The 72,089-nt window shown below is 38.1% G+C and overlaps 2 protein-coding genes across 2 annotated transcripts in view; both read right to left on the bottom strand.

Moving 5' to 3' along the window:
* hcrtr2 (hypocretin (orexin) receptor 2) overlaps nt 1–12,853 on the bottom strand; it is a 41,749-nt gene extending 28,896 nt beyond the window's left edge. The window contains exon 1 of the mRNA XM_081350893.1: nt 12,585–12,853. Coding sequence (XP_081207019.1) covers nt 12,585–12,834 — 250 coding nt within the window. The 5' untranslated portion in view covers nt 12,835–12,853. The remainder of the gene's footprint in view (nt 1–12,584) is intronic.
* Nucleotides 12,854–30,981: 18,128 nt separating this feature from the next.
* On the bottom strand, nt 30,982–64,135 carry fam83b (family with sequence similarity 83 member B). Its single transcript, XM_081350533.1, has 5 exons — nt 63,939–64,135; nt 58,572–59,064; nt 40,612–40,776; nt 35,388–35,512; nt 30,982–33,862 (listed from the first exon to the last, which is right to left on the bottom strand). Exons 2-5 carry the CDS (start codon nt 59,016–59,018, stop codon nt 31,837–31,839), a joined length of 2,763 nt encoding a protein of 920 aa, XP_081206659.1. The 5' UTR covers nt 59,019–59,064; nt 63,939–64,135; the 3' UTR covers nt 30,982–31,836.
* Between the last annotated feature and the right edge of the window lie 7,954 nt (nt 64,136–72,089).

The following is a 72,089-nucleotide window of genomic DNA, read 5'->3' as shown; positions in this document are numbered from 1 at the left end:
CTTTAAGTGCTATGTACTTATATTGAAATTAATAATTTGATACAATGTACTTATTGTGTAACTACATGTTTTTACATTTTACTTACATTTGAAAAATTCCTGCATGTAATTACAGCTGTAATTAATTTATCTAATTACATTTGTAATTACACAGTTGACCCTTCCCTTACACCTTAAACCTACCCAATCCACCACACCTGTCCCTAACCTTACCCGTATCACACCTCAGTAGCAGCAAAAGTGTTTTACAATACAACATGAACACAATAAGTACATTGTACTTATTTTTTGATGTAAGTACATAGTACTTAACGCCACTTAAAGGAGAACTCCGGTCAATTTTAACATTGGGCTCATTTTTTTGTAAATTTAGAGTGCTGTCAATACAGAGAACATACCTGTATTTTCTTCCTGTTTTCGGTCGAAGTCCATAGTAATCGATTGTCGAGTTCACGCGTGTGATCATAGGTAACTAAACCTATGCGTGTGAACTCGACCATCGATTACTGTGGACTTCGACCGAAAACAGGATGTAAATACAGGTATGAGCACTGGCTGAAATAACATTTTTATTCGTATCTTTCACATCTACTGCAGTCAGATTCACTCGTGTTCACTCTGAAGGAATCACTCACATTGGCTGTGCACTTGTAATGACACATCAAGGATGTTAAGAGGCTAAAAGCAGGTTTAAAACTTGTCCCATTGAAGTCAACAGGCCAGGTGCAAATTTTAAAAAGAGGATAACACGGTGTAGGCAACACCGATTTTTGTCGTTGTTCTCTGTATTGACAGCACTCCAAATTTACAAAAAAATGAGCTCAATGTTAAAATTGACCGGAGTTCTCCTTTAATATAAAGTGGGACCGACAATTCTTTCATGACATTTGGTACAAAGTGATGAGCCATGACTCATCTTTGCTTACAAAGATTGAATACTGCTTGTATCTTGCACGTTTGAAAGCAAACATTAAACCATCCTATAAACACCCATACATGTTTGAATTGTTTTACTGTTGTTCTGTAAAGTAAAATACATTTAAAAAAAATAATGTAAATAAGATTTATCATTGTTGTTAAAACAATAATAACAATAACATTTATATTATTACTTTTATTATAACATATTGTGTTATAATATATTATTATCATGATTATTAAATTCTTGATTTTTTTATTTTATTTTACAGTTCAATAGCATGTATTATTGCAATAGTAAGATATATCTTTATTAATTTGATTATATATAAATCATTACCTGGGCGTTCAGATTTTCCTTCTTTATTGTCTTTAGCTGATCACATGCCTCTATGTGATCTGACTGAAAATACTCATCCTCGTATCCTCAAAGACTATACCTCTACTATCTTGATTTGTATTTTACTCTACCTGATGATGAGAAATTGCTATGACACATATGAACATTCCTGTAAATGGTTTTGTTTAGAAAACATTTGTGCAGTAATATATGTAAATATAGGTCTGAGTGGCTCATGAATAAAACATGAAATAGCTGTGGATTAACTGCCTTCACACACAGTCACAGATAAGCTGCCATGTGACAACAGTTGATCAGTGTTGATTCTGTTAGCATATTTAGTGTGGAACTTAATGAAATTAATAATTCAGAGGTTTTTGTAAAAACACCCAAAAAAACAAAAGCAAATCTTGTTCTTTGTTCAGTGAGCTAAATGCTCTTTCCATGGGCAATAACAGCGAAAATGTTCAATAGCTGAAATGGACTTAACCTTTATAAATAAAAAGTGTGACAACTAGCCTATATTGCACATGATGAGAAATGAGAAGACTATTTACATACATGATGGCTGGGTTGTTTCTCGACAATCGAGGAATTTAAGATTGTCTTTCCCAAAAGCGCAGACTGACAAATATACATTTTTATTTTGCCTGGTTTGAGTGCTTTCATTATTAATGGCATGTATTGTTACTCAGTTCTGATTAATTGCTGTGCACGAGCATGTCTTGATAAGCCATTCTTCTCTAATGTATGATATGTGTCAAATTCAAGATTATAATAGAAATGTCATGTTTACCAGAACAATTTGGTCTTTTCTTATCACGGTCTCTTTTGTTAAAACCATTAAACTACAGAGAGGTTTGTGCAGTTTGACAGTTGACTGTTTCGTCTCCTAAATGTGGACTCTTGAAGCAGCCTGATAATGACAGAAGTCACAGCTGTTGCTTCGGCCTGGAGAGAGTAGACCACGAGGTGATATAATGACCTGAAGCCCCAGGCTATATCAGCGCTGGCACATTTCCCGGTTTGGCTGCCAGCGCTCCTGATCCCTAAGGGACATTCCCAACGGACGGTGAATGCAAGCTTACAGGGTGTTATGGACAACACTAAAGTGCAGGGCCGTAAACACCATAGACACTGAGAAATGGACCAGTTTTCCCCCTCAGTTTGTGATATTGATGCTGCTCTGTTTGTTGTTAGAATAACAAAGGTTTCAAAAGTTATTTTTTTAGGCCGGTCCGCCTCAGCGGTCTAACAACACTCGTCTATAGCCCTATTCGGACGGGACTAGTTTAACATGGAGAGGTGGGGTAAAGTCATTATCACCAGAGCTTCTCAGTGGTTTTAGTCCCGTCTGAATGAGCATCTCAGTAATCATTACAGACAATGTCATTAAAGATTACAGTGACTTTTACCTTCCAGAAAATGGTCCAGAAAAATGACCTCAGGTGATACTGATCCCGTGCGAATTGACCCGCTGTAAATATGCAAGTAAATAGTCCGTCATTTCCAGTTTAAAAGTAGTTTTCCACGTTTTTTCCAAGTATGGAGAAGCTTGATGAAGCATTCAGTTGCGATCTAGTCGGTGGCAAAAACCTGTGGCAAACCTCAAGTGTTTTACACACACCATTCAGATCAAAAAGAAGGTCAAAAGCACTTGTTAGAGGCATGAAAATTCTTAGGTAAGAAGTGCCTATTACCTAGCCTGGTTCTACCAGACTCTTGTACATTTCATTTGTACAGAGAGTCTGGAATCTCTCCATTGAGAAACGTTTACTTCCTTGTAGGCGGGTTCTCTGTTAAAGTTCAAAACTATTGGATCTGCCCAGAGTCACTCAGGATCTGCCATAGCCAATCGCTAACGTGTGGTCGTGACGTATGTCATGCGCCGAAACCGGCCGGAAACATTTACAAATTCTAAATGTATATTTGACACTAAGGACAGTGATGTATTCAGTCAACTGTCGAAGCTGGGTCTAATCATTAACAATACGCCGCTGCGGTCGTTTCGGATCTGCCGCAAATGCTGTACAGTGATCACCAGGCTACTGCGCCATACGGAAACAACTTTTCTGCCTTCTTCACTTGGTCCTCCATTAGTGCAACAAGAGGGGAGACGACAACAACTATCGGCTTTGCATGCCTATCGTTCGCCTTAGCTAACTCATTCACCACTAGAACTGCCATGGCGGTCATTTTGACCGTTTTGAATTTTATATCTGCAATTTGATGAAAAATAACTTTGTTGAAAAAATAAATACAATTCTGCTGGTACCTGACTTTTCCTAAAAGTGTCTGTACTTTCATTTAAAATGTTTTTCATATAAATTACCTATGTAAATTACACATAAGGCAAAAAAAACAAAAAAAAATGAACATATTTACCTATTTCGGCCATAAAAGGTCATATTGACCGCACTGAATTTCGCGGTATTATTATACCAATATACGCAACAATAAAATGTGGTAAAAAATACACTAAACATATTCAACAACAAATCATTTAAATGTAATGATATTCAGAACAGAACAAGAATGAAAAAATAACTAAAGCCAAAATGAAATGCTTTAGAAGCGAAAGTGAAAGTAAGCGGCGTTGGGCTCACGTAACTCTCTAATTAGAATCAAAATGTTTCAACATTTGCAATGTATTTGGATGCTAAACTATTCTTTATCATAGGCTTTGAACTTCACTCACGTTCCAATATCGACGGAAAAAATCATCCTCTTCACACGCATAAAATGGTACGAATTGTAGCCTACTAGTACTGAGAAACAGAGCAGTGGAATTTTTATATGTTAGGTTTACTATTTTATTATTATATTTTATCATGGCTATAATGAACAGGCTGCAATGCTGGAATATGGTGTGTGTGTGTCGGCGGGCGCGGGCGCGATCGAACAGTGGAAACATGAAAACATCTCCGTCATTTTGTTCAGGGCATCTACGAATATTATTTATTTATAAATTATAATTAAACTTGTTTAAATGTACAGTTTGGTGTTGTTTTGTTTTTAAAAGACATCCTAATACAATAAATGCATTAATCTCTCAATTGGGGATTTATCATTAAAGATATAGAGTTTTGAATAGCGATCAAAATGACCGCTTGCGGCAGTTCTAGTAGTTATGGAATTCTGGCACTTCTAGTGCTGAGTGAGCTGGAAAATCAAACTTTTCCCGAACCCCGTGGGGAGGAGGGCCACAACATCATGGCCACCAACAAAACTTAGCAAACATTGTTCTTGCTCCGGCTTTAACTTCTGTATATTCGGCAGTTTTGCAACAACGGACCGAAAAGCTTTTCTCACATCTTTCTCCGCTGCCATTACTTCAACTCAAACTGACGCACTACATCAACGTCATCGTTCTCAGCCACTCCCTCTGTTCGCTGATTGGTCCAACAAAAAATTGGTTTCTGGAAACCTAAGAATATACAGCAGTCCCAGACAAAGTACTGAAGTAAAATGAAATTGAGCGGAAGTACGTAGGAGGGCGGAGCCAGGCTACCTATTACCAACATAATCCAATCTGAGGTTAATTAGTACATCGTTCGACAGGACCTAACTGTTATATAAATATAGCTTATACAGGTGCTGGTCATAAATTTAGAATATCCTCAAAAAGTTGATTTATTTCAAGAATTCAACTTAACAGGTGAAACTAATATATTATATAGACTCATTACATGCAAAGTGAGATATTTCAAGCCTTTATTTGTTATAATTTTGATGATTATGGCTTACAGCTTATGAAACCCACGAAATCAAAATCCCAGAAAATTAGAATTCATTCGATTCACATGACGTCACTGTAGCTTTGCGCCGCCATCTTTGCGACCGCGGCGGTCTCAGTAATGCCTGCAATATGTTGTGCAGTTGGCTGCAACAACCGCCGAAAGAGGAACCCTGAACTCGTATTTTATTCTATACCAAAAGAAGAGAGAAGAGAGAATCATTTATTTGAAAGACTTGAAGTCTCATGTTGGTTTGTGGTTAATAGGGCTGCCAACTCTCACGCATTGAGCGTGAGACTGACTCACGCAATTGACACTTTTCACACGCTCTCACGCCACACATCCATTTTCTCACGCAAAGAAAAATTGCGGAGCAAAGAGGTACTTTTAATATTAAACTAATTCTCAGCTCTTAGATTCCGTCAATTTTATTACGAAATTCAGACAAAAATACGTTTGGCGCTTGTAAATGTGACGTGACAGATCGCTGCGCGCCTCAGTTCAAGTGCACGTGAACCGATCATCTGTTACTTTTTATTTAAAGATGCAGTACAACTTACCGAAAGTATTCATAATATCGACCAATTAGTGTTTTTCAACCACGGAAAGAGGTCAATATAACAGCAGGAGAACAATTATGTCACATAACCTTACATTTACCTCAGGAAAGCCATTTAATTATGACCATAGCATGCTAATTGAATAGAAAAAAATAGCTAGGCCTATAGAGGAGATTTTGCTGAGCACTATATTACATATTTATTATATTTTTACTTATGTCATTAAATAATTGTTATTATAACAAAAACTGCATTATATTTAATGCCCTCTATGTTTACAGCATTAGGTGAGATTATTTTTTTTAATAAAATTTAAAATAAACATGTATCCAAATTAGTCAATATTGAATCAAAATCGGAATCAAATGACAAGAATGGAAATGGAATCTTGAATTTTTTGTCAAGCAATAATAAAAACTGTATCCTACCAATCATTGTACAATGTAAACATTGTAACATGTTGTCACTAAACTTCATAAAATTCTATAGGGTTAGGGTTAGGGTTAATTTATCATGGTAAGTTAGTAAGATTTGGGGTTGTTTTAATATAACTGTCTGTCTGTCTGTTAGTTAATACCTACCTAAATCTAATAAATATTTTTCTGAAGTTCATAAAGATATTGTCTTCGTCACATGCGCTTTAGATGTCATTTTGTGTAAGTAACGTTAACGTTAGCTCTGCAGACGATGCATAATCTCAGCCTTGAAATGCATATTAAAGGACTAGTTCTTCCAAAAATGATAATCCTGCCGTCATTTACTCACCTTCTTGTGCAAATCCTTAAGTTTACTTTCCGTGGAAAACAAAGGGACATTTTTGAATATGTAGCCTAATGGAGACTCTTCTTGTCGATGTAATGAAAGTGAATGAGTAACATTAGCCTACTATGGAAGCTTGTTTTCGCCACTGAATAAAACATTTTAAAAGATAATTGCGACTTTTTATCTCACAATTGCGAGTTTACATCTCACAATTCTGACTTTATTTCTCAGAATTACGAGATATAAAGTCAGAATTGCGTGAAATAAAGTCAGAATTCTGAGATATAAAGTCAGAATTCTGAGATATAAAGTCAGAATTACGAGATATAAAGTCGCAATTGCATCTTATAAAGTCAGAATTCTGACTTTTTTTCTCGCAATTGCGACTTTATATCACGCAATTCTGACTTTATATCTCAGAATTCTGACTTTATATCACGCAATTCTGACTTTATATCTCAGAATTCTGACTTTATATCACGCAATTCTGACTTTAACACATAATTGCGAGTTTATATCTCGCAATTCTGACATCTTTTCTCAGAATTGTGATACATAAAGTCCAATTCTCGCAATTCTGAGAAATAAAATCAGAATTGCTAGATGTAAACTCGCAATTGTGAGATAAAAAGTCGCAATTATCTTTTTTTCTTTTTTTTTTTTTTGTGGCGGAAACAAGCTTCCATAGCCTACTGGGGCTGTCGCGCAAAAAATAATAATAATAATAAAATACAAAAAAAAACATAACAAAAGTATCATAAAAGTGATCTAATATGACTCGTCCGTTATATTAATATCGTTATTTATTCATATGATAGCTTTATGTGACGAACAAACTGCAATTTAAGTCGTTATATTATAATCACTGAACTTACCTCTTCAACTCGAAAGATTCTTTCATTTCGATATTTGTGTGTATTAAACCTTCTCTCTGTAATTGAACATCTGTTCTTTCGGACAGATATGGCAGTCTTTTATGATATTCGGCTGATGTCTCTGGCTGTGCTGATGGACGGATTAGATAGATTCATTCATGCCAGCCGAACAGCTGCAGATTCATAGATTCATTCATGACATCGCCTTGACTCTCATGGACGCGCGCCATGAAGCTCTATGACTTAAGTATTTCTATATCATGAAAGGCCAATTGGGGCAAGCCGGGGGCAGATAATAATGGACTAAAGAAAACTGGGGGTAAAAAATAAGGATCGAAGCCTAACATAGAAATTTTCTCCAGGTATCTCTGTCTCTCTCTCTCATTCAAATGGGCAGTTTGGGCGGCCATACCGGGCGAGTCGGTCGCAAATATGGCGGCGTTCTATTTGTATTGACGTAGGTGGCATCTATGAATATTACATGAAATCACACAGTAATTACACAGTGATACCATGGTCATTGAACCAGGTTTTGGTTATTTTGGCAGTGTGGGCCGGTGCAAATCCTGCTGGAAAATGAAGTCAGCATCTCCATAAAGCTTGTCTGCTGAAGGAAGCATGAAGTGCTCTGAACATGTCCTGGTAGACGGCTGCGTTGAGTGGACAGCACAGTGGACCAACACCAGCCGATGACATGGCTCCCCAAACCAACACAGACTGTGGAAACTTCACACTGGACTTAAAGCATCTTGGATTGTGTGCCTCTCCATACTTCCTCCAGACTCTGGGACCTTGGTTTCCAAATGAGATGCAAAATTTGCTCTCATCAGAAAAGAGGACTTTGGTCCACTGTGCTTTATTAAATCCAGAGTCAACGCAGCCGTCTACCAGGACATGTTCAGAGCACTTCATGCTTCCTTCATTTTCCAGCAGGATTTGCACCTGCCCACACTGCCAAAAGAACCAAAACCTGGTTCAATGACCATGGCATTACTGTGTAATTACTGTGTGATTTCATGTAATATTCTAATTTTCTGGGATTTTGATTTCGTGGGTTACATAAGCTGTAAGCCATAATCATCAAAATTATAACAAATAAAGGCTTGAAATATCTCACTTTGCATGTAATGAGTCTATTTAATATATTAGTTTCACCTGTTAAGTTGAATTCTTGAAATAAATCAACTTTTTGATGATATTCTAATTTTATGACCAGCACCTGTATGTGTTTGCACACATGATATCAGGAAGCAGCGTAATACACACATGACGACAAGAGGCTGACGGCGCTGCGTAAATCAAGTTACTGTCCCACTTCTGCTAGTTTTAATGAGATCTCTTATCGTGTGCTTTATGCGCAACAAAGCAATTAATACGGCTCTATCCCACTGCTTGCCATCTAGACATGTCGTAAAAGGCATGGAGGTAGCCAATCACAGGAGTGCCTGTTTACTTCCGTTTGGATGGAGAATAATTTGGTGCAAATAACTTACAATTCCTTTAAATAAAAAGGCCAATACAACCCTTCCTCCCTCCTCCCCCGATATCCAGGTTATGGTTATGGCCTTGCTATAGTGCAGCCTCCTGCCAGGAAAATCTGGACTTTCCCTTGAGGTTTAAGGATTTCCAGTTGGTGCATGAACACACTTATTGCATGCAGGGTATTTTCAAAGCATCCTCAGAAGAAGTGTAGGTCTTTCCGCTTGTTTCATGTGCTCATCACATGACCATCCGTGCTCTGGTTGTTTGAAGAATCCCCCACAGCACATCCATGCACTTCCAGGAAGAAAAAACTGACACTTATCAAAGGTACGCAGTAACTCTGCAACAGAAGCTCTGGCACAATTGCTATAAGATGATATACTAACCATTAAAGAGAGGGAAGGGAATGAGATGAACTACAGTTTAAAACTCAATAATCCAATCCCCTGTAGAGTCATTATGCTAATAGCTTATTATACCTGTTGGAATGGGATTATCAGTAGAATCAATCACAGAAATGGACATGCTGAGACTCCAATTTTACATGCACTGTAAAAAAGAAAAAAGATGACTTGCATTTCTCATTTAACCCATAACCCATGTTTTGTTGGTACACATTATTATATTTAGTGTGGTAAATTATATTTGTAGGTAAAGTAAAATTAGTTATTTTGGATGTGACCATTTGGATGTCACCAAGAGAGTCAGCTTTGAGAAGAAGTCATGATGTCTACTACTACTACCTCCAGATATCACACAGCAGAAGCTTTCTAATTCATACATCTAATCAACATATTATTGCATAAGAAATTATGACTGGTTTATGTTTTTTTTTTTTCCTGATGATACTCTAAATCATCTGAGCATAATCTCATTTGCATTCATGGGTATTAAACACACTTCCATTTTTGTACATTTGGAAGAACTGACTTTATTGTATTCATGAGATATTAAATAAAATTTGTTCCAGCTAGATCGATAAAAACTTCATAATGTAAAGGAAACTAATTTAAAAAGAAAATTGCCTTTGCACTGTCAAGTCCATATCTTTTAAAATCTTCTCCACTTTGCGATTCATTGTGAATGCATTTGAATAATGTACTTTCAATTTAATTTAATAACTCTGAACTTTTCTGATCTGACATTATCTTGCTTCCACATGCATTTATCAAAATAATAACCTGTAGAAATGGCTGTATCAAAGCTATTGTAATATTGTAACAGTGTATCCATATTGATATGTCATAGGGATAGATAGAGCAATGTAAAATCCATCATTAATGAACCCACACACATCATTGCGAAACCATATGCTGTTTTCCCCAAAGTATTGTGTAAGAGTCCAACATTTATTAGGCTTCAAAAAATATAACAACTTTAAATTTAAACTTCAAACAATCCTCACATAAACCCATAATAATGTCATATTTACCTGTACCCTTCCTTCCTGTCTAACACATACAGAACAAGAGTAATTGAATAAAGTGATCAAACAGTCTGCACTGCATTAGATTAAATATAGACTCATCCTTATTAAAGCAACAAACGTTCTTTAGTCAAGGGCAGGGAGAAATTTTCTCTGTTCCCTTTGTTCTTTGATTAACTTTAATGATAGACAGCTTTATTGGCTACTGTCACTTTAAAACCAGCCGCTGGTCTCGCGCGCGCCTCATTCGCAACTCTTTACTTCATTTAAGACTTTATTTAACTCATTTAAGACTGCTCTTATGCTATGGGGATACACGTCAAAACGGACATATTGGCATAATTGTGTGTGTTATTGTTCGTTCAAGTGCGAAAGAGAACTGTATTCTGGCGCACAGTCTGTGCACACGATACTGGCGCGCGCGCGCGCGCGTGTGTGTGCCTCACATTGACAGAACATTCACAGACAGCGCGTTTTTGTCACGCTTGGATGGTTTAAAAGCATTTGCATGAATATGAGCAGGATCATAATGCAACACTATACTATGCTAACCAAAGGATGACGGAAAACGGATGCTGCGTTAACTGTGTTAAACTGGACAAAAAATAATCGCATGCGTTAACGTTGACAGCTCTAATATATATATATTAAAATTGACAGCTGATTTTTATAAAAAAAAAATAGTTTGATCACTAAATTCTCAGTGGTTTAAAAGATTAAAGCAATTATCAAAGTTTGATAAAATGTTGAGTTTGATCAAATGCTTGATAAAATGCAAAGCATTCTGAGCTAATCTGAGCTAATGGTTGAGGAGATTCCCCCCTTCTATGTAAAGCGCTTTGAGGTCTCAGATAAAGCGCTATATAAATGTAACGAATTATAATCTATGGGATTTACGTGCATTTACAACTGCATCACTTCTTGGGAATTGGATTCTGCATGTCATGCTGATTACACTTTGTAACAGCAGGTTTTCCATAATCCTTGACTTGGGGTGAATGTATTGCTGGTATGGCCAGTCTTACTTCTTTTCTCTGTTTCTCGTTTCTTGTATGTTTTGTATAGCCTATATATTAATATGTTAAATTGTACTTTTTATATGAAACTGCTGCTGCTGTCCTGGAAATTTTGTATCAGAATTAGACTTTCCCGAATAAATACAGAATAAATGTTGTATAATCATATTTGGTTTGAGAGCTCTGGTGAAGGGAAAGATTTTTTCCAAATAATGACTTTTAGTCTCACATACAGCTTCAGAAGATTTACAATATAGTCTTGGATTACGTTGATGGTACCTTTTTTTTTTTTTTTTTTTTTGTCTTTGAGACTTGAACCATATGGTCACGAACAGCATTGAGCAGTGTAAAGATGTTACACAGAAGAAGAAAAAACAGCATAAAGGTTTCGAGCAACATGATGGCGAGTAAATAATGTTTTATTTTCTTTCTCTTTTTTTCTCTCTCTTTTTTTTTTTTTTTTTTTTTTTTTGTGTGCAAAAAATCCTGTAAAGTGTGTCATTTTAAACCCTGCCTGTTGGAAAACAGATAGCTCTGTCCAAAACTCACTGGTTGAGGTAGATTGCAATTCTGTTTGATGGAAAAATAATAATAATAAAAAAATACTCTCTCACTGCATCTTTAAAGAGATTAGCACATGAAATATGTCACTAAAGCATGAGTCAAGTAACATTTCAAAGAACCCACAATTAATACGTTAAAATTACTTAACCAATAATCTTGATTCAGATCATTTGAGGGTCAATCATATTTCTAAATTACTTGAACAACTTCAAATGTGATTGTCCTCCATCCTCAGTGGTACACAAAACACTTAAAAGCACAGTATTCATAATGTCTTTCATTCAGAAAGCAAATCCATCACAGTTTGTTCTAAAAGAGCAATGCAATACGTGATTTGATTGGCCAAAGGTCTAGATATCAAGTCAAGGAAAAAAGAAAGCTAGAGGCTTGGAATGTTGTTAAGGTAGGCATTTGTGTATACATGAATATATTCTTAAATTGACAGAAACTAAAATAATACAAAAATAAATAAAGCAAGCGCAGCTTAATTGCATTTTTATAATACATTAGTTGCATTAATGACTTTAAAAATCTGAACTAACTGTAAATGAATATTACAGGCTTCCTTTTTAATGGCTTCCTCACTTCTCTGTTAAGCAGTCAGAGAAGTAAAATATGATATTTTATGATTATTTTGTGAGATGCCTTCCTGTAAATTAAAGCACGCGCTGGCAACCCCAAGGTTATGGGTTTGATTCCCAGAGAAATAAATTGTGTACATTCTATGAAAAAAAAGCATCCGCCAAATGCGTAAACATAAATATAGATCCCATGCGCAAAACAAGGTAGGTAACATGATGGACAGAGCTGTGGAATGCTAGGCTATTCGACTGAGTGTAAAACATTTTAAAAGCACTTCTGAAATACATTTTCTGAGTTCCTCTCGCGCTGCAAACTTACTTACCCAAGGTGTTTCCGACCAGAGATACGAGGAAAACCATGATATATCCAGCTATGAGCACCCATTCATATTGTTTAGGATGCAGATATTCCCTCCAAATGTACTTGAGAAGTTCGTCATCGTCATCAACATGAGAATGCGAGTAAATTTCCGTGGAGTTCAAATGCAGCGCTGGTGTGGAACAGGCGTCGCACGCGTCATTAGCGGTGATCGCGGACATGTTGCGCGCGGACCCGTGTTCTCTCTCCAGCATCGCGGATGACTGACACCGCATGAGTGAATGAGAGGGAGAGAGAGAGAGAGAGAGGGGAAGGGGGATACAACTTAGAGTTGATGGCGTCGTGACGCAACGTGCACCTCTCAGCCTATTATCGATTAGTTACCAAGACAGAGAAGCGTTTTGAAGTCAGAGAAGCTATAGATTCTATCGATTCTATCGGATACTCATGTTTATTCAAGTGTAGCTGTCAGGTGTATCTTGCATAATAAATTATAGCCTACCCACAGTCAAACAATCTTATTATGCTGTACTGGAATATATTTTTTCTTTGTGACAGGTTCATCATGTTGAATTATAATGCTTCATGGTAAACAGTAAAGTAGGACACAATGAAATTTTGGACATCGATCACTTTTAATGATGCATGGAGGTTTATATCTCAAGAGGAGTAAGTCACATAATGGTGGCCAAATGGTGTTGCATTTAAATGAAATTTAGTTAGTTTAAACTTTTAGGCTGCGTCCGAAAACTAGTTTAGACAACACTTTTTTTCAACTAAAACATGTAAACGTTTTTAAGCGTTTTGGCCGTTCATTTACAGGACAACAGCGTTTTTGGGAAAGGGCTTTCAAACTACAAGGTTTTGAAAAGGAGACCTTTACTGTCTCCATGTAAACAACAAAAACATGGTGATGTCATGTGTATTGTGTTACCAGGGTGTTTCTTGACAAAGAGACATCGCCATCTACTGGCCTGACAGCAGAATGCAGCCTTTTAAATCATTTTCTCAGATCCGTGTGAACGGATAACTGCCCGGAGCAGCCCGAGCGTTCTTACGGCTGCTGCCGCTGCCATATGCACCAGGAGCCTCCGAAACAATTTCAGTGGGACCGCCATCCTGCCTTTGAACGTATTCAAGCCGTTCAGCACCGACTGCTACCGAATCCAACTTCATACAGAGAAAAGAGATCCTCTGCATGGAGGCTAGTTTGCTTTTTTCCCAGTTGACCTGAAGACCCAACTGGCTGAGGTGACTGAGCACCAGGTCCCTGTGTTCGCATAACTGATCAGAATCAGCCAGTTGTCGAGATAGTTGAGAATGCGAACGACGCATTCTCTGAGCGGAACAATGGTTGCCTCCGCGACCTTCGTAAAGATGCGGGGAGACAGGGGCACCCGAAGGGCAGGACCTTGTACTGATATGCTCGTCCCTCGAATGCAAAGCGCAGAAACGGCCTGTGTCAAGGGAGAATCAAGACATGAAAGTATGTGTCCTTCAGGTCGATCGCTGCAAACCAATCTTGGGGACGGATGCATTCGAAAATGCGTTTCTGCGTGAGCATTTTGAACGGTAGCTTGTGGAGACTTCAATTCAAAACTCGCAGGTCCAAGATCGGTCGTAACCCACCGCTTTTCTTGGGTACAATGAAGCAGGGGCTGTAAAACCCTAACCTCATATCGGCGGGAGGGACCGGCTCGATCACGTCCTTCGCCAGTAGGACTGCGATCTCCACTCGCAAGACATGATGTTTTATTAACAAGGTTCGGGAGGATCACGTTCTAATGATCAAACAATCAAGTCATTCCAACCAGCTGTCAGCAATCAGTAATCAACAGGTCCACTCAATCAGCATGATTAAAGGCCTATAAATACACACAGTCAACTCACCCATATTCCTCGAAAGTTTTCAGCATCCCTCCACCACCCCATCTCCTCACATTTGTCTGGTTATCTTCATAACCAAGAGATACGGGGGGAGTACTCTGGGTTCGGGCCCAATTTCCGAGCTCGGAGCCCTCCCCCCGGACAGCACGCCAAATACGCATAACTATTTATTCTCTGATCATTTGTAAGTGTGAACTCGTGAAATGGACATCGGCTGCTCTCACTGTGGATGACCCGAAACTTGGGGGGACGGCAGGCGAACCTAATCGCATAGCCGAGCCTGATGGTCTGAATGAGCCAGCGAGACGGACTGGGGAGCGCTAACCAGGCTCACAGAGACCGTACAAGTGGGACCAGAGGGACCGCAGGCGTACCCGCAGTGGGGCAGCGAGGTGGAACGCAGGGACGCGGCTCTTTGCGAGGCGACTAGCAGAGTGAGGTGCTGCGGGAAGTGGAAGCAGCAACTGACCGCCTAGGCAGGATGTGTTTGATGGCCTCAGTCTGCTTCTGTACAGCCGAGAACTGCAGGGCGAAGCTTCTCAGCCCCTATTAGAACTACGATATTCTATTCTATACTTTTATGAATTCTATTGTGAAACCATAGAGAAAAAGGTGAATAAAGACTGAGTCAATGTTCAGAAATGATTCATTATTATAATGTTTTGAACAATGCTGTTATTTTCATTATAAAAAAATGCCATTATTTTACACGAAAAAGTTAGAGGTAAACTCAGGGTAAATCAAGAAAAAAAAACTATACACTGTATTAATGAAACAAAACCACATAATTGTACTAGACTTGTGTGAAATAATTGCGTGAAATCTCTGAACCCTAAGTGGATTTACACAAACTGAGAGAGTCGAAAAGTGTTAGGTTGTGCCCCGCTCTCCCCTACATCACTGTGGACTTACCCTTAGGAAGCTGACTTTCCTCGCTGCCCTATCAGGCAATGACTTTGACAGCTTTAGCGCATGAAGATACCTCATGAAACTGGTTTCGGACATACTTCTGAAGCAGTGTAACGGTTTAATGATCTACAGCAAAACAGATTGAGCTTTGGTGATAACTAAGCAAATATTTAATAAACACAATAATTTCTCGCTAGAAATGACATCAGAAGTGGAAAACGTTGGTCAAGAACATACATTTACACACAAACTGAGGATTGTGGGATATCATAGGCAGTGATTGATACATATGCTTCCATATGCAGTGAATGACACATATGCTTTAGTATCATTTAGTAATGATACTAAATAGATCTAGTTTTCGCTCCAGTCAACTGTTACCATGGATATTTATTTAATTATCACAGCTGATCATTACTGAGTTCATTATCATTGAGTATTTAAGGTCCTCATTTTACTTTCTGTATTTGTCCGGTATTGTTAGTGTCTGTCTCGAGTTCTTCGCTTTTGTTAATAAACCCTGTTACTAAATTGGAACTCTTAACCTGCATCTTCGTCATTTTTAAACGTGACATATATTTAGTAGATTACAAATTAATCATTATCTTTACATATATTACAATCAGTATTTTTAATACTTCATTAATCTTAGGCTTAATAATGTAATGATTTATTCAGTGTACTTAAGGAAGTGTGTAAACATATTGAGATGATTTTAACATGTACAGAAGGATGATTCATCAATTAATATATTATTTAGGTAAATTGCAATTTAGAAGAGATACATCTGAATTACACTATAGGTGGAATCAGTAGAATTAGTACATTTATTCAGTTTGACGAATCAGTTATTAGTATAACAAAATAAAGTACAAATTAGTATAACTGAATAACGACAGACAAATCAAATCAATCCTTCCGAATGACACTATAATTCTGAAATTAAAATTATCTTAAAAGCAAAGGTTTCAAAAAGTAGTTCTTGCAGCGATGCAATATAAACACCAATTGTATACTATATATCAACGGTTCTCAAAGAAACTTTTTTTTTTCTAAGTGTGAAGAACATTTTTATATAATCTAAAGAACCATTTTCCACAATAAATAACCTTTTGTGGAATGTAAAGGTTTCATGAAAGTGAAAGGTTCTTCATGGAACCATCAATGCCAATAAAGAACTATGAATTCAGATGGAATGGTTTCAATCAATTTGGCTATATGTTATGATGAATAACATCTAATTCATGGAATTATTAAATACTGATTTATTATTATCATTTTTAAATTAAATGATAAAAAAGAAAAGCAAAGCAAACACACATCTTATGAAATGCAAGTTTTTCCCACTTAAAAGGGAAAAACTTGATGCAAAGAAAAAAGAACTGCACACTCTCTTAAGCACATTTATCACCAACATAACTTGACCTATTGTTGTGCCGAAACGTTGACAGAGGAGGATGGGCACTTTGCAGACACTTTTTTGGACAAATCCTTGGTGCAGTTCTGTTTCCTTAAAGGGATGGTTCAGAGTAAAATCAACCTTGGTTCCTTTGCACCATGACCTTGAGCCAAACACCCTTTTGACCAAAGTCGTGTCGTAGATAAGGGAACTTAAAGCTATTTCCCAAAGTACATTGCTCATAAAAGTCATGCCAAAAGTCTGAAAGAACATCCCTCAACTGTGTATCACTGGCGATGGATCTCTTCTTAGTTGTCAAGTAAAAATGCAAGATTGGTAATTTGATCAGCTCATAAAGTTCCCCAACTGTAATCTGGTCATCTATTGTTTGCTCTTGAAAGTTTGTTACATCGACCACAAAATCTGTGAAGCTTCCCACTGAACATTTTTCACCTGGAAAAAACAACTCGGCAGCCTTTTCAAGTAGATCCTTTTTTTGTACAGTCCTTTGACTTCCACACAAATTTTACGTGTACCCCCACCTTTTTTTGTACGGACCTGAATAAATTTCCCTTCTTGAAAATGCATCCATCCCATTTCAATATTTCGCATACTCTTTTGAGCATTTTTTGACCTTCTTTTTTCACATACATTGTCAGTGTCACCTCTGCTTCTTGCTAGCCTGATTCTCAGCCGATTTTCGGCTTCTAGGATCTTGTTCTTTTCGCCTGCAGGATCCATGAATAGCCAGTCGGTCTGTTGCCAGTAATTTACTGTTAATTGTACAGTTATTTACTGTAATCTACAGTATGTTACTGTAACAATGCACTAAATTGAAACTCGAGTTAACTAATTTCACTTGCAGAAACCGACTGTCTTAAATTGACCAACTGTTGTTTAAATGTATTAACTAAAATTTATAATGCACTAATAATGTAAGCAAAGAATTAATGTGAACTTATTTCATTTGAGGCCACTAACAAAGTATTGTAAATAAAGAGACTTCCACTGGACCAGCAACTACACAGTCACCGCCTGTTAAATAAAGCAACATGCAGCATATCATCACTGTTTCGAGATCTTCTCCTGGACTGAAGCACAGGCTCTACTCTTCACCGCAATGGTGACCCAAAAAAACTAAATCGTACAGTAAACTGTATATACCTGTTTTATAACTTACAGTTTATTACTGTTAAAATACATTTTGTGGGTGTGTCATTTATCTTACACTGTTAACCCTTTCAGGAAAATCCACACTACAAAGAGTAAAAAGTAACATTGACAGTGTTGCAGTGAGATAATTAAGGGAATATGTAAGTGATTGTTGAGCATTAGTGATGAACACCTGCTGTTAACAAGCAGAATCACTGAAGGGAAGAGGAACACACAAACAGAAAATAGAGAAACACAAGAACTACAACTGACTTCCAGCCATTACACATTATTACACTTATTATTAACCAGTATGACTTTATTTCTGTCATACATCTACAGAAGTTGTTATTGAAATGTTGAATTGAAAATGATTGGTTTGAAGTTACTATTATAGAGATCAGTATTTGCTTGACTTTTTTAATATTAGATTTTGTCTGGCTGCTTGACTGTGCTTTTGCGAGCCTCATTTGTGCACGCACACACACACATGGTTTGTGAATGTAGTTTGCTATATTGATTATAATAAGAATCATCATATAGCCTGTTCATTCATTAATCTCATTCAGAGTTATACTGTATCAAAAGTGTTACATTACCACCACTGTGAAACTACAGCAATCAGTTGCAATGACACATTTTTTCAACACATCATGCACAACCAAAGAGAAAGAGCTTCACTGTCTTGTAGAAACACAAATATATAAATAATCAGCACATGTCTCTTATTACTAAAGCAAACACTGATCTCCATCATGGTGACTAAATTTAATAAAACATCAACAACTAAATATGTTAATCTGTTCATTCTCAACAAGAACTTTTGTACATGTATGGAAGAAATAATGTTAAACTGGTCTGTAAACTGTTTTCACACTCAGTGTTGCTGGAAGTCAGTTGTAGTTATTGTGTTTCTTTTTTTTTTTTTTTCTTCAGTGATTTTGCTTATCAGGTGTTCATCAGTGTCTCAATTCACTCATTTTCATTCCATCCATCCATCCATCCATCCATCCATCCATCCATCCATCCATCCATCCATCCATCCATCCATCCATCCATCCATCCATCTTCTTCCGCTTATCCGGGACCGGGTCACGGGGGCAGCAGTCTAAGCAGGGATGCCCAGACTTCCCTCTCCCTAGACACTTCCTCCAGCTCTTCCGGGGGGACACCGAGGCGTTCCCAGGCCAGCCGGGAGACATAGTCCCTCCAGCGTGTCCTAGGTCTTCCCCGGGGTCTCCTCCCGGTGGGACATGCCTGGAACACCTTCCTGGGAAGGCGTCCAGGAGGCATCCGGAAAAGATGCCCGAGCCACCTCAGCTGACCCCTCTCGATGTGGAGGAGCGGCGGCTCTACTCTGAGCTCCTCCCGAGTGACCGAGTTTCTCACCCTAGATCTAAGGGATAATTGCCGCCTCGACAGGCACCGGAGACCTTACGGCCACCACATCATTTTCATTCTAGTGGACTATATTAGAGAACTAATGTAGGGAATAGTGAATGAGGGTATAGGGTGTGATCTGGAACACAGTCTCTGAGTATTGACTTTAAGCGCTGTTAAGTCACAGTATATTCCTGTAGGCTACTTTCTCGAAAATTACAAATATTAACCAGAATGCATTGTTTTTCGACGATATATTACTGTTTTAATGGGAAATGGTATGATACTGTATGTGGCCTTTTTTACAGCAAGGGATAATTCAGAAATATAATAAATATGACTGAACTGTAACTAATTGCTGTTTAAATAAATATTGTGAAAGTCTGCTCCAAAATTATTGGAATCCAAATGTGCGACCTAAATTCTCTTTGGGAGAAATGTGTTCTTCAAAAAGTAAAAAGTCTGATGAACCAACATTATATTCTGGGAGATGAATTTGTTCTTATGCCATCAGGTCGGCGATACTTGCAGCCCCCTAGAAAGACAAACCGTTACGGAAGATCATTTATTCCTTCAGCAATTATGCTGTTAAACATTGAGCTGAGGAAATAATTATGGACTGATCTGTTCTTGGCACTATGCACTTTAGGAGCTACGGATATGTGCAATTCATTTTCTATTTACTTTTTACTGTATACTATATATATATATATATATATATATATATATATATATATATATTTTTTTGTCTCTCTCTTTTATATTCTGCTTTTGATGTCTTTTTATTTATAAACTGTCCTTAGACCCGGACCCTATCACGTTACCCCTGTTATATTCTACATGCTATGGCTGTGTGAATGGTTGTACGTCTAGACGGTGTACTGTAGAAACTGAATTGCCCTTAGGGGATTAATAAAGCTATCTGTATCTGTATCTGTATCTATCTGTATCTAATTGTATGAGATCTGAACTGAGCTGGACGATGACATCACTGTTTTCTGCAGAGCTGCTTTATAGCTGAATTTAACTCATTTCATAAGTGATCTTGCAGAATTACTGAACGGAACTTAACTGACTTCAGCTGAACAATGACACCAACTAATATTTTTTACAACCATTAATTTCCCGTTTCTTATACTGTAAAGTTTGCTTTGAAACAATTATGGTTTCACAGACAAATTAAGCTAGTCCCAGACTAAAATGCGTTATTGAGCTGTTGTAACTGAAAGCAACTTGCACTGATATATCTTAAAATACGTCAGTGGCATTGTTCGTCTCAAGATGCAGACCAGTAGGCTAATGTTTTTTATTTCTACGGCACGTATATTAAAGATAGCCTACTTAAATGACCTAATTGAACTAAGGCCTAATCCTGGCTTAATCTAAACCCTGAAACCAGGCCAATATGTATTGTACTAAGCACAATAGAAATAAAGGTGACTTATTGTCATAACTTATTGGATAATTTGATTTCTCGTTTTGTCTTCTAAATGGAAAAATGAAGAAAACTCATTTATCACATACTCAACCCTTCTCATGAACATAAATGAACAAATCTCGAGACATTTTTTCATATTTTTATTTTTGGACTGCACTTGTGATGCATATTTATCAGTTTCATGATTACCTTATCCTGTTGCATATGCTATATGATGTCATCAGGGATGTTTCTTGACTTCGAAAAGTCCCAAAGGTCATCCATCCATCCAAGAAGAACAGACATAATGATATATATAAAAAAAATACCATAACATGAACTCTGGAGTTAGCTGGAATAAGATCGGTCCATTCGTTTTGCCCTCTAGTGGACAGTACGACACGAATTTGAACGAACGATAGAAATCACACCGAAAAAGGCCAAGCCTTATGATTTGGTTAAATACAAGTCTTTTTCAATGCACAAAGCTGAATTCATTATTAGTTCCGAAATATATAGTCAAAACTTTTTTAAAAATTAGACTTTGGACCTACTTTGGGCCTATGCATAGCACAACACAAAATGGATAATAGGCAACCCTGTTACTATTAAACATATGATTAACAGATATTATAAAACTACAATTTTATGACAGAAGCTACATGTTTATGCAGTAAAATTGACCCAATATATTGTGGCATTATTATGGTACACATGGCCGGCCCGAGCCTTTATGGGTCCCTAAGCAGAATTTTATTTGGAGGCCCCTCGGTGCCACCAAGATGATTGACTATTGTCAATGCTTGATTATTCTCATACTATAAATCTAACACACCCATTATCAATTTTATTAGTTGTAGCTGTGTGCTGCCGGGCATGTCTTTCTCCCTTCTACGGTTTTTAATCACAACACTAGCTAACCAACAAGAGGTGTTTTTTTTTTGCACTTTAATATTCAAAGTCTTTTAATGTGGTGTACTGAAAGTAGTTAAATAAACCAGCAGACAAGTTACTGTAAACAAGTTAAGCACTTTAATTGCTTTTGGTTAAAAAAAAAAGTGTAAAAGTGCTACTACTAAAATAACTTTAGATAAACAGTATCCTCTTATATAAAAAATAAATTTAATTGTACAAAACGGACAATATTAAATTAAATACTTAAATAAGACATAAAATGAACAGATCAGATGGACCTGTAAAAAGATAACAATAATACATTTATTAACATTAAAGGGATAATTCACCCATGAACATTCTGTCCTCATTTACTCACTCTCAAGTTGTTTTAAACCTGAATGAGTTTCTTTCTGCTGTTGCACAAAATAAGTTATATTGAAGAATGTGGGTTACCAAACAGTTGCTTGTCACCAGCAACATCCACAGTATAGTTTTGCTATGGAAGTCAATAGGGACCAGCAACTGTTTGGTTACCCGGATTCTTCAAAATATCTTCTTTTGTGTTCAGCAGAAGAAAGAAATTGATACAGTTTTGGAATAACATGAGAGTGAGTAAATAATAACAGAATTTTCCTTTATGGGTGAGCTGTCCCTTTAAGAACAAGCGGCAGCATGTTTACTATAACCCTGCTGTCCCTTTAAGACCTACATGACCTGACTATGATGTTCGCCTACATAAAATAAAATGTTATATGTATGTAATCATTTATTAGGCCTATACATCTGAAACTTTAACATGAGTAAAAATTTTCCCTTAGCCTATATTCTTAGAGTGTTTCAAGTGCCCAAGCCATAACATGTTCTAAATGTGATATAATTACAAATATTTTTTCATTTCATTTATTTACGTATTCTCGTTTCATGGTAATGCAACACAAAATGCCACAACAACAACAATCCAACAAACACAACAAAAATACATTCCATGACAAGAAGAACAGGAGTAGGATGAAGAAAAAAAAAACTTATAAACTCCTACCCCATTCTTATATTAAAGTTACAAATTAGATGGCCTCACCGACATGACAAAAAATAACAACGCCAAAAAATAACAAAATAGCCCAGACCAGATGTAATCTACTTTCAATTTTAACAATTTTCCTTTTTTTCATTTTTTTTTTTTTCATTATTAATTCTGCTTACACAACACTAAACAAACAAAAACAACAATGATACAATGATGACAACTCTGGCAACGAAAACAACGACGAGACCATCATTGATGTTATAGTTTTAACAATTTTCACTGTCATCTTTGTACAAGTTAAGTATCTTCTGTTTATACTTATATTTAAATTGAAGAATATTTGAACATTTTAGATCATTTTCTAGAAAATTCCATCTTTTCACACCAGAAACTGAAACACACATTTGTTTAAGGGTATTTCCAGCAAAAGGTTGTTTAAAGTCATTATTTCTTCTGCTTGTCTCACTATTTACAGTAAAAAGGGTTTGCAGTCCATGCGGTAACAGGCAATGTTTTGCTTTATGAACAACTAATAAAGTTTGTAAAGAAACCAAGTCCTTCAATTTGAGTAGGCCTGACCTCAGAAACAGTCCTGTAGTATGTTCTCTTGGAGCAACTCCATTAATTATTCTTATAGCCCTTTTGGTAACACTTTAAAATACGGATCCTTCGTTAATGAATAGCTACACAGGAATGAGTAACACAATATTAACAATCTAGTAACTACAATTAACTAACAAGTAACTCTGATTAACGAATTAGTAAGTAATAGCACACAGATTTAAGTGGTAGTTCACTATTAACTAATCAATAACTACTATTTTTTAATACTTCACAGAGAACTACTGAATTTTTTTACAGATTTAAGTGGTAGTTCACTAATAACTAATCAATAACTACTATTTTTCAATACTTCCCAGAGAAATAATGAAAAAAATTCACAATTCATGCAAAACTAATTAATAACTAATGCAGGACAAATTACTAGCACTAGATTAACATTACTGCTAGATACTGTACACTAATTATAAATATGTAATAGCGTAGCAGACTTATGATTTGGGAAAGCTGTCAATAATTAGCCTATGCACTGCTGTCTTTTAGAGAACTATTCATAAACTAAATAATTTTTAAGAATTGTTTTTATAAATGCACTTGTCTGGAACACTTACCCTGTGGCCGATTTTCCGGCATTCCTCTGGACTGGCTTTGAATAACTAGACTCATCATGGTGAGTACTGGAACATACTGAGTCATCAGCCATCCAAATACCAGTTATTTTATTATAGCTTGAGTCATTTGAGACACTTGAGTCATTACTAGTTAGTTAATATGATCTTCACTTTAGAATACGGATCCAAATAATTAGTAGTTCCTATAGGGGTATGTAGTAACACTTGAGTCATTACTAGTTAGTTAACATGATCTTCACTTTAGAATACGGAACCAAATAATTAGTAGTTCCTATAGAGGTATGTAGTAACCCTTGAGTCATTACTTGTTAGTTAACATGATCTTCACTTTAGAATATGGATCCAAATAATTTGTAAGTCCTATAAAAGTATGCATTAACACTTGAGTCATTACTAGTTATCATGATTCCATGCTGTAGTTACTAATGAAGAGCCAACCCGAAAGGGTAGAATCATCTAATCATTCACAGGATATATATACACACACATATTTATATATATATGAACAAAGAGACATACATAAAAACAATTTTGAGAGGTAGGTTAAATAATAAAATAACTGGTATTTGGATGGCTGATGACTCAGTATGTTCCAGTACTCACCATGATGACTCTAGTTATTCAAAGCCAGTCCAGAGGAATGCCTGAAAATCGGCCACAGGGTAAGTGTTCCAGACAAGTGCATTTATAAAAACCATTCTTAAAAATTATTTAGTTTATGAATAGTTCTCTCATAAGTCTGCTACGCTACTACATATTGATAATTAGTGTACAGTATCTAGCAGTAATGTTAATCTAGTGCTAGTAATTTTTCCTGCATTAGTTATTAAGTTTTGCATGAATTGTGAATTTTTTTCATTATTTCCATGGGAAGTATTAAAAAATTGTAGTTATTGATTAGTTATTAGTGAACTACCACTTAAATCTGTAAAAAAATTCAGTAGTTCTCTGGGAAGTATTAAAAAAATAGTAGTTATTGATTAGTTAATAGTGAACTACCACTTAAATCTGTGTGCTATTACTTACTAATTCGTTAATCAGAGTTACTTGTTAGTTAACTGTACACTGTAAAAAATTTGGAGTAGGAATTACTTGAAAAAAGCTTGCTAATTTTTTTCACTCAGAAAATGCTAGTAAATTTACAACGTTTGCCAAGTAAAACCTAAACATATTTATCAGTAGCTTTGATTAGAAATCTTTAAGTTAAATTTACTTGGAATATGTAATTAAGTAAACTTTACTTAACCTAGTTAAGTGAAAGTAACAAAGATAATAAGTAATTTAACTTGGCTAGTAAAAGATCGATTTAACATCAATTTAGTTGAAATTTCCTTTGCATTACATTTCACTCAAACAATAATATTGAATTATACCAATCATTTATAGTATGTGCTTTACTTAGATTATTTAAGTAATTTATACTACATCATGTCAAATGTTAAGTCTCATGTAAGTGCAAATACAGTACCTCAATACTTGGTAGACAATACACAATGACGGTAACATTTGATGGATCATTTTTGTGTTTGAATGTGTCATTTTGAGCAGAAAATTTACTCGAAATGTCACAAAATGGCAAATTACTAATCCTGACGACAAAAGCAATGAAAAAACAGTGTAAATACAGCTGGAAAACAGTGAAAAATGAACCTCATTAATTATTCATGGTCCAGTGCATGATGGGAACCCCAGTATCAGAAAAGTTGAGTAATTTTTACTTAATTTTATTGAGTAGATATGTACGCTTTCATTTCTATTCGCTTGAATTAAGTACTGATATGGAATTTACTTCGTTTTTTTAATTATTGCCTGGACTAACTTTTTCATGTAAATTACATTGTTTTTTTTCAGTAGTATTTACTTAACCAAAAAATCATTTTTTACAGTGAGTTACTAGATTGTTAACATTGTGTTACTCATTTGTTCCTGTGTAGTTATTCTATTCGTATTTTAAAGTGTTACCGCCCTTTTTTGCAAAATAAATAAGGGCATTAAATTAGTGAAATATGAATTACCCCATACCTCCAAACAATACATCAAATATAGCAGAATAAAGGATCAATATGACGCAGGATCATTCATATTCACATCTATATATAGGCTATGCGAATTATAATCTTCATTTTGTGATTCTTTACTTATGTGCAATAGTCTACTTCTGTGTAGCCTACTTTGTGACTTACCTGTGATGCAATTCTTTCCTTAAATATTTTCAGAAGTGAGTTTGCTCAGATCCGCTCTCTAAAGGCAAGAATTTAATCAAAATAGCCTACTTAATATGTTCACAATTCTATGGAAGCATGCATGTCATCCTGTGTCAGGTCGAGTCCTGTCCTGTCAGGTGACGCCTGAAGATCAATAAGCCTATTCGACAAGTCATAATTTCGATTTAGTTATGTCATAATTTTGACTTTTAAAGTCATAATTTCGACTTGGTATGTCAAAATGTAGACTTTTTTATCTCATAATTGTGACTTTTAAAGTCATAATTTTGACTTAGTAAATCATAAATTTGACATTTTTTGTCATAATAATGACTTAAGAATGTCATAATTTCGATTTTTTATGCTCGTTTTTCTTTTTTTTTCTTTTCTTATGTGACGGGAATGGGCTTCCATACAAAATTATTCAGCTGCTCAAGAGAAAATCTAAATGCTGATTTTCAACCTTTTTATCAGTCAGGTAGCACAGATAAAAACATTTTTTGGCTTTCTTCTGTATGCAGCCAAGTTTTATTGAAAGCTCATTGTGCCAGCATGAACCCAGTGCATCACCTAATTACACAAATATGTAACCAGCTAATTTCATGTGTGCCTCAAGGTATTTTCTACAAAACTGTGTTAAAATTCAATGAAAATTTATGTTGTAGAAAGAGACATCCAATTAAGACTGATGGACATTTACCTAATTGGTACCAGGTCCTTAAAGGTGCCGTAGAATGGATTATTTTATTATTTTATAATGTTTCCTGGGGTGCCCTTATAATGTTAGTATGTTTATTAGATCAAAATTTGTTATAATTTAGAAATAAAAGGCATATTTCCTAGCCTGATTTCATACCCTGATCTGGACACTCTGTTTGAAGGGGCGTGTCTGCTGTGAGACTTCAGTGTAAACGCCCACTGCTGTGATTGGCTGACATGCTTGCATATGAAATATCTGGCATTACATGTAGAGCTATCTGCAAAACATTTACTATTACAGCGATTATACATTTTTACTATTACAGCTATCGGGATTAACGAATCATGATAAGTTTTTTTAGTATTTAGATCTATTCCAGCATTGAGCAGATGACAGCCTGTTGATCGCGTGAATGAAGATCTTATCACTGCAACGCGATTTACTGAGGCATAAACAGTGTTGAACGACTTTGAGAGAAAGATTATCTGTCTGGACTTGAACAATTACACATCAGAAATTCACATAACCCACTGGTTCTCCAGAGGCTCGGATGAAGGAGCTAAAAAAAATGTTTTTGTGTTCATTTGTAGTAACATCCAAACACTGAACAACTGCCATGCTTCGTTCGCTCGTCTGCAAGCCACGATGTCTCTCGAGGAAAAAACAATATCGCGCTGGATCTAGATAACACAGTGTAAATTATCGTTAATAAAATCACTACTTGCCGCTTGCGGGAATATAACGTTAGTTGAAATTGCCCCCTTCGTCCGTTTGAGACGCCGAGAGAAGCCTGGCTGCTTGATATTGTTCCAGGTTAGAAAAACAGTCCGCGGTGAAATGGGCAGAGCGACTAACAACTTCGAATTAAACTGTAGCGGTATCCGATTATAGATAGATTATAGATAGATCTGCCATTTTCTCTATGATCCTCGCTTGTTTCTTCACCTGCAGAACTTCCGATGATTCGGCTGTGCAGTTTCGCCTGGCACTGAGCATGGGCTGGCTTATGCAAATATTTAGAGGCGTACATATTAATGATCCCAACTGTTGCGTCACAGTTGGTGTTATGTGGAGATTCGCCTGTTTTTCAGGGGTGTTTTTCAAAAACGAGATTTAAATAAGAAAGAGAAAACTATGGTGTTTGAGACTCACTGTATGTCATGTCCATGTACTGAACTCTTGTTATTTAACTATGCCAAGATAAATTCAATTTCACATTCTAGGGCACCTTTAAGTGGTCCGCCACTGTATGCTGTGAATACGAATTGGATTTTACACTGGAAAAATGCTTTAGTTTTACTACCTTATAGCTCTATTAAAACCAACATGAAACCATAAAATCAACAGAAGTATAATTTCATTGTGCCTGGAACAGCATGTTTTTAAAAACATATATATATTTAAGTCGTTTTAATCATTTGAATATATGTTTGTAAAACAATTTTGAATATCCCTTTAAATTTTGGTTACAGCAGTCATACAGAGAGCGCCTTTAGTTGTATTGCATTGAGGAGATACTGTGGGGAAATACTGTGAATTGCGAAACACACTAAAGGTTTCCAGGTAAAACGAGCTGGGGCTGCGATCTCATGGGAGAGAGGGATAATCAGTCAATTCATTCATGGCCTCTGTGACACTGCAAGGTCAACCTTGCAAGCATTTATGTTTCAGAAATACAAGATATGTTCGTGAGGAAATCACACAAGAGGGTGGCTTTAACAAGCACAAATTAAAACTCTGCCCTTTTAAATCATTTACATATGAATAAATATATTTTTACACTTGAAAGAGGTTGTCAAACAGAAATGTGCAAGAATTCCAGTTCACGGTGAAATCTACACTTCTCCATTTTCAAGAACAGATACATTCATCCTGGAGGTTGGTGTTCATATGAATCATGCATTATCCCTTGGCTTACACTAACCCAGCAGAAATTATTTTAATATCTGTGTCTCTCTCTGGTATTGAATCTAGCAGAACAGTTCACAGATTTGTGCAGAACACCTGCCTCTTGGCTCCCACCTGGAACATTATTATTTTGTAAAGTAAAGGTTGTGCAAAGTATCATTATGAGCATAATTGTCATATTTAATTAAAATATTTTCATTTCACAAACTCATCTGAGATGATCATCTAAGTTAGCAGTGTTATTTTTTAGTATCATTAAGGTACTATAGTTTTCTTTATTATTTTTGTAACTATAATAACCCTGTGGGTTATGGTTGCATGATGACACTGACCGATCTCATGAGAATATGTAGGCTACTTGTATGAAAACGTAAGATTTGTTGGTAAAACGTGAAGGATCAGCCCTTCCTGGAGGAGATTGTACCACATGCGAGTGTTGTTGTCTGATGTCTACAACTCGCCAAGAAACCCCTTGGCATTTCATTGGATCAACACCTGTGTCTCTTCAGCCTTCAGATGATGAACTGCTGCTGTTTCACTACATCTACCCTGATGTCTTTACCGTTCAGTCCTCGATGGACCTCAAAGACAGTAGGCAGACACAAAGCAGTAAGTCTATCCACATAATAACATATTTAGTTGTCTGCATGGATTCTCACAAAGACTTTCTTTTCCCTCAGGTATCCAACATCAAACGGACAGTTTCTGGCTTGCACATCAGAGGACTAAAGAGATTATGTTCTGTGAACTGTATTACATTTTATGTATAATGAAATGACTTTCAGTTAACATTTTAGGGGTGGATGATATTATCAAAATCTTAAACACCATTAGTTATATGTGTTTTTACCAGTTGTAGTGATGCACATCACAAAGTAATCAGGCTTGTCACCAGCGTTGGAGAATGAAAAGTTTGTCAGTCCGTAAAAAATAGCAACTGATTGCGTGAAAAGTAATGCGTTGCGTTACTTTTCTATTACTTTTTCTCATGCTGAGCTTGCTTGCTTGTTTTATGAAAGCAAAAAAAAATAAAAAATTGGCATTTTGGCAAAAGTAAAGGCAATTTCTCACCAAAAGGGAAATGATTCAAACAAACCTTTTAGCTGTGCTTCATTCTGGATGGCAGAAGAATAGAAAACAGGAGAAGAGAGTTCAACTCTTACATCAGCAATAAAAAAAAGAAGAAGAAAGAAACACAATTGTGATGTTTACCTTAAGTAATTTTACTTATTAGTCTGGTTAAAGATTAGATTAAACACATAAAGTATAATTGTATTAAAAAGTATAAAAAACATGTGTAATGTGAAATGTGCTGTAATTTTTTTTTTTTTATTATTTTTTTTTTTTTTTTTTTTGCCAAATCTTAAAATACAAAATTTCCTGAGAGTGTTGAATAATGCGCTATGGCTGTACCCGCTAAAGCATTACAGTTTCAGCTTAAAATAGATCATTCAGTTTCATTCAGATCATTCAGCTTTTCCCCCAAATGGACTTTATATAATGACAAAAGAAGACAATAGATGCACTTTTCTTATTAAAATGTTTTACCTCTAAAGAAATTAAAAGTAAATTTGGTCCCACTTTATATCAGGTGTCTTTATGTACTAACATTTAAAATAATAATTTAATACAATGCACTACCTGTGTACGTTTTATATTGTACTTGTAAAAAAAAAAAAAAAAAAAAAAAACCTGCATGTAATTACAGCTGTAGATTGCATCTATAATTACACTGTTTACCTTCCCTTATACCATAACCCATCCTTAAACCTACACCCACACCAGCAAACCTGTCCTAACCTTACCCATATCCAGCTCAATAACAGCACAAGTGTTTTACAATACAAAATGAACACAATAATAGTAGTTAAGGACACCTAATATAAAGTGTAACCGCAAATTGGACAGATATGCTTAAACTGATGTGCACATGAAATGAAGAAATAGCTGTTTGGGTTTTGGCGTAAACCGCCTCAGTGGATTGTCACATGACCAGCCAAATCTCAGTAACCAGATACTTTTGCCTTTGTGTGATGCTTTATCCTCGCCAATAGGTGTCAGTATAAAGTCCAGGACTACTGACCACATTGACTAAAGCTGTAATCAATTTACTTGCTGCCTGTCAACTCATATAGGTCTAAATATTACGTTTATTGTCTAGAAGTAAAATGACAGTATTTCATATAGCACTTCATGGCCTCTTTCTTCTCACATCATACAATAGTTTTAAGTCAAATCAGTTTCATGACCATTCATTTATTCGGTAAGTACCCTGTTAGGTTACAAGCAACAGTGATAGTGTTTACAAAAAAAGACCTGATATTGTAAGAGAATGGCATTTTTATATTGTTTTCCTTTCCAATATACTTTACATGTGAACTTTTTAAATAAAAAACAGTTTCAAAACACAATCTAAACACAAAATCATGACCTATATATAGTGCAAAGCCAGTGCAGTATATGCCAGTATTTTTAGTCACCCATAAAGATATCTAAGCACCAATTACCCACAAAACAGCATTTATTTATCTTGCATTTGTTCCAGCATTTCAATGTCAATTAAACAACAACAATCTGGGTTATTTTGGAAGAGCGTTCGAACAAGCTGAAGTGCAATTTAAGGTTGTATGGATGATTGACTAAAGCTTTTAATCAGACCAAATTAGAGGTTTTGATCTCAGGTAATGTTTCATAATTGCTTTCATTCAAGTGATAGAAATTATAAAGCCGATCAGCCCATATCCCCACTCCAGACATGCTTTTAAATTTACCATAAGTGAAAAATACTACTACAAAGTAACAGTGTAATAGTCCTTAGAGTATTTTTCACCAATTATATTGCAAACCTTCAACACTGGAGTTAGCAATAACGCATTCATGTAAACAGCACTGTTCTACTAATTGTGTCATTTTTTGGATCTGAAAATACTCTCTCCTATCTGAGTTAAATACGCAGAGCCAATTTAAACAAACCATTTGAGCACGAACATCCCAACCGGTCTGACATAACAAGCTTGGCTCAATCAATGGCATAAGTTAGAGACCGGACAATCTGGTAGTCTGACCAATGGAAGGTGAATGGTAGTGCTTGAGAAAACTGTATGAAAACAATTATTTGTGCAATGTTTGTAAATCCATTTGGTCAGTCTAGTGGTGCAGTCTCAGCTCAGTTCACTATTAATTTCAGTACTTATTCTTGTGTAATAAATTTCCAACTCTTTGAATGAACCGGCCGAATCTGTTGTCTTGCCCCTGTGTTGTATAAATGTTATGGTCATTCATTGGTTGTGTTCTTAAAAAGACAGTATTCCTTGTTTTCTCACTTACTCTGTGGCTCTGTGGAGACACATAGTCAGGCTGGCCCGCTGTGGGACGCCTGGTTTCAAATGAGTAAAGCGGCTCAAATCTGCTATACAGCCTGTTTGCTGGTACTTGTTGCTTTGGCAACGGATCTGATCTTGTTAGTGTCGAGTCTGTCTTCTCTTTCTGGGCAATAACCGAGGATTGTTCCTGTGTGTTGGAAGTCTCTGCACTTGCAGGTGGGTGAGGCGGATGAAGCTCTTCAGTGCTGAAGCGAGGCGCAGATGTCTCTCCCGCCAGGCCTTCATCTTCAGGGATCTTCCCATTAGCTCGCCTCAGTCGGATGCTCTCAACAGACTTGGTGGAATTGGCAGTGCTTCCATGGTGTTTCTTGTCACCCACGGTGTCATCATAATCAGAGAGAATTGTATCCGTGCTGCTTCCCATTTTAAGACTTTGTGCATTCTTTCCTTTCGGTGAGCCGTCCCCCTTCTGTGGGATGTTTAGAAGGGATTTTATTTTCTTGGTGCTCCTTTTCAAGAAGCGTTGTGATGATACACTGTTTGGTTTCGAAGGCGGACTGTCCTCTTGGTCCAGAAGCGATGCGGACACAGTTCTCGAAGGAGGATCTTGCCATGTGTTTCCTGAGGTAGTTGTGCTCTCATCTGCCTTTTTGAAATCATGATGTGAGACGGACCTTTGGTCCTCTTTGAAATTTGGAGTGTACGCTTGATTTCTGGGATTCTCCTGTCCAGACACATTGCAGTTTCCCTGTTTTCTAGGTAAAGATGCGTACATGTAACTGGAAGGCCCGTTTGTGTCACTGTTATATGTATTGCACCTGGGATCGGCCACACTGTGCCTCTTGTATCTGTCCTCTTGCTCAGTGTTTGGAAATCTACTTTTGGCTCGGTTTAAACTTGCATATATTGCATTCCTTCCGGAGCTATAGGTTGCATTACTCCCTGAGTTTTCTAAAATCTGTAAACTGCGCCTTTTTAGCATGAAGTCATCATGCTGTGCTGTCTGATTCCAGTGTGATGAAGAATAAATCTGAGCATTTGGCTGAATTCGTGCTGGATCGTGGTTGGAGGACGCTGAATTACTGGAGTAGCTGTTCATCTCTGGTTGTTCTGGTATGGTGGGTGTGAAAACAACCGATGACCTAATGCGAGAGTGTTGCAGAGGAGCCAATTTATTATCCTCGTATTGGTCCAGATAATCGTAATTCTCTCCATAAGGTGCATCATTATGGTTTTTGAGATAAGACTCTAACCTCCACGTCCGAAGGAAAGACTTGGAAGTACTTGCTAAACTGGGCATGTTTTGCCTCATGTTGAGAATTTGTTTGTCGTGGCCATGGTACGATTGCCGCACGTTTGAGCCTCTGAACACCGGGTTGGTGACGTAACTTTCATACTGGTTGTCCACATTGTTGGAGAAACCACTGTAACGGCTGCTCTCTGCTGCCACGTTCCAATTACTAGAGCCAAACTTGGACAATTTCGACAGATATACCGGCTCCTGACGTTCACCCGCGTAGCTGTGTCTTTTGTGAAACTCTGATGTGTCTTGAAGGAATCGAGCATGCGGTGTAACAATCAGCCTTTCTTCCACCTCTCTCAATGGCGAAATCCCTGATCTCCTTTCACAGGCTTGCCGGTAAACAGCGTCAAGTGTGTGCCTTAAATGATCTTTCCTTTCAAAGGGGTTGGTGGAATGAATCGAATAGCCATCCATTTTGCCATTGGGCTCCATCTCACACTGGTTCACGCTGAAAGTCTGAAACGGAGCTGGGATTGTTGATCGGGCGTACAACGTCCGAAATTCCTCGTCATATGTCTCCACTAAATGGCCTGTTATAACCTGAACCATGCTGAGGTTGATCTTCTCATAGGACCACATGAAGCTGCCAAACGAGAAATGAAGATAAATATAACAATTCAATTCAGCCTTGGCCACATATGCAAATACTTTGGAATGCAGTTTATCTTGGGTATGGTGTAAATAATTGCATAATAAATGCTCTTTGAAAGCCAGCCATTTGATTGACAGCATGTGTTTGTTGACATGTGCTGAATGTTAAAAGTTAAACGCAAAATGCAGTAAATCCTTATAAAAAAGTGTTCCAAAACGTATTTGGTCACTTAAGCCCCATTTAAAAATGGTTTAGGATTATATAATCATTTCAAAACTTATTTTATTTAATTTATTTTAAAGAAACATGCTAAATTTCAGAAAACAAAAATTAGGTTCCCTTTCTAAGTGTAACTATAGAACTATGGAAACGCTTCCACGTGAACCGGTGTCTACACGCCAATCTGATTGGCCGAACGTAGTGACGTTATAGAGTCCGAAAATAGACGCCTGAAATGTGTGTCGGCAGCTGCTTTGTCTTCAGAAGCCGTATGTTAGAGCATGTGTCTGCCTTCAGTCCTGTGTGTGTGTGATATAAGTCAGGAGTCAAGCTTCTAAACATGTCGGGGTTAACACCATGCCCCCGATGTATTTCGGCGGCTGACTCACACCAAATGTGCCACAGATCTCGCCCTTCGTGCAACCCGCTCAGGCCAGTGGCATAGATCCTCTCAGATTCTGATGCTTAGGTGGTCACAATAGAGGTAATGCAGTCACCAAGCCGCGTATTTAGCATTGAATTTCAGATTCTGTCATCTATGAGGCACGCAGGCACTCCCGGATAAACGAAAATGGGCAAAAAGGCGAGATTAGTCACTTCCATGTTGGATTCAAGAGAGAGACAGGAAGGTTGCAGCTTGGCCATGGCGCAGCTTTGAAGTTCCTCTTTGAACATCGCAGGTTACAAAAGTAATACGGTTCCCTGAGAAGAGAAGAAGATGCTGGGTTGCATTGCCACACCTCGGTTACACCTGTGTGTCTTCTTCAGACAGTTAGAATCTGTCAATGCTCATTTCTGGCATCTATTTATGGACTCTGTGACACACTTTCTCTACGTCACGACATCCAGTCGTTCGGCCAATGAGAATGGCGTGTTTTTACATGCTCCACGCGGAAGTTTTTCCATAGCGTCAATGCCATGACGCAGTGTCTCGTTCCCTTCTCGGGGAACCGGGTTATATAAATTTTTAGGTGTAACATTATATTTACAAAATAGGTATATTGTTCAAAATGAATACAAAAGTGATTGTAATATAATTGATGTAATGAACCAACTGTGGTTATTTTTCTTTGACATTTTGAAAAACTAGAAAAGCAAAGTTGGTTCTGAAGAAAGTACTAACATCGATATGCAGCTTGGTTTGATTTTCTTTTTTAATCTAATGCAATGAAATTCATAAATGTAAATTTGAGATAGGTGTGCAATTATTTAGGGGGCATCTATATGGGAACACTGCCACTGCTTGCTGTCATTTGTTTGGTTCAGCTAAATAAATAAATAAATAATGTCGCCTTACCTGTATGATCCATAAAACACCTTTTGGCAGTCAATAAGAAGAAATTTCTGCTCCATTGCTCCGTGGAACTTTACCCCAGATCTGCAGAGGTATTCTTGGCCTTTCACTGTACGTATCCTTATATTCTGCATTCAAGAAAAAAATGTTTATATAACTTTTAGCAAGAAAACAAGCAAATGTAAATGTGAAATGACATCTTAACTTTTTTTTTTTTTTTTTACTAAAATTCCTACATGATTCATTGATGCACATTGTATAAAAAAAAAATACATATTACATTTTGGTTATGAACACTTACGACAAGTCAAGTCCTATGTAATTATATAGCACATTTATTATTTTGTGCAGCAGAAATATCAATGCCACAGTCTGTGAGTTCAAATGTAATTAAGAGTTTTAAATCTCAAATTATTATTAAAAAAGTATGATTGGTGTACTATGAAAAGTATGAAAAAATGACTGGTGTCACGGGTGGTTATATATAAGTAGTGCATGAAGACGAAGGAATCAGGAAAACAGTCTTTAATATAAAACTAATAATGCCAAAACTGAACATGACTGTGACAATTGGTTTGACTACTCAGACTACTGCCTCTGAAAGAATTTTCCTTTTTCTTGACATCAGAAATGTTTATCTGAGATGAGATGAGATAAAGTTTTCATCCGGTCAGTTCCCAATGGATAAAATAAAGTCCCCTCCAACATTTTTCCCCCATATCCTGTTTTTCTCATGTTGTATTTAGTGTCTCATGTTGATTTTAAGATAAATTACACAGAGACACTGTTCAGCAAAAACAAAACGATAGGCAAACAAGCCTCATTACTGCTTTGCAAACAAAGATAATGACAGCAAGCCTGTCTGTTGAAGCCAAGGGTTAGTTCTTATCACTGCTGCTAAAGCGACAAGGCTGTTAAGGTGTATGTCCCTTATGTTTGACTACATCTGCACACCCAAACAACACTGGCGACAGTGGGCATGTTGTGTGCAACTGTAAAATTCAAGTTTCTTGGGTCTACAGTGAGGAAAGTCTGTTGCCAGCTTGATTGGCTGCTGTGAAAAATTGCCTCCCGCAAGAGCAAGAAATTAGAGAGATACTTAAAACGTACAATTTTTACAAAGTAAATCAAGCATAGAAATCAGGATCTGCTTCAGTAGCTGTTGCTGTGCTGTTGAAGGGTTAGTTCACCCAAAAATGAAAATTCTGTCAGTAATTACTCTCCCTCATGTTGTTCAACCCCGCAAGACTTGTGTTCATCTTCAGAACACAAATTAAGATATGTTTGATGAAATCTGAGAGCTGTCTCACTCCTCCATAGGCTTCTTTTGCGAAAAAAAAAAAAAAAACGACTTTATTCAACTCTTAATTTTCTGATTAATTTTATTTTTTTTGCGCACAAAAAGTATTCTCGTCGCTTGATAAACTTAAGGTTGAGCCACTGTAGTCACAAGTTTCAATAACAGAGAAGCCTATGGAGGAGTGAGACAGCTCTCAGATTTGTGTTCTGAAGATGAACGAAAGTCTTACGTGGTTGGAACAACATGAGGGCGAGTAATTACTGACAGAATTTTCATTTTTTGGTGAACTAACCCTTTAAGTGACCTTTAAATGTATTGAGTTATTCATAGAATAAATGTCAGCAGCAGAAAAATGCTCTGATGATGGCCCTTAGTGAGGTGTGGTGAGAAAATTCATAATTGCCTTTTGTTTTTCATATAATAATAGTTAATACCCTCTGGGAAGAAGTGGGAGGGACAGTGTTTCCAGCTCAAAGCTTCTTTATATGGCTCCTCATCACTTCAAGGCATCATCACTTCACAAGAAAGATGTGAATGAAGCAGTAAATGATTTGCTTGAGCAAAAACAGTATTCAGTTGAAAATAATTTCTAATTTCAATAATGTATATGTTTCTCAAAGTTTCTCAAAGAATGACTCACTGGGAACAACTTTCATTTCTTTTAGCGCACTGAAACAAAGGAATAAAAGAGAGAGATAGGAGAGCTCTGTAAAAAAAAAAAAAAAACAAGAGTAACCGCATGACAGGTTTGCAGATTGCTCTTGACGTTTTGTTTTTCTGGTTATGTGTTATGCCAGTCAAATTTTAAAACTGAAATCAGCCTCAGCTATTAACCAGAAGAGTATAATGCAGTTAAATGAAGAAATCTGTTCACACACAGAAATCAAATATATATCTTATATAATCTTTCATGCACAGGCTCATACATTAATAAACCAAGTAACATTGCAACTGCATATCAATGGATATATGTCAGAAAGTGTGGTGCATCTGGATGCGTTTCATCGTGTGATTTCACTGAAGCAGAGAGCAGACAGTGTGTGTGAGACAGGGATGCAGTGTCTCGTTCTGCTCACGAGAACAAATACGCCACCTTTACCAAGGTTAACCACTGACTGACTGAAGATATTCCTTAATAGTTGTATATGTGGCGAAGCAAGAATCATCCCACTGGATCAAAGCATACATAAAGGTGTTAGTGTTTTTAAATATTTATCCATCTGTATATTTTTATGCATTGTATTATTTATTTATTTTTTGTACGCAGCCCCGCACATGACATATGTATAGGGCTGAAACGATTAGTCGACATTGTCGACAACGTCGACAATAAAAAATTGTCGACAAATATCTTTGTTGTCGAGTAGTCGTTTGATCCCACGTGACCTAATGTAAGGGCCTGCAATATCGCGATTTGACCGCTACGGCGCTGTAGCGCTAGAGTGTAATGCAGCCGTTACAAATGCTATTGCGGTAGAAGAAAACACAGCGCGAATTATGACGGAGTGCAAACGAATCCGAACTAGCTAACTTAGGTGTGTGAAAGTTTCACAAAACTTCAAACCAAGAATGCTGTCGTGTGCAATACATGCAAGGCGTAACTTGCTTTTCACGGGAGCACAACATGAATGTTAAAGCACTTAAAGAGGAAAAACCCGGCACGAGACGAGCCGGTGAGAGGTGAATGTTCTCCAGCTGGAGCTAACGTAAATAACTAGCAGTAAATCTCTTTTTAGAGAATGCAATACTACTAATAATAGCAATAATATTAACAATAATAATATAATTACAGTAATGTGATGATTATTTTTGCATAGAATAAAGCTTGATCGAGCTTAGGATTCAGGGCTGTTTTTATTATTGTAACTATTAGTTATTACAGTCTTATCACTTGCCTGTATTTTGTTCCATATTCATGAAGACTTACAAAAGAGATGTTATGAAGAATATCATGTCTGTTGATTTTTTATACTGTAAATTAAAAGGTGAATGAGAATGTCTCTGTCAGCTCAGCTGTCAATTTTTTTTTTAAATTGTGTTCTTATAATAATTGTTTGCAGTTTAAGTTTGTCTGTAATGCAGCTGATAATTTTTTTTGTTCATTTTTTTTTATTGAAAGAGAACCGAATATTTAACCAATGCTTTTTGCATTTGTGTGTGATTTGAGTTGGACAGAAATCTGAAAACTTAAAGAGAATGACCTGTTTAGTTGACTCAAAGTTCATTAAACCAACCATTTCAAAATCTGAAGTGATTTTCTTTTTTTATATTATAGTTAGAATATGTATAACTCAGTGTTTTAACAAATTGAAAAGGCTGAATAATCGTTCCAAACTTACTGATTAGTCGGCGAAATAATCGACGATTAGTCGATTAATCGTTCTAATAATCGTTAGATTAATCGATTATCAAAATAATCGTTTGTTGCAGCCCTACATATGTACAAATATATATATATATATCTTGGCCACGAATCAAGAGTTCACTTCCCTAACTCTAACCCTTTTTTCAGATTTTTCTTGTTTTAGTAAGATCATGGTCACAAATTAAGAATTCATTCCCTTGTTCTACTAAATTGTGGCCACTCTGTATTAATTTGTTCCCTTGTTTTAGTTAAATCAGAATGAGGGAACGAATTGGTACAACATAGCCACGATTTGTCTAAAACGAAGAAATGAATTCTGAATTGGTGGACAAATATATATTTTTATTAGTATTAGTAGACTGTCTGCTTAATATCTGCTAACACTTTGGGCCCTATCTTGCACCCAGCGCAATTGACTTTGTACACCGACGCATGTATCATTCCTATTTTGCACCCGACGCACAGCGGACTTTTCCCCTCCACAGACGCACGTCGATAAATTAGGGAATGAACTTGCGCTCCCGGGGGCGGTTCAGCGAAAAGAGGAGGCGTGTTCCGGCACAAACGTTCCCTGGTGCTATTTTGCAGTTCCAGAAAACAATTCCGCCACTGACCAGGAAAAACCTTGTCTAAAGTCAGTGGTGCGTTTTCAGTGGCGCGTTCAGATGCTATTTTAAGGGCGCATGCTTGGCCATAATGTAGCGTTTGCACAACACGCATACAATTTGCTTCTCTCATCTACACACAGATACAGCACTTCACATTTTTGCAAATCATACATTATTACAAGGAAAAATATTAACACACGAGGGAAATCATTGTAGTGTCCATGAAGATGTGAAAAAATAGGCATAAATCTAGCTTACACATTTACCCAAATTATTATACGCCTGTTTAACCGAAGCTAATTTGGGTGGGTTTCTCCATCCCCAATGTCACTTCTCTGTGTTTTACGGCCCTGACGAGAACGTCGGTCTCCTTGGCTGTGAACCGCTCCTGGTGTGCATCTGGCAAATCCGCCATTATAATAGCAATCCGCCATGGAACAAGCGCGCCTGCTCTTAAAGGGAATGTGAGATGTCGCTCTGATTGTTTTTTTTCACGTTACGCCCAAACCACACCTATGAATAATGAAGCTACTTCAGACCAACCCATTCTAGATTTGCGTCGGGCGCAAGAGTCATTTATCCCGCCGGTATAATAGCAACAGCGCCGAGACCCGCCCACAAAGTTACTTGTGTTTCACGCTTGATACTTGCGTTTCAGATCGTTAAGATAGGGCCCTTTATTTTGATGCTCCTCAACAGACATTCTTCTGACTATAAGTAACTTTGCAAATACATGTCAACTTATTCTACTAACCCTACAGTCTACTAATAGTAGTATAATGAGAATTAAGTGACACAGTTACACAGTTAGTAGAATGTCTAAAGTGGACTATCGAAATAAAGTGTAACCATGCATTTTTCCTTGGGATGGGGGGCATTTTGATTCTGACTTGACCCGACTTGAATGCAGCATGTGACCTGTGCATTAATATACAGCAGAATATGGACACTTACCCTGAGTTTTTGGAGTTGGATGTCTTGTTTTTCTATCATAGCGAGGAAGCTTTTGAAGTGATTATGGTCGAGGAGAATGTAAACAGGAACACCCCTGACTGAGGCATCTACCACTTCTTTAAAGATGTCCACATCGGTGAAAACATCCATTGCGATTGCTATGACCTGTATAGACATAAAAAGGAAAGCATAATAGAAACATCAGTCTCCGAGGATTTCTGGGCATTCGATAGCTGACAGAGCTGAAGAAGCAGAGGTGTCAGCTTTGTGTTATTAAAACGGCACCCTTCGTTTCTCTGCGTAGTCAAACAAATCTAGGTTGATTTCAATAACTTGAGAGGTGGCTTTAATGAACCTGACAGGGGATTTGCATATTCTTGGGCACTGTGCCTAATATTAAACAGTGAGAAGTCCGGGGAGAAGACTATTCGCTTTGTATTATTAAAAGATTTAGACATTTGTGTTTCAGGAAGACCAGCATTCCAGGATTCAAGCCTTGACAGGTTGAAGATGTTCTGTTAAAGCTAAAGGCCAGCGAGTCTTAGCATAAGCTGTATCTCACCACACCCTGTAGAACAAATGATTAAATTGAGAATTTCTACAGAATTTGATGAGACTGAATAATAATGTCATACAATACATAATCTTGATCCCAGTCTGACTGTGACATTTTACAATTTTGCATTTCAAATAAAGCAATAGTTCATCATTAGCATCAACTGTAGGCTGCTTGGGTGAATCTCGCAATAACATGTTGACTTCAATTGACTGAAGATGAAGATAGTCTTTATTTACAAAACTAAGGAGCATAATCCAACATGAAGATAATCCAAACAAAAGAAGGCAATGTAAAAGAGCACAGACAACACCAGACAATGAGCTGACAGAACTGATGGCATTACTGATGGGATTTATGCAGTGGTGTGCGGTGGGTTTCTGAAATGAGACAAAGTCCTTTTTATTAATTAAATGTAAATTCATCTCCCAGTTACACTGAATGTTGTCACACCTTCCTGCTTAAAGGGTCATTTCACCCATTTGAACATTGTTTTTTATTTAAAGTGGGTCATATATGTAGTCGAAATGTAAAATAATTTTTGAATTTGGTGCCTTCGTGAACGAGAAAAGACAAAAAATAACTTCAGAACGCATTTGTATGAAAGACAACAACTCCCACAATGCACCACATTGCACAGCTCCGCAAGCCACTCCCACTAATCCAGAAAGCGCATATCTGCCTATAAGAGAAATCACTCTTCCGTCTACAAGGCTAGCTACTACCAGAGCTTGAAATTCATTTCACATTCACACAAAATGTCTAGTTAGTTGGCGAACTCATATAATGCATTACTCCTCGTTTGTATTTCTTTCGAAAAGGTGAATTATTGCATGGTACCTGGATGTTCAGTCAGAACATATGCGGTGCGAAACTTGGATAGTTCTCAACACAAACGTCCGTGTCCTCGTCTGATTCAGAGATTTCGTCCAGGAGAAATTGTCATCGTTGAAATTCTTTGCCGCAGACGGACTCTATCTCTGTGTTCGTAGCGGTTCGTAGCTGCATTGTGAGATCACCGGCGCCACCGGTCCGCCCTAACTCGAGCCAGTCCGGGCTCCTCGTCCGCGGCAGGCAGGTCTTCTGCCTCGGCTGCTCTTCGCTATAATGCGGCTTGTAAAGGTAGCCACAAACACCTGATTCAAGCATCAGACTTCCGAAATCCTCTTCTTCTATATCATATTGAGCACTCTCCTCCGCTATTGTCATAACTTTACATCTGTCTCCACAGCGCCTGTTAGCTTAGCTACAAACAAGATGGAGGATATTGCTTTCAGTTTCAGAGAGTAAAGTCCCACCCACTGATCTGTGATAGGTCTGTAGCGTGAGCGCGCCCCACCCTGGGAAAGATGAGAAACTAGTGTCTGTAGTCTTAACAGAAATCCCCCCCTCTAACACTTCCTCCTACAATGACGCAAAATGACGATTTTTGCGTCATTGTAGGAGGAAGTGTAAGAGGTAAATAACAGATTTCTCCCATCTCAGGGGAAAATGAGAGAGTGTTGCACGACCATTCAATAGTATGACTGGGTTTCTAACAATGCAAAGCTTAATGCAAATGGGTGAAGTGTCCCTTTAAATAAACATCACATAAAAAAAGAGAAAACAAATAAATTCTATTTTGTATTTTTACATTAAGTAATTAATGTTCTATTGATTAAAACCAAGTATAAATCTCATCAAGTTAGTTTAAGAATTTTTACATTGAGGTTCAGCTATTCTTTTTAATAGTCAACTTATTTTCTTCAGTTTTCAAGCTCGGTAAACACCATCACAGACGAAAATGTACCTTTAATTTCACCAAGCAGATCACTCACTAAAAACACCCCACAGTCATCAAGTCCATATCAAGTTTGATTTTGATGTGACATAAAGTGGTGATTTCTCAGTGGCTGAGTTGTTTAGTTACTTTTTAATAAGTCTTCCCATTAAACACCATCATTTTGTTCATTCAGAATGATTCGAAAACGCGCACGAAAACAAGAGGCGGATTTATCGCATGAACCAATCATATCCACCCATAACCAATCATATCCAATCATAACCAATCATATCCAACCATAGCACGATGGAGGCATTTCAAGTGACTTTCCCCCATTCGTTCTCAATTACCCCATCAAACCCAGCGGTCTGTTAAAACTTTATTTTGCGTCCCTCTGCAACTTTAACCGCTGGTGTCGCTGTTGGACCGTGTTACTTTAGAAAAAACAGTGATTTATACACTATTTAATGTCACGTTTATTTTCTCATCCAATTTTTTGAGGAGGCACTGCTTCCCTTGCCTCTTTGGAGGAAACGCCCCTGATACACAGATAACTACTGAACAAATGAGGAACAGGTGTGTAATAATCAATGAGACAATGAGTTTCTATGACAGAAAGGAAACAAAGGAAATACAGAACGACCACTGGCTCTGCTCCCTTTTACCTAAACTCAACCCGAACTGATGATTCCGTTGCCGTTTTCAAGAAACGGCTGAAGACGCATCTTTTTCGGCAACACTTGATCAATTAATACTAACACTTTCTCTTCTATTCTATTCTACAATATATCAAAAATAAAAATTTTAATGATGATAATTTTTTACATATACTGCGTTAGATTAAACTGGGACTGGTCATAGCACTTACATTTTGTTGTCCTATTGTTAGTTTAACTGCTTCTATTGTTCATTTGTGAGTCGCTTTGGATAAAAGCGTCTGCTAAATGATTAAATATAAATGTAAATGAAATGATGAATAACAAACTAAAAGTCCTTGAAAATGAAACTTAAAACACAAGAGAATAACACAGTTGATAAAAAGAAATTAAAATGCTTTAAGAATTGTACTCTGTTCATTCTCATTAGATTCTTATTACTGTATAACAATACACATGCAGTCCTTCTTTATTTTGTCTTTAACTGCTATGTATAGTAACACTTTATCTTTGTCACATGCTGAGTTTGTTTTTATGTTTTGCTGTCAGTTTGTTCAAGAGTTCAGTCTTCCTCCATCCCCTGCTTGTCTGTCTCCTTGGTTACTGATTGTGATTGTTCTGTTCAGTGTCCCGTTAAATAGTCTCATTAGTTCCTCTGTTTGCTGCGTATTAAAGCCCTGTGTTTAGTCCTGTCTAGTTTCCTGCTATTGCCATTACTATGTTGGTTGTTTTGTTCATGTTCTTGAATGTTTTTGTAAAGATTTGAGTTTATTTCTAATTAAAAGTAGCTGCTGCATCTAGATCCTTCCAACCTTCATTTCATTTTGTACTTTATTACTACATGTAACCTAAACCCAACCCTAATCCTAACCCTATAGTAAGTATGTTGTTAATATTACTCAGTACTTAAATATATAGTTAAACTGTAACCGAATGAACAAACGTTTAAATTAATCATCTGATACAGTGCACTTATTAGGTACAAACTGTACATGTTTGTACATTGTGCTAATATTTAAAAAACACCTACATGTAATTACAGCTGTAATTCATTTGTAAATACATCTATAACTAGACTGTTGACCTTCCCTTATAATATAACCTACCCTTAAACCTACCCAAACCAGCAAACCTGTCCTAACCATACCTGTATCCAGCTCAATAGCAGCACAATTATTTTTCAATACAACATCAACACAATAAGATCACTGAACCTAACAATTAGTGTATGATGTAAGTAGTTAATATAAAGTGTGGACACATATGCTACAAGGTAGCAAAACAAACATTGATATATTCAAATATTGTCAGCATGGTTGAAAACAAGACGACATGAGCAGGATATATTCACAGCAGTTACAGTTGTAATCAAAATTATTCAACCCCCTGATCAGAATCAGATGAGCATAAACAAGAAACAGGATACAAAAAGATAGCGAAGGCACTAAATGTTCCTAGAGACACCGATGGACATATAGTTATCAAGTTCAAAGTTAAAGGAACAGTGGTTACACTACCCGGACAGGGCAGAAAAAGGTAGCTATCAACATCTGCAACCACATTAAGAAAAACCTAGAGTGACTGTAAAAGACCTGAAGCAAGGTTGTCTTGGTGACAACCGGCACTGAGGTTTCAGCTTGCACAGAAAGGTGCGTACAAAATGCATGCGGTTGCCATGCTAAAACTCCAAGATGAACACCACAACTGAGCCAAAAGCACAAGAAAAGCACTCAAAATCATTTAAATAAGCCACAGAAGTTTTGGGATTCTGTTCTGTGGAGTGATAAACAGAACTGGAATTTTTAGGTCATATGGATCAGTGGTATACTGGAGGAAGAAGATTGAAGCATATGCTGAAAAGAACACTGTCTACAGTTCAGCATGGTGGGGCTTGTGATGCTCTGCGGCTGCTTTACATCCTCTAGCACTGGAAACCGGCAGTGTGTGGAAGAGCAGATGGATTTACTGAAGTATCAGGAAACCTAGGAGAAAGCATCATGCTGTCAGTGAGGATGCTGAAGATTGGGCGTTGTTGGACCTTCCAACAGGAAAATGATCTTAAGCATACCTCAAATTCCACCAAGGCTTGGTTTCAGAAGAAGTTCTGGAGGATTCTACAGTTGAATCATAGTCACCTGACTTGAACCCCATAGAAAATCTCTGGTGGGATTTGAAGACGCCGGTTGCATCACGCAAACCCAAGAATATTACTGAACTGGAGGCCATTGCTCATGAGGAATGGGCTGAGATTCCTCAGAAACGCTGCCAGAAGCTGCTGTGTGGTTATACATCTCGTTTGCAGCAGGTCAGAACACTAAAAGGCTGTTCTAATAAGTACTAGAGATGTTTGCCGTTAAGGGGTTGAATAATTATGAGATGGCAGAAGTCATTAAAAGTTGCATTTTCAGTTGAATTTGGGGAAACCACTTGAAACATTTGTTGTGATGAGCTATTTCAATTACTTTTGTTTGATTTGTTCATTGCAAAAAGCTGAAAGTCTGTAAATTTTGCAATGGGGGTTAAAAAAAAAACTATTACAACTGTAGAAAGAAATACAGACCTATTTCTATAGAAAGAAATACAGAGCTTAAAGTCCAAGTGGAGTGCCTTGTAACACGCAGCATTATTCATGTGTTGACGTAATTTCCACTGAAACAGGAAGACAGGGCGGGGCATTTCGAACAGCTCCTCACCTTTTAAAAAATAGCCAATAGCGTTTTGTTTATATCACAGTTCAGCCAGAGCCATTGAGTTCGTTAAAGCTGCATTTTCCTCCTAATCTCGAACCATTTCTCCTCCTAATCTCCTCCATATCACTTTAAAATACAGCATTCTGTGCAGAACCCAAACGGGTCTGATACGTTATCTGTTCTGCACTGACTCGATCACATGATCCGCTCTGTGTGTCGTGTCTCTGGACCGAAGCTGCAGAGTTTCACGTGACACTTACGACAAACCAGACTTCATTCTTCCAATGGAAAGCATATTTACACTTATTTCACGCATCAATTCCAATGGAGAGAATGCTGGCACGTTTTGCTGCCACTTCTTCACTCTATATTTTTAATTTTCTATTGTTTATTTACTACTATACTTTATTGTTGGATTCCTTGTTAGTTGGCCGTGCTTCTAAATTCATGGACTGGGATTGGACAACACTCTTTGCTGTGCCTGTGTACTCTAGTGGTGTGCCTGGATTTCTCACTCCCTTGTGCTCTCCATGTTTCTGGACATCAGCGTGTCACAAGTTCAGTTTTATTATAACGCTTTGGATTTTACCTGGATACTTTGGATTGGATCTAACCGTGTCCAGTGTAGCAGAGTGTCTGGATCTTCGCTTCATCATAACGCCTTGGATCTTATTTGGACATAATTGTGGATTAGATTGCTATTTGCTGTCATCTGTATTTTAAAGGCATACTATGCAGTTTCCGTTTTTGTCAAACAGCAACCCCTAGAGTCGCTGTGGAGTACTTGTATTTAACATTACTGTCGTAAATACCACAGTATTCAGTTTCTCGTTTTCTTTTCCTTGACTCTTCTGACCGCGCTTTCTTCATTTTCTTCGTCGACTCTGTCATGATTCACGTGTGAAATGCGTGCTAGTGTCTTTCATAGAGGCTGCTTCATATGTTGTTGATGTATGTGACGTCATGACGTGAAGAATCGGTCTGATCGGTCTAACTACAGGCCTATAGCTAATCTTCCTTTTTTGGCGAAGGTTTTTGGAATGTGTTGTCGTGTCACAACTTCATTCTCACTTGTCCTTGAACGAGCTTTTAGAACCTTTTCAATCTGGGTTTCGATCAGGACATAGTACTGAGACTGCCTTGGTCAGAGTTATGAACTATCTCCTTGTCTCTGCTGACTCTGGTGCCTTTACTTTCTTGGTGCTGTTATATTTGAGTGCAGCCTTTGACACGGTGTGTCACTCTATACTGATTGAGAGACTCGTGACTTGGCTTGGTATTTCCGGTACGGTGTTGCAGTGGTTTAAATTACCCAGTTTGTTGTTTTAGAAAACAATAAATTTAACGTCAGACAGGTATGTCATGGTGTTCCTCTGGGGTCTGTCCTTGGCCCAATACTTTTTAATATTTACATGCTTCCTTTAGGGCAGATTATTAGAAAGCATGGATTGGGGTTCCACTTTTATGCTGATGATACCCAAATTTATATTAGCACGAAAACTAATATCACAGGTATCTCGGCAACACTCTCTGACTGTCTGCAGGAAATTAAATTATGGATGTACCACAATTTTCTTAAATTGGATGGTACAAAGTCAGAGGTCCTTTTAGTTGGAACCCCTGAAGCTGCCTGTACTGGTAGAACTTTCAGTTTACACCTTGAAAATAATGTAGTATTCCCATCATCTCAAGTTCGCAATCTTGGTGTTAGACTCTCACTTGACACTCGAAGCACATATCAAGAGCATTTCAAAATCTGCATTTTTTTTCATCTCAGGAATATTGCCATGATTAGACCTTTTATTTCATTACCTGATTCAGAAAGGCTTGTCCATGCACTCGTTACCTCTAAGGCTGATTATTGTAATGCCTTTTATCTTGGCCTACCTGCAAAGTCTATTAAGCGCCTGCAACACATACAGAACTCAGCTGCACGTGTTCGTACACATACTCCTCGTCAGCATATCTCTGGCCTGCTTAGGTCTGTATTGGCTTCCAGTCCATGCCCGCATTGATTTTAAAACTCTTATTTTAACATAAAGCTGTACAAGGAACTGCACATCATATATATGTGATTTAATGACACTATATATGCCCTCTCGATCTCTCCGCTCCGCCAACTCTTTTCTCCTTAAACAGTCTTCTTGCAGACTAAAACTATGGGTGAAAGAGCCTTCTCTGTGGCAGCCCCTTGGTTGTGGAATGCACTTCCTTTAACTGTTAGGAATGCCCCAACATTAAGTAGTTTTAAGAAACAGTTAAAAACCCATCTTTTTAAGATAGTGTTTGTGTCTTAATTTGAGACACTGGATGTATATTGTATTCTACCTGTTGTTGCATTTTTTGTTGCATCACTCAATGTGTTGATTAGGCAATGCAGAATGAACTCATTATTCACAATTTCTCAATGGATAAACAAACAACTTAATAGAATTAGACTTTGGTTCAAAATATATAGTTATTATCTCATATATCTCATAAGATACATATCTCAATCTGAACAACCTGAGCACTCTATGCCCAAGCTACCGCGTCATGACCTTAATCCACCTTGACTCGATTATTTACAATAATGCGTACCACATTTCTACCTTCTTTCCATTGCTGTATCAAAACTCGCGTTAGTTTCTCCTAACTCACTAGACTTCAAGGATTAATCCACTCCAACTCTGCAGATGCAACACTCGAACAGAACGCTGTACAACTATTATGATGTAATAAATCTAGCTTGAACATGACCTTTTGCACAGGGACTCTTCAGATTCTAGAAAGCTTTTGATTGGACAGAAAATTTGATGAGAAGTTGAAGTGCAGGGTGACGTAATCAAAATCATTGATGACGGAAGTGAGAGACTGTGCGTTTCCCTTTTCTAAATGTGCATTTTGTCATTGTTTGGAACACACTAGCTAAGGAGAACATATTAGCCAAAAAAATCCGATTTCATAGTGACTTTAAATACAAACAAAACCAATTAAAGAAATGAACAACAGGTGCGCGTGACAAAACAATTAACAAGAAACCATAGAAAGCAAAACAGACCCAGGAAACAGAACTAGAACTCGTGCAAAACCAATACGAAATGAACACAACAAGATACACAAGACAAAAGCAAATCCAAACTCAGAAATCCCTTACATTTCCACCAAATCAAGCAGAAGCGACTATGTGCCTTATAACAAAATAAACAAAGCCCAACAGATGAGGGCAGTAGGGGTATTGAGGTGGAGAACACAGGGCAATGAGGGAAGACCATAGCCTGGTCCTACCAGAATCTCATACATTTCATTTGTACAGAGAGTCTGGTCACTCTCCATTGACAAGCGTTAACTTCCTTGAAGGCTGGTATTCTGTTGAAGTTTAAAACTATTGGATCTGCCCAGAGCCACTCTGGGCTAATGTTACCATCGCTAACGTCTGGTCGTGACGTAACCCTACAACTCAAACTAGCGCATGACCTCAACGTCATCGTTCTCAGCCACTCCCTCTGTTTGCTGATTGGACCGGTAAAAATAGTAAAAAAGTTGGCCGGAGAAAACCCACGAATATACCTCAAACCCAGACGGAGTACTGAAGGAAAATGAAAATTAAGCGTAAGTACGTAGGAGGGCGGAGCCAGGCTAGGAAGACCACAGGAACCAGAGCGGAGCAAACAGCGGGAGAAGCCGGGGAGGAGTAGCATGTGAATTTTTGTCTTGGGATCCCCTGATTTTCATCGCAGCTTCCCGAAATCTGTAATAATGTGATCTTTCTTCAGATTTGCTGAAATCGACAGATGTAGTAAGGCTATTTCACTCTGATTCCTCCCCAAGAAACTGCATGGAGTTTTAGAATTGCGCATGGCTGAAATGAAGCAAGGCCTGAATTTTGCTCATTTTCAAACTATCCAAAGGATATCCTGTTTACTTAGACATTATAATAACCCATGTGTTTTTCTACATGTACTTTTCATTTACAGTATGGCTCATACATTCTTATTCAATGGGTCTCCTCTCATCCCGAAGGAGCCGTTTAGCCTTTCTAATTTACTTATTCATGAGGCATTGAAATACAAAAAGGGCATCATTACTACCAGGCACAATCAAAGCTATAATATGACTACTGCTTTTAAAATGCCTTAATCTGAAAACACACGTACAAGTAAAGTGTACACAACACAGCACTTGGAAATACAAGTACACATGCATTATGGCAATTACAGTGATTTAGGAAGCTTCCAAGAAAATGTAATTTCAAACACCTGTTTGCACTCTTTTACTGAAGAAGTTAGTAAAACTCCTGGGAGCTTCACTGAACACAATGCTGATGTGCTGCTGGTATATTCGGTTGCATGTTACATTCTATGATAAAACCACTTGTTTAGTTTACTTGAATCTTGGCTTGGCAGAGGCTAGTATATCAATTGATATCATTTGGCATCCTAGATGAGAAAACCCTCCCCAAACACACCCTGAGAAGATACTGTATACATCCGTCAAGTGTTTTATTACTCTAGAGAATTCATGTAATCAGAGCGCCAGGACCACACGAGGCAGTTCATTTGACACACTGAAATTGGTTTGATACATCCATGTCTCCCAAGAGATCGCCTATTGGGTCTGGCCCTGCACTGGAAATGATATGTTGAAAAGTGATACTTAATATGCTAAGATTTTTTAGACCATTTAATTTCGTACAAATGCAACAAATTTAAGTTATACCAACAGAAATCCTTTTATAGAGCCTCTATTATTTTATTGGTGGAAAATAGTTTAATGCACATGGATTATCCCTCCCTTACAACTTTTTATTTTTTCATAATGTATTAGTAAATGTTGAAATGAACATTAACAACAAATAAGGGATTCAAACCGGCAGAGGTGGACAGTAACAAAGTACATTTACTTGGGTTCTGTACTTCAGTACACTTTTTGAGTATCTGTACTTTACTTGAGTATTATTTTTTTCTGGAAACTTTTTACTTCACTACACTTAAAAGACAAATACCGTACTTTTTACTCCACTACAATTCTGTCAAGATCCTTGAGTAGAAAGTAGTAATGTCAGTCAGGGGATGATTTTGGTTGGAAATGAAACCGACTGATGTTGGTTTCTGACTTCAACACGATTTTCGTTTTCAACCACAATACAACGTCTGTCCAACGTTGGAGATTAATGTCAATCCGGCGTTGGACTCTGACATCAACCTGATTTTTATTTTCAATGTTGGGTTTGGTCTTCTAAATGCGAATTTTGTCATTGTTTTGGTGCACACTATAGCTTATAGATAACAGTAAGGAACATATTCATACTAAAAGCCAAAAAACTTTAAATAGGGCAATATTTGAGGGAACAGCCATTTGGGTGTCCGAAACCATTGTGGACGTTATTGAGTGACTTATTCAATCTCACATTCAATCCCACTACTGGAAATAAATGTGATATTGATATGAGGTAAGGCAGGCATAGATTTAGAAGCATAAGGTACTGTATGTATTACACACAACAACAATGCAACAATAATAAAACAATGCATTGACATTTACTTTTGATACTTAAGTACTTTTAAAAACAAGTACTTCTGTGCTTTTACTTAAGTAAAAATTGGTCTTTACAGCTTTTACTTGTAACGGAGTAATGTTTGACCAGTAGTATCTGTACTTTCACTCAAGTAAGGAAGTTGTGTACTTTGTCAACCTCTGCAAACCGGTCTCCAGTGTGTGAGACCAGGGGAGTGAGGTTTACACGCACAGCTCTTACTGGCCTACGTTACACTTATGTAGATGAAATGATCACTTCCTTGTTTGTCATTTCTTGTCGATCATAAAGGTTGGTCAGCGATGTATTGATAAGATCCCATGCTGACGATATTGTACTCAATCACATCTATCTCAGTCCCTCAGTGTGCCATGTTCAACAGAAGCTCTTAGACAGCTTTAATCATCTCTCATAATCAAAACACAAAAAATACTGCATTGCTCAGATGGAACACAATGCATTCTCACTCACAACTAATGAGCTCCACACCCCATAGCAGAGCTTTCTTTGCATAACAAAATGTTTCTTTTTTTTCTTTTTTCTTTTTTTGTGGTAAAGCTGGCTTCTCATGGACACACCTAGATGTTTCTGGCACTCCTGTGTCATCAACTGCAAAGGGAGCAATCATTTCAGCATTGCATATTGCACAACTTCATTGTTTGCTCTGTGTTGGTACAGCACGGTTTAGCAGCCACTGTTGCTGTCGAAAGACTATTTGTACATGACTGATGCCTGAGGGAGAAAGTGATGTAGCCTACGTGACCTTATCACATCATTAGCCAAGAGTTCAACACGTGTGGGGCTGGTTTCTAAAGCTGTGATTTACAGGAAACCAATCTACAGTCTCTTCTGTGATTATGAGGGATTCTTGAAGAACAGACAGGAGAGGTTCAATTCTCATGAGAGGTTCAATTCTCTGACAGACAACAATGCTGGTCTCATCAGGGCTTTCTTTATATAAAATGATTATGATGCAAAGATTATGGACTCATTAAAAATTATATTCAGGGTAGGGGTGTAATAAAATATCAATACTCGTGAATATTGTCGATATTATTTTTGTCGATACTTTCGATTCTCAAAAACACTGTATCGATATTTATTTATTAGCTTACATCCAAGCAAGATTTGTGTCAGTGGCTTTGTGTTCGGTTTTTGCGGTGTTCACAGCCGAAGTCTGGACTCATTTTGGCTGCCACTATGAAGAAACCACTAAGGAGATTGACAAGTGTTGATTGCAAAATAAACCATGACAGAATCCAATAGCTACTCAGGAAATGCATTGAATCTGAGAGATCATTTATCCACGCCGCTGAGAGTAGCGTTTCAATAGACAAATATGAACTGCACTCTTTCCTCTAAATAATAAAATAAACCCACAACAAAAATGACAGTGCTGAGAAAACATTAGCAAGATCAGATCATAGTGATCATAGCTCTCCAATTCAAGCGCTCCAGTGAAGGTGTGCTTATTTCTACAGCACTTTATACAACAGATGTTGATGCTTTAGAGGGGGGAGAGTGGGGAGAGGGGGGAGAGGGGGGAGGGGGGTTGGAATCCACTGCTGCTTCAATGCATATATAATGAGTGATTATAATCAAGGTATTAATATTTTTCCTTCTAAATATCAAATGAGTAGAATGACTTCTCTAGAGATTTAACTTTGTTGTAGAAGTTACCAGTGTGATTACTGAAAAGTTCTTTTCATGTATTCTTTAATGTCTGTATTTGATTTCTGAGTGCAGTAACAGTGCTTGCTCATTTAGCCCGGCTTCCAGAAATGAAATATGGACTATGGACTATATATATGGAATATGTTTTGTGTTTGAGAAAGGTCTTCAATGTGTTAAAACATATAGTGGTCATTGAAGCCAATAGTTTAAAGGACCATTTCTTTCTTAAAGGCTTACTTTCCAGTTAGACTAAAGTGTAGCTCTCCTTGAGAGAAAGAACTTGTTATCTTGATGTTTTGAGAGGACTCTCCTGTTTATGGTTAGAGCCTGGCCAAATCCAACCTTGGAAAAGCTGTGTGTTGGTGTGTGTGTTAGTCTTCTTGGTTACAGGTTAAGGAACCACTGGCATTATTGGAGATTGACTGAGTTGTTGTTCTGGACATGCTGGTGCCCAGCAATGCAGATCTGAGACTTGGAAGCTCACGACGTGTCTAACTTCAGTGTCCGAGTGTCAGCCGCATAATCGTTGCAGATATGCTTCAGTCTATCTGTATATGTGTGGAAAATGACTATGTTTATCTATTTCTTAGCCAATCAGAAACTGCAGCCTGAAGCAAGGATGTAGCTTAGACCTTGGTGAAGGGTATAACTGCTTTGTGTGTGTGTGTGTGTGTGTGTGTGTGTGTGTGTGTGTGTGTGTGTGTGTTTATGCATATGGTGGTGTTTTCTTTAAGATAGTTTTTCTAAAATTAGACCAAGAAACATCTCAAAATATCCCCTTTCTTATCGCAATAAATCACAATATACCGTATCGTAACCCCTGTATCATGATAGGTATCGGATCGCCAGATTCTTGGCAATACACAGCCCTAATTCGAATACAGACTTTAAATCAAACCCAAATTAAAAAAGAAAGAAATAAGAAATTATGTTTTGTTTGCATTGTGCCATTATTTTCATGACAATTAATCACATTCAAACCTCAGTGCTCATTACCGTAAATCTTTACAATGATCGCTACCATAAAAACAGCACTTTATTTCAGTCCTCCTCTGTATGTGTGCATGTTAATACAGAAATTAAAATAACTAATATTGAACCATGATAAGTCAATGTAGTTTATTTATACTCAGTTCTTTCTTTTCTTTAGAAAAAAATCGAATCTGCATTAAAGTCGGCATGAAATAAATATGCTTGTCATGAAAATAATGGCACATTGCACTAAAGGTAAGTTATTATTTTTCTTTCAATTTAGAAAACAATGTATGTAATAATTGATTTTATTTCAGCCACAGAGTACTCCGAGAGCCTGATGTTTCCATGTAGCATACCAATATTTATTTAGAAAGACATATCTTTAGGGAAAAATTCACTTTACTTTCAAGGTAGAAGCTGTCTGCTAGGCTAAAAAAGCATGTCTATATGATAGGTGATTCCCGTGTAGATCAAAGACGTACGTTTTATCTCTGCATTTAAAAGAGCTTTGCTCATGTTGCCTTGATCTGTTACTGTTAGGCCCTGAAGAAAAACAGCAAGATGAAAAAAAAAAAAAAAACACTCTCTAGATGATGGCAAGAGACTTTATTTGAGATAAACTATTTAACCTAATATATTCCGTGAATTATTATGACCAGCCTAATGGTTAAAAATGTAACATTTAGCTTTTTTATTTAGTGGTGTCCCCCTTTGTTAGCTACACTGGATCGTTTTCACCATTTATTGTTTCTGAACATGAAGCAAAAAAGTATTTTCAGAAAAACCACATGAATGAACCACTCACTCCATGAAGCAGTACGAATTATGTAAACAAATAACAAACATTGACACAATATACAATTATTGACTTTAAAGAGGTACTTCACCGCTGGCAAAATGGGCTTTCAATAAAACTTGTCTGCCTACAGTAGAAAGGTGAAACTATTTTTTTTTTTTTTTTAGATCAGTGCTGATCAGAGAAAACAGAGAAAAAGCAGAACAGAGAAAAAGGCTGTTGTCTTCCTTTTTGCCAAATAGGTAGGGAAACTTCAACACCCATAATGCACTGAGCATGTTGCCATGCAGTCTGCTATGGATATGTTTACCAGAATCAAACACCGCCTTGATTTAGTATAAATACTTCTTAGTAAACTTTTGGTCATAATGGTGTCGACTTGTATTGTTACCGGGTACGAGAACTGTAGTTTTCATGAAAGCCCTGGAGCTGTCGAAAGATAAACATGAATTTCTCGGCCGAGATAACATGGAGAATGAGTAAATATTGTTAATTTACATATAGGACCTACATTGTAACAACACAAAGTGGCAACATTACACTGATTGATTATAGGTATACTGTAAAATGCTATTCAAATTTATACAAATATATATGTTGTTTGAGATCAGTTTTTGCTTCAGGATTGTGGGTAGTGTAGCTCTTCACTAGAATTAGCTAAATAAACACTGGCTTGTGGCTTCTAGATGCATATTTGATCGCTTAAGCCTCCTCAGAGCTCATGGCAGGCCTTTCTTGAAACAATTCAGTTTCAAAATATTGTTTAAACAATATTTCTAAAAATCTATTTCTCTATAAATAAAATGAATGGGACATCCAACATCTGGCTGTGCACTCTATATACAGCCTTTCAAAGATTTGTTCATTTATTTATCACACACTCAACACGGTGACAGTGAAACGATTTTTCCAAAGAGTGACTTTCTCAACATGCTACACCATCTTTGATAGTGATGTATATCTTACAGCTTCTGAAACATTGTCCCTGGAGCAACCTGAGGTTTAGTGCTTTGTTACGGGCATGGATCAGCTCTTGTGGGCCTTGAACCCACAACCTTTCAGTTACCAATCAGGGGTGTGTTTCCCATACAACAACGTAACTTGCTGCTTCAATACCATGGTAAAATGCATAGCTGAAGAAATCAACTTAGCTAGTCATGACTGTTTCCCAAAACCGTTGGCGTTTTGTTTATTTATTCTAAATAAAAGATACAGATGTTCTGAATGTCAGTTTGCTTATTTGGCTCAAGATAAGGATTTATTGAGTCCACATTTCATAAAAACAAGAAACTCTGCTTCTAACCGCAGGTCGAGAGCTGTCGCTCCAAACACACAACTGTGTGATGCTGTTTGTGAATGTTTGTTGAAACTATAGTTTTGGGAAACATAGATTCGTTAAACTGCTGATAACGACAGAACTTGCGACCATGGACCATACCTAACGATGCTTTTGGGAAACACACCACCCCAGGGCTGCGTTTCTCAAAAGCATCGCAAGCCGAAGTAGATCGTAGTAGAACCATTGGCAACAATGATCTCTACTATCAACTTAGCTCACGATGCTTTAGAGAAACGCACCCCAGAACAGTTCGCGCTTTAAGGTAACAACTGAGGTGTGGAGCATTTCTACGCTATGGACCCTATCATACGCGCGGCGCAAGTGTTTTCTGCTAGTTTCAGCCTGACGCAGTTATCATTTTCACGTCCTGTACCACGTTGTTTAAATAGCAAATGCATTTGTGCCTGTCTGTACGCCCATGGGCTGCTGGTCTGAGAACGAATGTGTGTTCAGGTGCATTGTTGGAGCGTTTCTATTATGAGGAACTGAAATAGACTGAACCAATTATTTGTTTTGTTTTTTTCTTTGTTTTTTTTTTTTTGTTATTTAAAGAGTGCATTAGTAATGTGCGCCTATAGGCGGGTCCACAACACATACAGGATTAAAATGTAAAAGATTATTATTGTGTACATAATAGGGCTGTCACTTTTGTGAAAAAAGTTCGATTTTTGAGACATAAGTGTTCATTGAATCGATTGTAAAATCGATTTTCCATGTCTAAAGACATTTCCATTTTAAACGCCAAATATAGGCAAATCCATGGACAACTAACAGGCATTAGGGCGAACTTAAAGAGGGCGCTTGAGATGCGCACAAGTCAGCAATATTTCTGATGATTTATTGGCGTGAAGTTTCATGCACAATGACAGACAGGAGTGCAATGTTCTCGAAAAACAATAACCAGAGTGAACTGCCATAACATCAGTGAAAAACCTTACCGCAGGCTTCAGCATGGCTGTGTTTACGATTAGAAATGTCAAACAAATTTCGCCTGCACAGGCGATTGTTGACCGTAGCCCGAATCTGTATCTGTATGCATGAGACTGTCTGAATACCGGCATACACATTATGCAGAAGTATAATCTGCTGTTATGTGTGTTTGTCAGAGCCTGCAGTTGCTGTGTGACGTGCGTTCGCTGCGGGCGTATCGTGACGAGCTGGACGCGCTCCGAGAAAAGACGTTAATATCGATTCCCCATTTTCGTTTTCGAAACTTGTGTTGGTTGGTCTGAACGATTGTGCAATCGATTTTCGAACGTAAAGTGACAGCCCTAGTACATAAAGATATGGTGGAATCCGACTTGTCCAGTAGATGGTCTGCTTGCTTTTTCCTTGCGCACGAGCAGATCCGTTTCCTCGCTAGAGAAGCGCTCAGTCTTTCCGCTTGCAAATTCTGTCATGTAAATAGCAAATCCGCCATGCCGCGAGCGCAACTGGCTTTTAAAGGGAATGGGAGATGAGACGAGACTCTGATTGGTTTATTGCACGCAAAGCTTAAAACACACCCATTACTCATTAAGAGAATAGAGATCGACGACCCTTTTTGACCATGCGCCGGGAGCGCAGACCATTTTTCCCGTTGTTAAACTAGCAAAAGTGGATTTGGACACCCTAAAGGTAATGATACACAGGGCAAATTTTTGAGCAATGTTGCTGGGCAATCTTGCCGAGCAATTGTTTCTTGGGCACTTTCCCATTGAAAATGGGCAATAAATTTATATCTGGATAATTTAGATCGGTCGTGGGCCCTGTGTCTCATCCGGTTGCCCGTTGACGGCAACATTGCCCAGCAACATTGCTCAAAAAGTTGCCCTGAGTATCATCATCTTAAGTGCACTTGTGCGCTTTAAACCATGCGCTTAGATCAATAAATCCCCCCATGCCTGCTTATGTGTTTCTTAACTCTGAGTGCAGCTCAAAAGCACCTGATCTGAAGGACTGGTTTTGAAGAGGCGTTTATTTACACCCTTTTCAGCATACGGTTTTATCAACATTACCTGCCTGGCATCCTGTATTTGTTTGCGGATCACTTCCTTGATAGTGGGGCTGTTCTGCCTCGGCGGGTGGAAGAGCAGGTCAATGCTGGTCTCAAGCCTTCGGTGTGGGACTTCTGGCCAGCCTAACTCCAGGTTTGGCGGGTCAGTGTCTGAGTGTGTGGGCCAGTATGTGCCCGTGGAGGACGTGTCGGCCTGCGGACAGTCCACTTCTTCTGAGTGGTTGCTTGTGGGCGGCTGGACCGCGCTCTGTGTAATATGCTTGATTTCCTCCTCTGAGAGGAAACTGCAAATGCCTTCCTCTTTGATGAAATTTTGATAAGAAACTTCTCCCTCTTTGACTAGGCAGTCGATGGCTAACCGATACGCTTCCTTGTAATGCGGCTGTATGAAATCTTCTGCCTTGAACTCTCCCTTTGAGGAGGACAGCAGCGAGAAATCGGATTCCATCACGGTGTTGATTTGGATCCCTCAAACGCCGTACAGCCTTCGCCACCTAAGAAATAACACACATCATGTTCATCTGGGACAATTCTGTACATCAATAATATAACAAATCATCTAGGTGCATGTATAATTGCATCTTGCATAGATATTTTGTTGCAATATAAATTGGAGATTTTTTCTAGCTTTTTCATCTTTGCTATTAAGGCCTGGTTTTACAAGCTTTGCACATTATTAGGTTTTTGGTTTCAGCCACTTACAGAGTGCTGCAGGATAACATACTTTTGTAGGGCAAAAGCCAGAAACGAGATGCATTTTAGCACTTCCTAAATTAATACATTTTTTACAACAAACATTAACCATCACTGAACTTACTTAAGCTGGACTATGATGCTATTTTCTTCTGGAAACAAACTTTTTTGCATTATTGCATTATTTGCAATCTGTATTGTAAAAAGCGCTAAAAAAAGGTGACTTGACTTGAATTCCGGTTACATCGTCAACGGGTTTTGGGTTAAATGAGGATTTGGTGAAATGCTCTGTTCAATATCAAACTTTCTAGAATTTTTAAAGAAAGGCTGAAAGAGTTGTCAGAAGCCTTGAGTGAGAATCATAAACTTTTGTTGGTCACAGAGCTTGTTTTCTGCTATAATCCAAAAGCCAATGGAAAAATGCTATTAACTGTTAGTCAAGGGAACCAGGGTGATGCAAACTTACGGGTTGGCCTTATAAAAAAATATCACCGAACCACTTTTTGTTCAAATCCCTCCAATTAGACCCTCGAAGGACATTCATCACTGGCTTGTAGACAAGTTTTATTATACAACCCAATATATACTGTAGCTTTGCGATTGAGGTCCTGCCACTTGTCCCACCTCTGTGGCATTCATGTTTTTTTTTCATTGCAGGGACTGCTTGTTTGAACATGTTATTTCTCCTCATTTATTTGGAGTGAAATGATGGATCCCACACATCAATACCGTCACAATTGTGAGCTGTTTATATGATGTGCCTTTAAAGACATGGGGCGCATTTACACTGCAGGTCTTGATTGTATATCTATTGACTATATATTTTAAAAGTGACCCATATCCTTGTTTCTGCCACAGAATAAAAAATAGAAAAGTTAATTGCAACTTTTTCGGACTTTTTTTCTCACAGTTGCGAGTTTACATCTCAGAATTCTGAATGGCGTATAATATAAAGTTGCAGTTGCGTGTTTTAAAGTCAAGTGTTATAAACTCAGGAAAATGTGAGATATAAACTCGCAATTCTGAGGAAAAAAGTCTTGGACATTATAATTCGCAATTGCAAGTATATATATCGCAATTCTGACTTTATATCTCCCAGTTCTGAGAAATGAAGTCAGAATTCTGAGATGTAAACATGCAGTTGTGAGATACAAAGTCGCAATTATCTTTTAAAATGTTTTATTCTGTATCTATTGATATCTGCATTTACAATGCATACATGATGAAACAACCCAAGGTATAGACGGACTGACCCGGAAAAGCTTAGGCTGAAAAGGAAGTAAAAATTCGCGATTTTTCAATAACGTACGACTTTCCGATCTGTCTGCTTACATGGCAGATGCAAATGCACGTATCCAATTCATATCAGATTTATTTCCACATATGAATGAGGACTGAAACCGATCTGAGATTTTCTGAATTCATGTGCTTTTTTCCTGCTTACATGGTCCGATTTAAAAAATCTGAATTGGGTCACTTGAATCATAAAATGTAAATGTGGCCATAATATCATAGGCCATTTCCTCTTCTTTTTTTCTTTTTTCTTTTTTTTTTGTCCAGTAAAATCCTCCCTTCCCTAAACCACCTGACACCAAGTTGCAATAGAAAGTAGAACATTTTCGTCAGGAACTATTCTGTAAATTATGTGTAAAACTTTTTTTTTTTAATGAGTACACATTTAAAAAGATAAAACACTGAGTAACAGCAGTGAGTAAGGTCTCCAGATGTAACATGTTCTGCTGATGATGAAACTGAGTGACTCACTGTTCTTGTAATGAGAAAGCTGCTCTGTAATTAACATTTCTTCGACTGAAAATGTGAGAAAATGTTAATGTTATTGCATCACACTTCTTTGTTACTGAGTCAGGGCTTCTCAAACAACAAGAACCTTAATTTCCAACTCAGTAAGTTCTGTTTGCTGGGTGCAGGACAGTTCGTAGATAGTTAAAAATCTTTAAATGTTGCCCACGGCCTAAAGTTATCAATCAATGGTTATATCTCAATGGTTGCTCAACTGGTGCTTTTTGCTCATTGACACTCAGAAACAATCACATTAGCTGCATTTGGCATTGATAATTACTCGGGAGCTGCAGGAGAATTATGTTATGACAAAGTTGATTTTCCAGTACCACCAAACCCTTAATTCACTATAGTTACTATCCTGAGTCCATTTCACGCTTTTAAGAGTCGGTCACTAAAAAAAACTTGCAAAACATCTACTGTAATATAATGATATATTTACAGTTCGTATGAGGCTTTTTAAAAAAATCTAGTGGCATCGAAATTATGTACTTCACCTTCAAAGAAACAAATTAAGACTGTTAATGAAACTGTTAATGCGCAAGTCAATAGACCTTTGATGTGGTATTAGCCAACATTAAGGATTTCATAGAATATTGTGGAGTAAAAAATAACCTAATTAACTAATAGTGACTAAGAGTTATTCAGAAACGACCAGATCATTCATTGGGAAACTGTCTGTCATGTTATATTGTTGTTTTTCTGTTTCATTTTCATTTTCTTTTCTTGTTTTCCCTATAAACAAGCTTTTGCGCAATGGAAAGTTTCCATGGATGTTAAAGGCTCTTGATGGAACTCCATCAATGCCATTAAAGAACCTTTATTTTTAAGAATGACTGTACCAATTTGGGACAGGTGAACAAAACTGTACCATGCATTCAGAAAACCATACACTAGAAAACCTTAATGCCATTAAATGTTATTTCCCAGAATCCGTCAGTGTTAATCATATTTCAAATTCATCCCATCAGGCATAATTAATTCATTCAACTTGACTTGACTTGATCAGCAGGTGCTGAGATCTCCACAGGCCTAAAGCAATCACATAGGGTTGGTGCCCAACGCTTGAGTCGATCTGAGCCCCACCTGCTCTGATTAATATGCTGACTAAATAACAAAGGCAGGTTTAGTCAACCAAAACTAAATGCAGGGTGTTAAATAAGTTTCTGTGAGAGAAACTTGTTACTGCAATAATATTATCTTCACTGGTGTAGAATTATATTACAATTATACTGTATATTTATATATAACTTGATAAAGTTATTTTAGTTTCACTAAACAATTCATTTTGAGAGATTACAGGCACATTTTTATGAAAATGAAAATAATGGTTCAATGCAGTTTATGAGAGTTGTGTGGAAGAGAGTCATTATATTGGCTGTTACAATCAAAAGGGTTTCGATTCTTTTCTATATTGAATGTCTAGAAAGTGAACTGATCTGTGTGCAATAGCATGTAATAGTGACAGTAAAGTTCGACTTTAAATTTCATTCATTTTAACAACAGATGCAATGAAGTCTTGTGTCAAGAATACGTGATTGCGTTCAAATGCAATTTCACATTTTTATACGCATACAGGCATATTTATATTCAAAAGATCTTAAAAATTCATTCACTTGCAAAAGCACAATTTCACTAAATAATAAGAATAATAAATAAATAAAAATTTAGAGATTTCAGGCAACTTTTCTAAGATTTGTTCGTCTAATGCCTGGTTCAGATTACACGATTTTAGCCCGATTTTGGCACGATCCATTTGACGTAGGGTGTCGTGGGGATTCGTAAACGACAACGGGCGTCGTGACGCAAGATTCGATCGTTTCATCTCGTATAGTGTGTCATAGTGGGCGACAACCTACGTCGCGTCTGCGATGCTTCACGACATCACGACAAAAAGACTAGCATGTTTAATTTTTTAACGGTCCTCCACGACGGATTCTAGAGTGAGTGAGTGAGTGAGTATGTGAGCGAGAGTGAGTGCGCGAGAGAGTGAGTGAGTGAGCGAGCGAGAGAGTGTGTGTGTGTGTGTGTGCGCGCGCGCGAGTGAGTGAGCGAGCGAGCGAATGAGTGAGTGTGTGTGTGTGTGTGTGTGTGTGTGTGAGATTGTGTGTGTGTGTGTGTGTGTGTGTGTGTGTGTGTGTCTGTGCGCGCGCGCGCGAGAGAGAGATAGAGTGTATGTGTGTGTGTGTGTGTGTGTGTGTGTGTGAGTGCGTGTGTAATATATGTGCGGGTAAATGTGTGTGTGAGAGACGGCTCGCGATGACTGGTCGTAAAGCAACGTGTAGTCTGACATGTTTCTTGTCCACGACATGACAAGATTTTTAGGAGTCAAAATCGTGTAGTCTGACACAGTGACTATCATAACAGACAAAAAAAATCGTGTAATCTGAACCAGGCATTAGAGAGCATACGACATCAGCGCTTCATAATATGCTTTATTTTATTTTTTTTATAACTTTTTCTTTACTTTTTGTTTTTCTTTTCTTTCTTTTACATCTCTCTGCAAATCATTTTCAATAGGTAAATTATATTATTTTTCTTGTTGAATATTGAACTAATTTGCAATAAAAAAAATAAAAAAATAATAAGACATCAGCACATTCCAAGATAAAACTAGAACTAAAATCCATGTTTAGAAAAGATTGTTTGTCTGTGAGAACCCTTAGTTAATCCTATACCTTTTAAGAAGAAGTCTGTAATAGCGTCATGCATTGTGCTTAAGTACTGAAGCGTTTCTTTCAATATGCAAAAACAATACAAGCAGATATATAGCAAAGTAACCTGTCTGCAAACTACCTCCAAAATATTCAGCATCTACTTCATGAACACTTGAGGATGACATTCAAACCTATGCCATTTGTAAAAAGTTACTTACTCAAGAGGAAATCATCGTGTCTCTTAGCATTCTTATCCTGTGTTGTTCCAGTGCAGATGAGGTATGTAACAAGCCAAAGTATTAGACACAGAAAAAAAGAAAAAAAAAAACCTGAATGTGTTTTAACATGCTAAGTGCTGAGAACCTGGTGAAGGGTGGGGACTCAAGTTTTCACATGCAAATAATAAGAGCGTCTCACTGGCCAGAGGCAGTAAACCTGTCTGACATACCGAGGACACACCTCTTCCCCTCTATCTTTCGTCCCGTGTCTCTATCCTTTCAGTTCATAGTTCACTCAGATAAGGCTGACAGTTTCTATTTCTGACAGACTCTATTTTCTTCTCACTGACAGTGTGAGATGTTTTGTAAATGTGACATGTACAATGTTTCAATGACTTCTTTCTTGTTTCTTCACAGTGGGTACAGGAAGGTAAAGCATTCTAATGTTGGCATCTTGCTGAGAGGAAACTGTTTTATGAATCAAGTCATTTATTTTTTAAAAGCATGTTTTGATATATCAACACAATCCTGATGCTATTTATGTTCTGTGAATTGTCGACTTTTATAAAAGACCTCTAAAGATCAAGGAGGCTGTCAAAAAGCTTCTGGGATGTATGTGCTTGCCATAAATGATCATATCTCGACTTCAGTTCTTCATGTAGAAAAACACAGGGAGTTTTCATGTGGGTGGTTTCGTCGGTTTATCTCCATACAGGCTCTTTTGTAACATTTCACCATCCTTGTCATTGTGATGATTCACTTGTAGGATTGAGAATTGCGTTTGAGAACATTTCTGTAGAAAATAACTGAATGGTTTTCATGTTCTGTTCTCGATGTAAGACACAGAAGTCTTTCATGTTCTGCTATTGAGTGTTTTAACTTGAATGTGCCTCTGAATCTGTGGTGCCGTGAAAAAAATAATAATTGCTTTGTTTTGAGGGATCAGGGTGCTGTAAGAATCAAATGTGACACCAGAGAAAAGACCAGAATACAAACAATGCAATACAGAGACCACAGTGAAACAACATATTTTTATCCTGTTTTTTTTTTTTTTTATAAAAAAAAAATAAAAAAACCTGTCAGTCTGTCAAATGCATGTGTTATTAGTGCATATGTACTTAAGGCTTGTGAAACACAAATCGGTGTAATTAACTGGTCGGACATGTGACCAGGCGCTATAAAAACCTTAAATTCGGGAGCAAATATCAGCTTTCTTTGAGACATGCCAGACTGGTTTCTACATAATTGGGAAAAACCCTGTTATTACCTCCTCTTGCCAAGGAAAAGCATTCTTTCATTCACATACACACACACACACACACATGTCTGGTGCACTATCTTTGTGAGGACTCTCCATAGACGTAATGGTTTTTATACTGTACAAACTGTATATTCTATCCCCTTACACTGCCCCTATCCCTAACCCTACCCATCACAGGAGACATTCTGCATTTTTACATTTTCAAAAAAACTAATTCTGTATGATTTATAAGCTTTTGTACCCATGGGGACCTCAATTTAGGTCCCCACGGTGACACGAGTCCCCATGAGTCTGTGTGCATTCAGGTTTAAGTCCCCACCGGTGTAGAAAAACATGTCCACATATACACACACACACACACACACACACACACACACACACACACACACACACACACACACACACACACACACACACACACACTATCTTTGTGGGGACTCTCCATATGGTTTTTATGTCCAAAATGTATATTCTGTCCCTTTACACTAACCCTACCCCTAAACCTACCTATCACACACACACACACACACACACACACACTAACCCTACCCCTAAACCTACCCATCACACAAAACTTTCTGCATGTTCAAAAAATAATAGTTCTGTATGATTTATAAGCTTGTGTACCCAATTTAGGTTCACAGTGACACGAGTCCCCATGAGTCTGTGCGCATTCAGGTTTAAGTCCCCATCGGGATAGAAAAACATGTGCGCACACACACACACACAAACACAGGTAAGTCTTGTCTATGTCACAAACACACCAGAGGGCTTTTTAAGTAGTACGAGGCATATCATTTGGCAGCATTGTTCCGCCATGGCTTGAGGATCAGAAGCAGGTGCAGTCTTACAGGCCACATTAGGCACATTTACACATTCACAACAGGTTTCTGTCCCTTGAGGTAACTGCATCACACTCGAGTAATGCTATCCGAAAGGGAAAATCTTAATGCAAGCAGCCCACACTGTAATATACGTCACCTGAGATGCATCGACTTGTTCCAGCAAGCAATCCTTCAATAGTGTGGATGACGGAACACAGTCTTACTCATCTGACTAAATGTGATTGTTTCAATGTTTGTGGAGTGTTTATCTGCGTTTCTATGGCCCTAAAGGACAATCGAGGTTTATAAAAAAATAAAAATAAAAAAAGGGTCTCATAGAAACTGTCAAGAACATGTCTGGGTCATATTTCACCCCAAAATCTAAAGTAATGAGATTTTGGGATGAAAATGTCATGAAAATAATGTCACAATGCACAATGTTGAGTTGTGTGAGAGTCATTATATCAGTTGTACCACTGTGTGTTGCACAAGGGTTTAACTTTGATTCTGTTGAGATATCTTGAAATATTTATGTGCAGTTCTCCAGCATTATAATTTGTCTAGGCAGAAAGTGACCTGCTATGTGTGCAAAGGTATGTGAGAATATGGCATTAAAATGTATTAGACGTCTAGTATGACTTTAAATTTCATTGGTAACACTTTAGAATAATGGTCTGTCATTAATAAGTAACTATGCAGGAAGTAATACAAGACTAATGAGTAGTACTACATTAACACTTCAGCCACTACTATTAACTAATATAGAAACAAGCTTAACTAATCAGTAAGTAATAGCAAATGTAGGACTAAAATAGTTCCTTATTAGGTAATCAATAATTACTTAATGAGATTGGCATCATTAAGAACGTCTCGATTATGTATGTAACCCTCGTTCCCTGAAGGAGGGAACGGAGACGAAGTCGGACGTACCGACTGATTGGGATCACACTTAGGAAGCCTGTCATCTTCGAGTATTGATAAAATGAGCCAATGCACATATTAGCGTGCAAGCTTTGCATCCACGCTCCGCCTGCTGTGCGGGTATAAATACGGAAGTGGATGCACGCACCACTTGTTTTTCGCTGAGGAGCCGAGTGGAGCCTGGAGTCAGCGGTGGTCCAGCAATAGTGGCGACGAGACGTTCCCCATTAAAACACCACTAGTGCTGCCACCTTCCAGTGCCTAGACAAAAGCCTCCTGACCCCCCTGCATTATTGAAGCGGAGACAGGACAGGGCTTAGACCAGGGAAGTCACTGCTGTTCTGCATGACCCACTCAGACAGACTTGTTTACACTGGGAAAGCGTGCCCTTTCGTTGGAAAGGAATACGCTGCGGAAGCCACATCCTGCCCATAGGGCAGTAACATGTGGAGAATAGGCAGATTCAGTCTCCTTGCTCCCCTTAGGAGCCTGAAGATCAAGTCATGCTTCCCCACGGATTTGGATCCACTGCATCATGATGTGCGTTAATATAAAGGCAACATACATTTTGAGGGCGGAGGGAGACAGCCCTTGCTCCGACCCATCTTGCAGGAGGGCGATTCCACAGTTTCGGTCCACAAGGGGTGTAATGAACAATATAGATTGAATAATACCCAGTTGTTGTAATTTTTTTATTTTTAGTTCACTATTTTGTTAAAGATAGATGTAAGAAATAATAAAGTTACTTTTATCCCACTAAGCCTTGGCATTATCGTGTAATGTGACTTTATTTTATTTCCGTCCCCAGAAATTGCGGGTGTCAGGGTAGGACATTCAGTGCATCTGGTTTTTCCTAAGTCATTTCTTTCATTTCCTTTAATAAAATCCTGAATTTTGGCGCATAACATTTATTTTGGTGTGTCTTCTACAAAATACTACTACTAACACTGAAAGTAGAATTCCCTTAATCCACCACGATGCAATGGAAACATTTACTAACGTTCGTTACACTTTCTGTCCAAGCAGTTACGCACGTTAAACTATGATTCTAAAGGAAGCGGAGATATAATTTTTCCATGTAATTCTATCAGTAGCATAACGATAAAACCATCTTGTGTGGGTTAAATTCTCATATTCGTTGCCACATGATAAATAGTTAATAAATCGGGATAAAACAGGGGCAGAGATTTTCTGTCCAAAAATCATAACGCTCGAACATTTTATTCTGACGCTGAATTCCCATCTCCTAATGTCTCAACGGTTCTCATGTCAGAAATAAGATTGTCTAGGTCACGGTCGCTCTGCGCGGGAGGAAGAGTTAAAAGGATTTCACGGATTTCGACGACTGTGGGTAAGTTTGTGGATTCTGTCCAAAAGGTTACGAACGTTAAAATGATACGAACGTGGTAAACTTTGGTTAAGTAAACATTAAATAGGATTATTGTGGTGAGAAAGGATAAAAGAGTGTGCAAGTCGGATGATTGCGAGTGGTTTCGGACCGAGAGCGTCGTTCATCGTGAAAGTGCATGCATGAATGGTGGTTTTATACATTTTGACGGATTCTGCCCATCTTGTTCGTAAATTAGACGAAAATTTTCAGTCTGTCCAACTTCCAACGTTGTTTTCTGCGTATTTTTGACTCAATAAGCTGTTCATGAAAGTCAACATCGTCAATGACATTTTTTTTTTTTTTTTTTTTTTTTTCTGTCCAATGTTCGTAAGAATATAGCTTAGGCTGACGAAGTTAACACGTTAATAGTGCGTTAACACAATCGGTAAGATCTTTAAATTTGATAGTATGATGACAGGTTATTTTAATGTGTTATTAACTTGTTCTGTTCTTTGCCAGTTTTCATGAAATGGTATTATTTTGTGTTACAGAGGCAATCTTGCAGGATTGTTATTTTTTTTCCGTCCACGTTACACACGTTATAACTTAACACACTTGTAGGAATTCCTTTGTCTTCTACATTTGGCAAATAAATTTGACAAATATACCTGTGGTATTAGTTAGTATTTTGCTGGCTTTCAGTTTATGAACATACCAGACTCAAAAATGCACCTTTAAGTTTATAGAACAGATAATATTAGATGGCCACCCTGCCTGCATGGAATTCCTATTACCAGTTTTGTGAACCATACACAATGCATGACTCATAACTATACCAAATTAGGAACAAAGTAAAACATGAACTGGGATTCAACCAGAATTTTATTAAACTGAATTAGATTAAGTACACTTTTTGCTTGAACTTACATTGTTTTTCCGTCCATGTTACATACGTTAAATTTGAAATAAGCTCAACTTTGATCAAAGTTTACTAGTTTACCATTGCCAAATTTATCCTGCCTTTCACACAGATGTACCCCAGGTTTTCTCAGGATGTTAACCTGAGGACAATGGCTTTCTCCATGAAGATTGATTTTTGCAGGCTGTTGTCCTTGCAGTTGGCCCCAAACTGTGGAATCGCCCAGGAAAGAAAGCACAGAAGTGATCGAACACCTTCGGAGGAGTCTTCTTGGTGAGAAGAACACCACTCAATGAACAGGTTCCACTTCAGGTCGTAAGATGGGTCTTACTATTTTAGAGGGTGCTCTCGCAGAAGTGAGGGTATCTACGATCATTTTGAGGTAGATACCTGAACCTCCGCATCGAGACATGGAGTTTCCAGAGGTCTGGCGTGGGTGCCAACGGTGCCCCATCCCTGATATGTCTCAGAGGAATGGGTCAGGAAGGGGCTGTCGAGAGGAGCATAACTTCGGGGGAACTAGGTCCAGTTGGGCCGTTAAGGGGAAACTAGGAAGACCTGCTCTTTCTCCTTCCTGATTTAGCAGTGTTGTGCAAGAATGCTCACTGGGGAAACGCATCTTTGCGTAGGCCCCGGGGCCAGCTGTGTGCCAGTGTCTCTGTGCTGAGAGTTCTCCGCTCGGTCAGGGAGTAAACAATTGGCAACGGGTTGAGTCCGGAGAGGCAAACACATGTAACTGTGCAGCCCCGAAGTGGTCCCAGAACACCCTGGGCCACAGGCTGTCATGGGGCCTCACCGGCGGCACGATTGAGCAGGCTGGAAAATTAAGTGGAATGAAGCGACCTCAGAAGCTTCTGACTCCATAGGAGGAGGTGGTGGGTGAGTTGCAACATGCGAGGGAGGTGTAGCGCAATGGTCGAAATGTTGTCTGTACAGACCAGTATATGCATGCTGAGCAGTGACATTTTGCTGCTAGCAACTCAAGGCAGTTGATGCCAATGCAGTCGGAGGCCCGCTCAGACCTCCATTACTGCATGCCCGTTGTACGTGGCCCCTCAGCTGGTGTTGGTGGACAGTTAATCTAGGGGCGGCTGGCCCAGAGAAACAAAAGGTCTGATCACGGGCTGAGGGTTTGGAGGCAGGCCAGGGTGATTGTTACACGGAGTGTGGCACTCTGCCGCGGCCAACTCGGGACTCGGCCGTGAAACCAGTGCTGAAGCAGTCTTCATATGGAGGAAGCCGTTCTATTGCGGCTGCGTCTGCCATATGCCCCAGGAGCCTCTGAAAAGTTTCAGTTGGAACCTTTCTCACATCTGTATAGCACCGACCGGACACGTTCCTCTTGAGAAACGTGTTGGATCGAGTCCATCTCCATACCGAAAAAAGAGATCCTCAGCCCATGGGCAAGTTTACTCTTTTCCCAGTTGACCCGAAGACCCAACTGGCTGTGGAGCACTCGAAGGGTAGGACTTTGTACTGACTTCGAACCCTTGAATGCCAAAACACAGGCATAGCTTTCTTGGGTACCATGAAGTATGGGCTAGGGAAGCCGGTCTTCATATCGGCTGGAGGAACCGGCTCAATCGCATCCTTCGCCAGTAGGACCTAGTTGTCCGCACGCCTGCCAGGGGCACATTCACTCAATAGCTGGGCGGACTCAATAACTGGGCTAACGCAGGCCAACACAAGAGGAGGCTGAGGGGTGCAAGGCTTTACAGGGTCGCACAACGCCAGTCTGGCCCTCTTGGGACCCTTGCCCTTCTGGTTTAACATCTTTAGAACCGGGTCTGTAGGAAATGGTGAACTTGAAACGACCAAAGAAATGTGCCCAGTGAGTCTGTCGAGCATTCAGCCTCTTAGCTGAGTGAATATACTCGAGGTTTCTATGGTCAGTCCAAACTATGAACGGAACGGTCGCCCCCTTCAACCACTGACGCCACTCCCCCAAGGCTAAACGGATAGCCAGCAGTTTGCAGTTCCCCACGTCATAATTGCGTTCCGTGGGTGGGAGCCGATTAGAAAAAAACGCACATGGATGAACCTTATCGTCGAGCGGAGAACGCTGCGAAAGCACCACCCCCCACGCCTATATACGAAGCGTCCACTTTGACGATGAATTGTCTCTTGGTGTCAGGAGTGATTAAAATTGGTGCGGTGGTGAATAGAGTCTTGAGGTGCTCAAAAGCGATCTGAGTCACTTCGGACCAAGCAAAACGAGACTTGACCAAAGTGAGCACTGTCAGGGGGGCGGCTACCTGGCTGAAGTTTCTGATAAAGCAGCGATAAAAATTGGCAAACCCCAAAAATCGTTGGAGCGCTACTTGTGATTTGGGAACTGGCCAATCTGTGACGGCTCGTACTTTACCGGGGTCCATACTGATCCCTTCCACCGACACAACCGAACCAAGGAACGTAACAGACTGGGCATGTAACATACACTTCTCCGCTTTAACGAAAAGACGATTCTCTAAGAGGCGCTGAAGTACGCGTTGAACGTTCTGAACGAGCACTTGAATAGAGGGGGAGAAAATAAGTATGTCATCCAGGTAAACGAAAACGAAAATATTAAGCATGTCCCTCAAAACGTCATTTACAAGAGCCTGGAAGATGGCAGGACTGTTGACGAGCCCGAACGGTAAAATCCGGTATTCGAAGTGCCCTAGAGGTGCGTTAAAAGCTGTTTTCCACTCGTCTCCCTCCTTTATGCATACTAAATGATACGCGTTGCGGAGATCCAACTTTGTGAAAAAGAACCCCGTCCCGGCGGGAGAGGAGGACGAGACAATGGTACCGACAGCGAGAGAGTCAGTGAGATATTTCTTGAGTGCCTCGCGCTCCGGCGCCGACAAGGAATATAACCTTCCACGAGGTGGAGTGGTACCCGGGAGGAGATCAA

The sequence above is a fragment of the Scardinius erythrophthalmus genome (assembly GCF_964197995.2).
Source record: "Scardinius erythrophthalmus genome assembly, chromosome: 21".
Lineage (NCBI taxonomy): Eukaryota > Metazoa > Chordata > Actinopteri > Cypriniformes > Leuciscidae > Scardinius > Scardinius erythrophthalmus.
Note: the sequence above shows the minus strand (reverse complement) of the source record. Positions and strands in the feature narration are given on the sequence as shown.

Coding starts and splice junctions, on each gene's coding strand:
- fam83b (XM_081350533.1), bottom strand. CDS start 59,018: ATGGAATCCGATTTCTCGCTGCTGTCCTCCTCAAAGGGAGAGTTCAAG. Junction 40,777..58,571: donor AAATACAGGATGCCAGGCAG/GTAATGTTGATA, acceptor ATGTCTATACAG/GTCATAGCAATCGCAATGGA. Junction 35,513..40,611: donor TCCAACTCCAAAAACTCAGG/GTAAGTGTCCAT, acceptor TCTTGAATGCAG/AATATAAGGATACGTACAGT.